The sequence below is a fragment of the Anser cygnoides genome, chromosome 2 (genome assembly GCF_040182565.1).
Source record: "Anser cygnoides isolate HZ-2024a breed goose chromosome 2, Taihu_goose_T2T_genome, whole genome shotgun sequence".
Classification (NCBI taxonomy): Eukaryota; Metazoa; Chordata; class Aves; order Anseriformes; family Anatidae; genus Anser; species Anser cygnoides.
In genome coordinates, this window is record NC_089874.1 from 138,142,852 (window position 1) to 138,214,940 (window position 72,089).

Sequence of the window (72,089 nt, forward strand, 5' to 3'; positions counted from 1 at the left end):
CTGAGAGACACGTTATTTCATGACATCTCAGTACATTTGTACACACACTATTGATTTAAAACTACACACTTCTTTTATTCAGACAAGAAACACACAATGGAGACATGTTTAAATTCATCTCATACATCTGTGACAGGTTCTGGGTTTGAACTCAGGCACCCATCCTTTTGGGGTATTGCCCTCAGCATAAAACTCTTTCACTCAAAGGTTCTTTAACATTAGCATATTTAATGAGACAGCATATTAAGTGAGACAGATAAAAACCATTTACAAATGGATTAAGTAACTCTATTTTCAAATCTGTATTTCTGAAAAACAGAAGAAGCAGGACTCAAGCATATTATTTTGAGTTACAAACTTTTGTTTATTTAGTACAGAGCCAAAGCCATCACTGATGCAAGAATGCTGTTGGTCTGCAACATCCACAAAGCAAAGCTACCTGAGCACAATACTTTTAACACCCTTTTCTGCATTCAGAGTGAGCAGGGGAAAGAGCTGTTCAAATATTCATAAAGGACAGAAGACAAATATTTGGCAACTCCCAACATTTCAGTGCTAAATCATTTAGTAAACACAGGCTAACAGCATTAACACAAGATCAGACAAAACTGCCCAGCACCACTCAGGGCTAGGTCAGCTGAAAGTAACCTTAATGCTGTAAATCAGGCTTTTACTGCCACATATTTGACTGAACTTGTGTCTTTACTTGAACTTTTGAATTTTTCCCTTTCAAAGAAACATATAAGACAGCCTCAAGGTGGAATATGCCAGAATGACTCCACTTCAGAGGCACAATCAATGAACAGCAATTATCTCAGATATATTTGAGCTTTTTATAGACAAAGACCTTTGTCTGGGTGGGTGCTGCGCAACATAATGTGTCTGTATAGGCTACTTCTCTTTCCCCTGTGCATTTTAATTACACTGGCAATTTTTTTCCTCCCCAAATAGCTATGAACAGAATTTCAATTACACTTATTCATGAGTGTGCAATGCTCATCCCTGCTTCTGTGAGCCTTGCATACAGGCTTTGAGGAGGAGGCTGGGAGCTGCTGGAAGGCAGGCTGATGTGTGTGCTGGGGATGGCGCAGGGACCCACTGCTGCTCGAGGGCTAAGAGGGGGCTGCAGCCTCCCCAGGCACATTTGGCAAGAGATTCGTAATGGCTGAGGTGCACAACTGCCTGACGATGTGGTAGATACTGCAGGGAAACCTCCATGCAGGTCTCTGTGGGGCTGAGACCAAGCTGCAGAGTGGGGAGGGTTTCCCTGGGTGCCCACCCCAGGGAGATGTATGCCAGCACTGGTGGGAGAGTAACCGCTGTGCTGAGCAGCAGATGTTCTCTGCAGGTCCTTCAGTGCACAAGGACAGCAATTCACCATGTTTATACAAGGTTAAGAGTTGGGGCAGGGTCCTCCAATGAGCTTCTTGTCCCTATTAGGTGAAAGCAGAGGACCGTATAGCAGGAGAAAAAAACTAAATGTTTACCCAAATGTATAATGGCCAGAATTCAACCTCTCTCTCCCTGCATTGCAGTAGCCTCTTTGTATTCTCCAGAGGCCCCTGCACAACCTTTATTTTCCTCTGTCTTTCCCCATGGCTGAACCTATTCCACATGCTGTCTCCCATCCTCATCAGAGAGGCCACAGGCATGAGGCTTCAGGGCCAATGGGCCAGGCAGGACATACAAGCTGGGTTTGTCCTGCAGCCTTCCCTTTGTGCAGGGCTCCCATTCAAGTCTTGCTCCTTCTCCAGCTCCCAACCTTCACGAAATATTTGGGGGCTTCTTACCTTTGAGACAGACATTCCTGTCTTGGGTTGCACTTGGCCAAGGAGTCCAAAAGTTATCAGTGATGGGCAGGTAGGTGGGAGCCATGCGGTTGTGAAATGATGGCGAAAGGGAGCCTACAGACAGAGAAAAATCAGAAAATCCTCTTTCTGGAGAACTGTGTGACAGTATTGACAAGGTGAGAGTATGTCAGCGAAATCGGTAAGAGTACAACCAGCATAAACAGCACCAGTTAAACACCGCAGGGTGAAGCTGCGCCAGTGTGCATACATAAAGAGCAACTGTTTGTGAAGTGGGAGAAACTGTAACTGTCTCTCATATGAGATGTCTCTCTGCAGCCAAGGACATATTGACATGCCTGGAAAATCCCCCTTTTTTTCTGCAAGGAAGCCCAGGCACAAACTGTCTGCAGTGGAAACGCCAATGAACCTTCAGGCAAGTCTTTCAAAACTAAACAAACATGGAAAAAAGAGATTTGCTTGGCTGCTCTTTGTGGTTGAAAAACCTCTACCTGTTTGCTTGAAACAAAACATGGAGGGAAAGCCCTGGTGTCATCAGAGCACTGATACCCCCATCACCCTTCCACAAAGCCACATGATGGTTGTATGTGGAAAGTATCTTGGTTTCCTGAAAATACATGATGTTCTTCTCCAGAGAAAGGAAAGCAGATTTATTCCTTCTGTGAACTCGGAACAATCTGCTCATGCAAGTGACAGAAAAAGCCCTTTCTGCTGGTTTCTGTTGTTACCCGCCATGCAGAACTAGTTTGGGTGGAAAAGGTTGGGCTGGAGGTTCGGCCCTTCACGTGTTGACTACAGGATCTCTACCAGCCCCAATCTGTCCCACCTGCTTTTGCCCAGGGATGTCCACAGCTTTGCACAGGTGTCAGTAAGGACCTCCTCTGGAGACAGAGGGGGTGTGCACATTTCACTGAGGCAAGTGAGCTTGAGAAACCTTTGGTATAGGCGATGATAGGTGAGAGGGAACAAGGACTTGCAATTAGAGAAATTGCTCTTCCTTTGTAAACCAAGTAACTATGGTATGAAAATCACTGCGGTGCAACAGACTTCGATCTGTGCTGTGCAGCTCTTGTCTTGAAGGCTCCTTTCAGAGCAGAGCTGTGCTTTCAGCGGAGACAGACAGTTTTTTAGAGCTTGTATGGCTGCAGCCAGTAAGTGTCTGTATCATTGTGGTTGAATAAATAAATATCCACTAAAGGAACCTGGTTCAGAAGAGTAAAATAATTAAGAAACATGAAAAACATTACTGACCATATTCAATTAACAGCTGAAGTATTGTTAGAAAGATGGATCAATCCGGAATGATCTGACTAAAAGCAACAGTTTAGATAACTTGTCTGATAATGGCATGTGCATATCCCATAAATGCCCAGCAATCCCATATCATTAAGCCTTCAAGGACAAGTGTGATTGATGGCAATGTACCTGCAGGAAGCAGCTCAGATGGAAAAACTCCATTGTGTGCCAGTAAAGTAATTACCTGGGATGGTGGCTATGCCATGTGGTCAGATCGGACTGGGGCAGACGCTGCAGTGCACTGAACACTTACTGGGCCCCTATTCTGAAAAGCAGCTCTGTGCACCAGCAACCGAGGCAGCTCTTTGCTTGCTGCTCTACACATATTCCACTGAGTCTCCAGGGTCAATGTCTCTGCCCCTTTTCAGTATATCTGCACTATCTTTACATAGTAAAGGAATACCGTGTCCATCTACAGTGACTTTATGCTTTGTGAATCGCAGTGCAGACTGTTCCAAATACAAGCAAATTCAAGATGCACTAGAAATTTAAATCCAAATTGATGCCATCTCCCATATGCAGACACACACAAGTTGTTTAACAGTTAACATTCACCAGCAATGAATCTATCCTTCTTATTTATTTTTTTAAAATCTCTGTCTCCTGTAACCATTCAGCATAAGAACTAAAAATAAGTATGTCACAATCATGCAACCCAATCCAAGTAATCAAGCACTCCTATTTCAGTAATGCTCTTTATGTATAAATATTTCAAGAATAAAGATTATTTTTGAGCTCTCGAGTGCTGAAATATAATATTTACACTTACAAAAGTAATACTTGGGACAAGAATTCAGTGAATCATCCTCCTCAGCTTCTCAACAAATGGAGGCTGTAGTTTCTTTGCCATCATTAGATGAACTTGGTATAGGGAGGTAAGTGTGTAGAAATATGAAAGACTGACAAATCTATTTTGTGTTGGCTGTGTCGCATTCCAAAGCACACAAGCTGTGTGACCCTCACCAGCAATCAGCTCTACTTAGTTTAGTTTCCAGTGAAATATGTAAATGCAGGGAAACAAAGTACAAAGACTTATGCTGAACCTCTGGAAGATGATAGTTTTTCCTTTCCATCTTGCACCTATCCCTTGACTTAGCAGAGTTCTCTATCGGTCCTAAAGGTAGGTCAAAATTATACCCCAAGTCTGAAAAAGGGTTTGGAAATCCAGTAAGGATCATCTTTCTAGACACTCTCAGTACCATTGAGACTGGTTAGGGCAGAGAAAAAGAAAGAAGACAGTTTTTTTATTGTCTTTTGGCAGTGGTGGCTTAACTAAATTTGGCTTAATTTAGCCTGAGCTTCAAGGCAAAAGCAAATCCCTTCCTACTTTATGCTTCCTTCTACATACAGAATTTAAACTGAATTGAAAGGCCCTGCTCTTCAAAGCAGTTTACTTATTTCTAATTTGATCATCTTTGTCTATTCAAACATGACGGTTTTGTTGAAGTCAGTGATAAACGTCCCCTCCCCCTGATTTCCCTGGGAGTGGGAACTGTCCCAAGAAAGATGTTAATGCACTTGTACTTTGTGGGCTGCCTGTTTATCTTTTAAACAAGCTCTGATGGAGAGCAAACTCTGACCACATTCATGATGCTGATTTTGTCTTGGACACATACACACACACACACACAAAAAAATTAGCACACAGATTGAACAAACACTTTAATAACCAATTATTATTATTATTTATAGCATATGGAATATTCTGGTATGAATATTTTCCTTCAGAAGATTATTTTGCAGAGAGAGAAACATTAATTTATTTCTTAGCTAGGTTCTTAAATTTATGCCAAACCTTAAAACTAACAAAACAATTCTGAGCTCACTCAAGCAAGATTGAACAATCATGACAATTCTCTCCTAAGCTAGTGGATATTCACTTGTATAGGAAGCCATTCACAATTTCCTTTCCACAACACTTACAGGTCACAAATGACATCAAGCTGCTGCCACTCAAGGCTGATTAGAAAAGTTAAAACACCATCCCTGACCTCGCTGGTCCATGTGGTGTCTACATGTGGCTTTTTGACAAGAAGTCTGGATTTTCACAAATAGCTTAATGAAGAGAGGTAGGGACATTTACCACTTCATAGGAAGGACTTGCATAGTCAGAGACAGTGTCAAAAGAGCCAGATGTCATGTGCAGTGTTAATTGTCAATGTGAAAGAGATGTTGAGTGGGGCATAATATTTAGCATTGGATTTACAAAATTCAAGGTCAGTTCAATGCCCCAAAATAATTCAACAATATTATATGCAGTAAGGAAATATACATGAAGTTCTCTCTCCACTAAAAGCTATAGCAAAATGTCCATTGTGTTTATGGGGAAGGACAGACCCCAGTATCCAAATCCACAGATGTCTTGTGTAAGACCCTACAATATTAATACAGTTTTGATTTTCATCACACTGTGGATACTGATTACTTCAGGAAAAGACTGGTCATTTCCTGAGTGAACATAAAACAGTTAAGTTTGCAATAGTTAGTGATTTTCACAGAGGGTTATCTTGAGTTAGCCAGAGAAGTGCCTAGCCATATGTATAGCAGTTGCTATTTAGTTGAAATAGGAAAAGTGACTGAGTGTATTGCAACTAGATTTTGAGGGGAAAAAAAGGTGCAGAAAATTTTCAACTATCTGTTTAAATCTGTTTTTGTATATCAGCATTTGTTACCCTGCTTTCTCTTCACCTTTCCATTTTAGTGGAAAAACAGATATGGAAAGGAAAAGGCAGAATGTAATACTCTGAAAGGTACAGAACATATATGAGTTTACAGTGTTTTACTTTTCCTATTATTATTATTATTTACCATCTATATTTCTCAGATTCCTCTTAACTGGCTTGCCCTTTCTTAAATAATTATGCTACTATTATTTACTGTTCCACCAGAGATAAAGCATCATCATTTTTAACCACAAAACCCATAACTTAACAACGTACAGAAAAAGGCTGAAGTTCAATGTGAATTTCTATATGTGGCTTTTTACATTTTAAGGCAACACAAATTCTCAGAAATTCTGGAAACATGGAAGGGGTGATGGCATCTTTTTCTGTGTCTGAAGGGCAATTGTACAGCTACTTTGATAGTCCACTAGTAACATTTTCGATGCTACCATTTGGTTCTTCCCTCCTGGGAGTTGTTTATATTTTCCATATTGTAGATCCTTAGTCCTTCAAGCCAAGGATTCAAGATATTATTGAATTAAAAGTATCACAGTTTTTCATAATGAAAAAGAACATGCAAAGTAGTTGTAATATTAGAAGGAGAGGAACCATCTGTTTAAAGCCTTGACACTGATAACACAGGGACAAACAAATTCAGGGAAACAGTTCACATGAGCAGTTACTTACATGCTTAAAAGTTTTGGGGAAGGGCCTGTAGAACGTGACTGGATTTCACTGCTTTAAAATCCGCAGAAATCATAAAATATTCCAGCAGTGATGTCAAGACAATGACCATAACACTGAACATGTTTGCCATGTTATTCTCATTATTTTTCATTGTGACAGATTTTATTAAGGCTATTTATTGTTAACACATGGGTTTGTGGGTTATTAATATTGCATATCGATATATATGATTCCTGTGTTATTGTCCAACATAACCAAAATTTCAGTGGAAAGACAGACTTGGAATTTTAAATATGGAATTCCAGATGTCTTCTCAGTAGACCTTTACTACACAAACTTGCATTATGCATTTACAGTTTACTACCTGGAGAGAAAAGAATTAATATAGGAGTCGCACATGTCCAGCTTCTATGTCAAACTCAGCTGAGGAAATCAGTTCATACCACAGCTGGTCCAAAATCTATCACACTTTTACATTTTTGGCAGGATGTCACCTAAGGCACTGTAAACGGTGTATGTGTGCTATATAATTATATTGTCCATGGATTTATGCACCTGTGTTGCATATTTCATTACATTTTCTTGGCCTGCTTATTAGGACTACATTTTACATGTCTAATAATATGATTCAAATTCTACCAAATATGAAACACTGATTTTCAAGCAGAGCTAAATGAAGCTTAAGTAATTTAACATGAACCAATAGAAGACAAAAGAATTACTTCAGTCATAACAAGGTCACGAGTTTCCTCTTGCTGCTCTTCCACCCACATTTCCTTTCTCCCTGCTCATAAAAAAATTCAAGCTGGAGAGATGCAATTTTAATCCATTTATTTACTGACAATACAGTGTAAAGCTTTTTCCTTTTTTTTTTTTTTCTTGGAAAGAAAGCGTTAATGGGACATTTACGGGAAATCACAAAATCACAATAAGCTTGGAATCTTTTGCAGAATCAAATCAGAGTTCATACAACAAATATCATGTGTATTTTGTTGTTTCTAAACATTAATTGGCCGTATAAAAAGTGTAATAGAAAAATTAAAAATTTGTGATTACAATGACACAGAGCGCGTGCCAACAACTCTGTGGATGGCTTTTTATCTCATTCCCTTAGTGAAAACAGTTAACTAGGCACTGGTGAGATATTCTGTAACTGCGCAACAAAAAGCTGGCACAACTGCCAAGTGTGGCATGCCAGATGTGTGAATACATTCTGGAGAGCAGTATCAGCAGCTCCAACAGAAAGCCATAGCCATTAATCTAGAGACCTCTGGGAGTTCAGGATAGTGCTGTAAAACCTAGACCCTGCCAAGACTGCATCAGATAAAGCCATCAATGCATTGTAAAAAAGACACAAAACCTATTTCATGGGCTGCACTGATCAAGCAATTACAATCATTGACTACATTAAGCAAAGAAACAGCGGGGTGCCCTATAAAATTGACTGCCAACTTGAATAATCAATAGACTCCATGTAGAGTAAATTAAATAACTGAAAAACTATTTGGAAAAGCTGAAGTTAAAAAGCCAATCTGTAATCCCTCATCCATGGAAAAACAATCTTGCATCCAAAAAGATTTTTAGCTTGCTTTCAGTCTTGTCACTGGGAAATACAGTAACAGTAAACTAAGACGTTCTTTAACTATCTCATTCACCAGTTAATAATTGTTCATTTAACCCGGGCATTCATAATCAATGCATGCATTAGTATCATACTTCCCAATCTGCCAGGCTTCAAACACGGGCCTAAATTGCAGGGCTAATATTCAGAACGAGAGAACTTAGAAAAATTGTATGTACTCTGGGAGACTTAAAATGATACAGAATGCTTTCCCTAATACAAAGCATATTCAATTTGGCCTGACTCTCCTGATTATTTCCAACATAAACCATTTAGAGCAATAGCCGTAATTTTGCAACTGATAGTAGAATGGGTTGGAAGTGTTACAACAGAGCAGTTTTTTTTCAACAAAAGATTGCTGATTCATCAGAAAAAGTGATGGAATCAGAATGGCATTGACTGAATGGTTTTCTTTAATCCTGTAAAGAAGGGTGGTTGAAGAACAAAATTGTGTCCTCTCTGGCCCTGCAAACACATGTAAGTGGAGATAATGTGTTGTCCCGCCATCCCCCATTCCCCATAGCTGTATATTAAGGCAGCTGAACCCAAGTTTTGAGCAAGGACCACCACCCTGAATTTTCTCTCTTCTGGACTTCAGATGCTTTTCCAAGAAACATTAACAGCTATTAAATTTTGAATGTAAAGAAGCCTAAATTTTTCCTTTTATTTTTTTCCAATTTTTTTCAGGGTATGCTTAAATGGCTGTATAACAGTAGAGAGATGCAGTGGTGCTTTGGAGCAGCTTATGTAGGTCAGCTGTCCACCTGCAAATTGCTGGAGCTGGGCGTGAGGACCTGTATTTTATTGATTGCATTGCACTATGCCAATGGGGCTCATCCAAGCAAGACCATAAGTATTTCTTTCAAGAGTGATACCTTCTTCGTAGCATTAGGACAGCTAGGAGCATATTGCAAAAGCATATCCAAGTTATTGTGTCCTAACAGGTACTGTTCATGTTGTTAGCACTTCCAGGGCACATATGCCATAGTTCTTTGTCTGCAGTAAGATGAGCCAAGTATTGGCACTGGAAGACTATCAGTGTCTAAGAGTGCTCATTAGTTTGTGCCTCATTACTGAGTGGTGTACCAACCTCAGCGAAAGCAGAACTTCAGGTTTTACCTCCAGTTCCAGCTGACCTAAGTACCTGTTCTTTTGGTCACAGACTTATGCCTGTCCCATAAACTTGGTTCACCATTTGGCAGGAAATGAACTGCAGTAAAGACATACCCCAAAAGATCACTCCTTTTTTCAAGAAGGCAGGGACACTTGTAAAAACCTCAGTTAGTAGCAAATATTCTGATTTTATAACTAAGAGAAAATGGGTTATTTTTAATCCCTGTGGTAAAAATAATAAGAAATGCCCCTTTTGAACAAATTATACTTTCTAATGTCTATATAAATTTCCTCACTCTCTCATTCTGAATGAAAAGTTCCCTTTTTGCAGTGAAAATATATTCTTACTTGGAGAAAAAAAAAAAAAAAAAAAGCCTTCTGTTTTCATTCTACCAAACTAGGAAATACCAAAGGCAGAGCTGCAACATATTTTGCTTTTCAGAGAATCTGGAGAAATGTGATTTAGCAGTTTTTCCAGTGGTGCAAATATTTTTTACTCACCTCACACTAACATGATTTTTTTGTGTGTGGATAAATTAACACGTAAGCAAGGGTGTTAGGCTCTGTACCTATGGTAATAGCATGAATTGGGTTATTCACTGACAAATGTTTTCTTATTTTTTTTAGCTGAAACATAATGTAGAATTTTGGATTCATTCAGTCTGGTCTGTGGATTAAAGGAAAACAGATGAAGAACTGAAATTAACTCCTCACTATACGCAACTTTTCCATTGAGTTGAAATAATACTTCTAGAACATATTGAGTACATCCAGAATATATCTTGGAGCCGTCATCATTACTAAAGAGTTTTTATAAATTAAGGCATCTTGGAAATCTGTAGGACATTAATTCACTCTATTGGTATTTTGGGAGTTTGGTACAAGCACTTTTCTTTCTTGGTACGTTTAAGTAAGTTGTCAATAAACAACCTGGAATAACAGGATTCTCTTTCTCATCTGTTTAAAAAAAAATGAGGACAAAATCTCTGAAAACACGTGCCTTATAAGCAAACTCACCATAACTGCATATGAAAGAAAGAGAAATATGATGAACTAAAAAGGATTATGTGTCACAATAAAATTTTCCAACTTGTCTGCTGATTAGATGGTAATGTTGCCCATAAAAGCGAGGGGTGGTTGGGGGGGAAGCACTGCAGAGAACCTGATAAAACATCCTACTGAAACCTATTGTATTTACTACTTATTAGATTCTGAACTCAAATAGATCTTGATTGTTGAGAGCTTGGGTATTTAAAAGCCTTAAGATCATCAATTACATTACTCATAATTTCCACATCTGCCTGCTCCCCAGCAATTCAGAAAGAGAGAGATGGCTGTTATAAGAGTCTTTCTGCAACTTGATTACTATGAGTCTCTGTTACAATGTGCACTTGAAATGTCTTTAAGGATTTGAACTCAACTGCAATTTGCAGCTTTATGGAACTCCTACGTGGATCGCTTTTTGGTGATAGTGAAAATCAAATGAGTGGAGATGGTCCAAATTACCTGGAAGAAAAGCAGGTCCTTATCCACTCAAAGGAATCCCTACAAGCCTGCCAAAAGCACTATAAATGCACTCTTCTTTCCTGCGTCATCTGGAAAGTGAATATGTATTTCAAATTAAGCAGAAACCCTGATTAGCTCTGTTGTTATGAAGCTAAAGAGCAAGATAACTATGTTTGCAGAAGACATTTTCAGACTGCAGAGAATGTTTCTTCCCTACTGTGTAACTCTTCAAAATGAATATTTTTTTAACAAAACCTTTTTTTTTTTTTTCATAGCACTGACACGCTGATCTTATTTCCCATTAAAGTCAAAGGAGAGCAACCCATTATCTATTATGGGAATTGGATCACACTAATGGAGTGTACTTTTCTTATTCACAAACATCCATACTCATGCCGCTTAAAGACAGTACAAGGTGCTATTTTACTGAGATCAGCCTGACTCTAGGAACAGAAATATGGTTTTCAGTAACTATCCTGGCTGCTCCTTCAGTATTGCTTGAGTGCTACCCTTATTTGAACTCATTCTTGGAAAGGGTAGGATTTCAAAGGAAATGGAGATACCTTAGCAAGTTGCAATATAGGATGGAGGCCTGTATGTATTGCTCCACTGAAATCAATGGAAGTATGTATAAGATACTAAGTACATGAGTAAGCACAAGTAAATTCAAGTACTAGACCTCAGGATTTATGTATGTACCATGTGCTTTGCTGCAGAAAGAGGCTGGCTTACGCAAAATGGGGGAATCCAAGAAAGCATTGTCATAATGTGGAGGCAATCTTAGAGACTGCAGAGAAAACAAATAAAGGCATTACCAGAAATTACTCTTGCAAAGGACAAGTGTAGAATATGCAGTTTCCTTAGTTGTCAGCATTTCAGTATAACTCCTCCCTCTGGGTAATCTTTTTCTACTTAGGTGGAAATATCTCAGCATTTCTCATGGAGAGAAATATTCTCTCACAGTCACTTTACAGAGTGTTACTTTTTTGAAGTCCATAGACCTTTAGTATATATAATTTGTTAGTCATTTCACTTTAATAGATTAAGGAAATTATACACATGATTAGCATTTAATGCAACAGAGAAGAGTCTTGTTTTAATGCCTCCCTCCCTGTATCTGTCCCTCCTTACATGGAACCCCAAGAAATTCCATACAAAAGGCCAAAAGTCAAAATCAAGCCTACAAATATCAGGATACAGGCAACATGGAAGGTGAGTTAGGTTTTCCAAAGAAGAAATGGTGCAAGAAAGCATAGGTACAATAAAGGAAGTTATAAAATCACAAGGAATGCCTGTAAAGGTGATGGAAAAGGCCACAGGGGGAGGAAGATGAAATGGAAATTAATTCTGCTGAAGTAATAGAAGAAGACATGTCCAGGAAGAATAATGGTTTCTAAGAAATATAATCACCATTATTGATAAATGCAAGCAAGAATGGTGGGGCAAATAGAAGGATAACCATCAGATTCCATTTTAAATTATTGCTTGAAAGTCTACTTTGCAAAATCCTGTAAAGTTGTATGTTGATGACACGAAGACATGCTCTGACTTATGACTGTTTCATCCAAGACACCTGTAGGCATAAAACAGGGAGATGTCAATTCCATCCAGGTCATAGGACTTATGCTTTCACCTCATTGCACTAGACACATTTATGATTTACACTGGCGAATATGAAAGGAGAGGGATGCTTTCTTCCTGGAGAAGTGTGACAGCGCAAATAGAATGCAGGACTGCTCATCCTACCCTACAGCAGAGAAGGTCTTTGTGGATGCTTACTTTTTCTGAAAGACATCCTTTTTAATCCAAATAACTGTATTCCCAGGATATGTCTTGCTTTTAATAATGTGGGCTTTAATTTTATTTCCTTATATTTGTACAGTATAATGGAGCCTTCCTTTCCCCCATTTTCATGTGGTAGAAGAAAAAAAAGCCATACAAATTTTCTTTCAGGTTCATGATTGCTATTGCTTTTTGGTCATCTACTTGGGTGTGGTGAGTATAATGTGATTTCTGCCTCTCGATGATTCCAAGTGGTTCTGTATACATAAGGGGATAAACCAGCTACCATTAAAAATACCACTGCAACCACTTAGATTTTCTTAGGCAAAGTATAGCTAACAATAAATGCATTCTACTGAATACACCACTGCTACATCACTTTTATGGACTTTTCTGAGTGCTATTTATAAATAACTGTATTTATATTCTGCCTTTTCATTTGCACAGATCTTGCTACAGATTTAGATACCAGTTTCCTGGGAGGGCTTAAAAATGCGGAAAAATGGGTTTCCCCTCTGACAGAAATTTTGGGATAATGGAAGGTATCAGCAGTACTGAATTTTTCACTGAAGCTAAATAATATTTTCTGATGTAACTTAGCACATGGAAACATGATTAAGTGCACTTAGAAAGTAAGTACAAAATGAATAAGAATACACTGACAAGAATACTTTGGATTAGAGATGTAGCTGTGCTACACACTAATGGGGTTAACCATGTATTTTATCTACATCAGAAAATGGGTGAAGTTTTAAAATAATGAAAATGGAAAGAATGAGTATTTTCCTCCTACAAACAAAAACTGAATCAGATGTGAGCAGACATTTAGGAAGGGAGCTATCTTACTTCATCTTACTCACCTAAATGTTAAGACACTAATTTAGTTTAATTGTCTAGGGTGTCTTTGTCCTTAATAGACAGAAAAAAAAAGACAATCAGAAGCCAGATCACCTTATACCCCAACCCATCTCATATGAATGGGATGAATCTCCCTGCAGAGGTCCTTTTTCTTTCAGCTAAAGCAAATGACCAGGACTGCACACCTAATTTTCCAGAGCCTTTATACAGATATACATCTCTCCACTCTGAAGGGACTTGCATGTTTTATTCTAGAGAAATAACTTTGAAATAAGTATGATCATCCCTATATACAGTGGGTATAATATAGCTTAGTTTAGTTAAAACAGAAGTAAGGACCTCAATAAATAAGGCCCATAATGTACAAATCTATGCATAATTTAACAACTTAATAGCTCACCACTGTTCTAAAGATCCCTAATCTGAAATACTTGTGAGATAATATTTTGAAGAATCAAATATAGTCATGATTATATCATTTAAAACTTACTTTAAGGTTTACCTCTAAGATAAACCAGACTCTAAGACAAAGAGTCATATTAAAATTTCCTTTTAATTCCTGGATGTTCACAGAAGGTGTATTAAAACTTGGGCTTTTTTTTTTTTTTTTTTTAGTGTGATCTTTTTCTCCTAAAATTTGTGGGAGGTTGGTTTCCTAATCTTTTTCATGAGCTCGCATCTCTTCCTAGCTTCTTTATTACTTACCCCAGATGCTAATAGTTCTGTCTATTTTTACATGTTTTATGTCACATTATCCTTGTGATTTCTTATCAAGAATGACAAAAACTTCCCAGTTAGTTCACATATTATAAATCCTTTTGGACTGCAGAGATGGCAAGTTGAACATGAGCCAGCAGCGTGCTCAGGCAGCCCAAAAGGCTGACCGCACCCTGGAGAGCCTCAGGCCCAGCACCTTACCTCAAGCACTGTGTGCAGTTTTGGGTGCCACAATATCAGAAGGACATAAAACTATTAGAGAGTGGGCTAATAGGAGGGCCCAATGGAGGGCAACAAAGATAGTGAAGGGTCTAGAGGGCAAGATGTATGATCAGTGTGGTCCCTTGGTTTGTTCAGCCCAGAGCAGAGCAGGCCGAGGGGAGGCCTCATGGCGGCCTGCAGCTCCCTCACGAGGGGAGCGGAGGGGCAGGTGCTGAGCTCTGCTCTCTGGGGACAGCGACAGGACCCGAGGGAACGGCATGGAGCTGGGACAGGGGAGGGTCAGGCTGGGGGTTAGGGAAAGGTTCTGCACCCAGAGGGTGGTCGGGCACTGGGACAGGCGCCCCAGGAAGTGGTCATGGCACTGAGTCTGACAGAGTTCAAGAAGCATTTGGACAACACACCCAGACATGTGGTCTGTTTTTTGGGTGGTTCTGTGTGGAGCCAGAGGTTGGATTTGATGATCTTGGTAGGTCCCTTTCAACTCATGATATTCTATGATATTTTGTGACTTTATGAATAGGTAAATCATAGAATCATAGAATCAAAGAATGGTTTAAGTTAAGGGACCCTTTAAGGGATAATCTATTTCCAATACCACTTCCATGGGCAGGGACACTTCCCACCAGACCAGGTTACTTAAAGCCCCATCCAGCCTGGCCTTGAGCACTTCCAGCGATGGGGCATCCACAGCTTCTCTGAGCAACCTGTGGCTGTTCCTCACCAGCCTCAAAGTAAAGAACATCCTCCCAATATCCGATCTAAATCTACCCTTTTTTAGTTTAAAACCATTCACCATTGTCCTATCACTACAGTCCCTGATAAAGAGTCCCTCTCCAGCTTTTCTGTAGGCCTCCTTTAGGTACTGGAAGGCTGCTATAAGGTCTCCTCAGAGCCTTCTCTTCTCCAGGCCAAACAACCCCAACTCCCTCAGCCTGTCTTCATAGGACAGGCGTTCTAGCCCTTTGATCATCTTCATGGCCCTCTTTTGGACTCATTCTAGTAGGTCCATGTCCTTCTTGTGTTGGGGGCCCTGGAGCTGAACGCAGCGCTCCAGGTGAGGTCTCACAACAGCAGAGCGGAGTTGGACGATCACCTCCCTCGTCCTGCTGACCACACTTCTTTTGATGCAGCCCAGGATACAGTTGGCTTTCTGGGCTGCAAGTGCACATTGCCAGCTCACGTTGAGCTTCTCATCAACCAGCCTTCCCGGGTTCTTCTCCTCAGGGCTGTACTCAATCCATTCTCTGCCCAGCCTTTTTTTATGTGCTTGGCACATTATAGGACTTCCTTAAATTTACTTGGATTTAAATGAAAATATATGCTGAAATAGTTTAACAATTTTCTTACAGATCCACAAATTCCTTTTCTTTCTTGCAACAGCATTGCATATTGACATCTAGACTGATTTCATACTGTGATCTTTTCTTATCCTCATATTCTTCCTCAAAGAAACACCTTCCATGCCAGAGTTCACTGTCATGGAACTACTGGCTGCTTGTTTTGTTCTTAGGTATAGGGTCTTACATTTGATTGCTCTAACATGCTTATGTTTTTTTGAAGCCAAATATCATGCAATGTCAAGAGTATTCTTGACTGCTTACTTCTTTTCCCAATCATTTGGCAACCTAGCAGTTTCAGCACTGAAGAGTTAATATTTGTTTCCAGGTCATAAATAAAAATATTAAGTACATTAGGGTCAAGAAACAGTTCCCATGAAACTTGCCAAACATTGATTGAACTTTGTGATGGCATTTTCAAATATATGGCAACAAAACAAAGATATTCAAGTATATTATAGTTACATAAGAAGATGCTATATTCTAATGTGAACCTCTCATATTCACAGGTTATAATACTGGACTAGACTTGATCTCTCTTAATTTCTCTAATCCCAGACCTTTTCTTCAAGAAGGATACTGCCTATTCTGCAGATGTAGACCATTGCAAATGTTTTCTAAGGGTGCTGATAACATTATGCAGACTGGTGATGAGACAATGTATGATGTATCTTTAAAGGTATGAGCATCAACCAAAATAGGCACAGGCAAATTCTGCCTGGATAGGTGTAGTTGCTTTACCTAGTTGCATCAGTTGCACGTAATCCATGATAATTGCTCTGTTTGTCAGCTGGTGATTTCAAAAAGACATGTCTGTTACTGTATGGTAAAGGTGCATGGCTTGAAAAGTCAAAATATAGTAGTACCAGGTAAAAACATCAATGGCAAACTTTTGCTAATTTTATGAGTAAGGCCAAATTAATTACTCAATTAGAAATGAATAATAGGCACATGACTGAAGACAATAGCCAATAAGAAAATCTGTGATACAAAGTACAAGGAGTTATTTAAATGTATATCACAGGAAGCTGTGAAACTGCTCTTTGGAGCTAGGCTGCTGGATAGATGGATGGCAGCATGGGTTGTTATGCAATCAATATATTATGTCATATTTTCAGACTGACATGTTGACCAAATAAATTAGTCTGTTTGATGAATCTGGTCTAAACTGATTCAATGATTAAAAGAAACAGAGTCTGTTAGAGATACTGTTGATGGCTGGCAGGATGAACTTTGGACAAATTCTCATTTATGTTCAGATAAGTGCATTTGGATGGATTAATTAAGAGGTAGTTTATGGTATGTGCAATACTGACAGTGGTTAGTGGGAGACTTGAAAAAAGAAACAACTTACATGAAGAAAAAAATCATTTTTTTCATTCACCCCCTTCAGTCTCATTTTCAACCAGCTGCACAAATGAGTTATTATGACATTCTATGTGTGATCAAAAGCTGTTTATTAAGCCTATGACTTTTTTCACAGTCCATGACTTCTGTAAAGATATCAGCTCATTGCCTTCCAGATCTCTTGAATGACAGTCCTGAGAAATTTTGAACAAACTTCATTGAACTGAATCATAGCCGAGGCCATGCCAAGCCCCTTAGAATCAGGACTATGGTTTTTATGGTCCAGGAAAATTCTATATCCACATATGTTTAAAATCATTTAAACATCATAGATCCTAAAAGATAAATGCATTTTGCAAATGTAGAAGATGCGACAACATCTGAAACTTTGTCAAAACTAGGGAAAAAATTATATATACACCTTCACACAAAGCCTGGCATTCAAGCAAAATCTGTTTTCTGAGTAAACAGCCCAGGCCTGTTATGCTAAGATATTCAAAGCAAAGACAAGGCACAGTACCATTCCAGTGACTACGAAATTACCACCTTTAGCTGCTATTTCATAGCTGCTCCCAATGTCAAAAAAAAAAAAAAAAAAAAGAATAAAATCAGTGAAAATTAAGTCAATTTGATGAAATCCTTATTTTACTGACTAAAAGAAACGTCAGGTTTAATCTTTGTTTAGGAAAGTCAGTGATGCTACGCAAACACTGTCACAGGCCTTGTGGCTCACAGTTCTAATAGGTCTAAGCTACAGAACTCATAAAATCAAGTGTAAACAATTTCTTGCAGTACCATCTAAATCTTATGTTGAGATTGAGTAGCCAGATTAAGTATTCACTATGGTCTTGCAGTCAAAATATTAATTGAAATTTCAAGGATATCATTTCAAAAAAGGAAGAGAAACTGAGGATGAGATACTTATACATCAACATTCAAAAGCATATCAATGTAAAGAAACATTCAAGAATTTTTAATTGATAGGCACATAATCACAGTTCTCTAAAAGAAATCAGTGCACCCAGCATGAAACATATGAGTTTTACAAACATCATTTCAATTTTTTTTATTACCTACGAGCATTAGGATATACTTCCTTGACTCTATAATAATTGCTTGCAGTTAATTACAAATGAAACAGAAGTGCTGGTAATATTAGACTTGCACCCTGCATAAAGCTAGAAATTACTGCTATTACTCTTATTTGCTGAGAATATTGGGTCATAGATGCTAATTAGCAGTTCACAGCCCCCTACAGGAAAAAACTCATTATTATGAAAATCTGTCTTGGTAGCCAAAGCCACCACTCATGTCACTGTGAATGTTTTTGTCAGAGCAATTATAAGGTATGACAAAACTTAAGATTTACTTTTGTATGAAGAAAATTCTGAAGGTTAAAAATACAACATGCTAATCTAGATGTTAATTGCCATATCAAGAAAAGAGATTCTGACCTATTTTGTCTTAGTAAAATCTTACTGTATATTGGGTAGAATGACAGCAAATTTTTATTAAGTGTGCACACAAACACCGTTTCTTTCAAAATAAATAAAATGTAAGAAAAGCCTCTCCACAGGCAAGTAACAAACCAGAATAAAATAAGACATAAACAGCTAACAGAAATGAATGTTGCAAGGTCATACACCTAGAGCAAGTAACGCGATTTATTATTCATCAGTAATCTGGGGGGACCATTTCATTTTCTTATAAACAAGGACCTGATTCAGGAAAAAAAAAAAAAAAAAAAGCCTTGTTTGCCCAGGTTTTCTGCAGAGTTTATTTGAAAAATATGAAGCAGAAAACAGTGCTTTTGTGTGATTTATTAAACCTTTCTCTCCATAGCACATGCAAACAACTTTGCGTGCCTGGGGAAAAGGAGACATTGAATAAAAGAGCAGCTAATTGTAATGCCGGGCTGAATTCTGCTTGTTTACTGAGAAAAAAAAAAAAAAGGAAAGAAAGAAAATGCTATGTTGGGTTGAATCAGTGGCTTAGGAGCAGTTCAGTCACTTAAAGGTGACTTAGTCATCACTCTTAATTTCAGACATGTAAAATTAGCAAGTAGTTTAAAATGCTTGCTTGGACTTGCCACATTGTCCAGAATGAGGACAATACACCATCCCAGAGAAACTCCTTACCAGCCTCTGTCAAATGGCTACAGAGTGACCCTAAAAAGTAAGTGTAGAATAAAAGTCTAGCCTTCCAAAGCTTTGGATGGGAGAAAAACGTCTCATCTGTAAACAGCCTGAAGAGATGAATCCATTCAAAGACAGATATATTCAGCTGTTTATTGTTACACCAAGTACAGCAAATTGATGAAGGAGAAGCAGGAAACTGAATGACATATAAATGCTATCATAGGAGGTGGAAGATGCTCATATGAATTATGCTGTGCTTTAAAGGAAAATTTTCTCAAAATCATACTCTACTCTCTTTACATTAGGCTGAACCTTGTTTTCAGCAAAGCAAACTGGATTTCCATCATTGTAAAGGAGAATGGGGTTTGACTACTAATACAACCATACTGATAACCTACTGATGATAACTAGTTTTATTTTGATCAGAAGGGATTTCATTAGTTAAAAATAAACAGAACAATGCACTACTTGAAGACCTTTAACAGAACCATGGAAAAGGAAAAGGAAAAGGAAAAGGAAAAGGAAAAGGAAAAGGAAAAGGAAAAGGAAAAGGAAAAGGAAAAAAAGGAAAAAAAAGAAGGAAAAGAAAGAGAAAAAGAAGAAAAAGAAAAATGAAAAAAAAAGAAAAGAAGAAGAAGAATAAAGAAAAGAAAAAGAAAAGAAAAAGAAAAGAAAAAGAATAAAAAAGAAATCTCCTCTCTTAAAACTGGAAAATGAAACCAGTAATGCAAGAGTTTGTTATCCATATAACCCTGGCACCTTGCTAATCCCCTGAAGCTCTGGTATGAAACCTGGAGCTGCAAATGAAAACAACCCAGTTCCAGCTTATTCATACCTTACAGACCTTGTTTCAAAAATGGGAGATCTGTGTGAGCAGAGAAGGGGCCTGGTGCATTTAGGAATGCATAAAACAGTATACAAGGACTGCATTATAAAGAGCTATGTAAGCTTTTGCAGAGATTTAAGAAAATATAACTTCCCTATGGTAGGTGTTGCCCTTGCCACCCAAAGCTGCTCTGCTCCACAGGACACCCTTGTTCTACCAAATGTATTTTAGCTATCACCTCCAGGACATGCATTTGAGGCTATTGCTTAGATAATGCAGCATGCCAATGAGTTAAAATGAATTGCAAGATATAGTTTTTCAGGCCTCTGGGAAATGATTAAACTCTGGAGATGAGTGTATTTTTTACGTTGCTGTATCATAGAGAACCAATCCTGTAAAAGAACCTGTAGAATTAGCCCTCATTCATTTGAGCAGAAATTTTGCAAGATTAGATCCTAAATTATCGCTAGCAGTGTTCCTCCTAACAGCCAAGGTCAAATGTCACTCCAGTCCAAGCAATGCAAAACCAAGGTATGGATATAACTAGTAATCACAAAACTGAATGCATGAGGGTGGGTTGATCTTGCCACCCCAAAATGAGAAAGCAGTGGAAATGGGTACATGTGGGCTAAACTGAAGTGTTGAGCTGGGTCACCCACAATTGACCCCGCTTCTGCACCTTTATCATATCCTGCATGTGCAACCTTATACAAAGCCAAGCTTTTCCAGTAATCAGTTAGGCAGGGTCAAGGCTGGGGTTCTTGCTAAAGCTCAGTGATTGCCATTGTCCCACCCCAGGTGTTCTTGTAGAAATAGAATGAAGCACAGTTCTCCATGGGCTCTCTTCTTGCACCAGGGAAGGAGTATGAGTTTAACTCCTGGCTGTCTTTACAATACATGATCCCTTATTCTATACATCTATATAATGTTGGATTGGCTTGCTGGTTGCACTCAAAGAGTCGTGGTCAATGACTCAATGTCTAAGTGGAGCTCAGTAATAAATGGTGTTCCTCAGGGGTTGGTATTGGGACTGGCACTGTTTGATATCTTTGCTGGTAACATGGGCAGTGAAATTGAGTGCACCCTCAGCAAGTTCGCCGATGACACCAAGTTGTGCAATACAGTTGGCACACTGGAGGGAGGGGATGGCATCCAGAAGGACCTGGGCAGTCTTGAGAGGTGGGCCTGTGCTAACCTCATGATGTTCAACAAGACCAAGTGAAAGGTCCTGCACCTGGGCCAGGGCAATCCCAAGCACAAGTACAGGCTGGGCAGAGAATGGCTTGAGAGCAGCCCTGAGGAGAAGAACCTGGGAAGGCTGGTTGATGAGAAGCTCAACGTGAGCTGGCAATGTGCACTTGTAGCCCAGAAAGCCAACTGTATCCTGGGCTGCATCAAAAGAAGTGTGGTCAGCAGGACGAGGGAGGTGATTCTCTCCCTCTGTTCTGCCCTCGTGATAACCCACCTGGAATGCTGCTTTCAGTTCCAGGGCCCCCAGCGCAAGAAGGACATGGACCTATTAGAATGAGTCCAAAAGAGGGCCATGAAGATGATCAAAGGGCTAGAACGCCTGTCCTACAAAGACGGGCTGAGGGTGTTGCGGTTGCTCAGCCTGGAGAAGAGAAGGCTCTGAGGAGACCTTGTAGCGGCCTTCCAGTACCTAAAGGGGGGACTACAGGAAAGCTGGAGAGGGACTCTGTCAGGGACTGTAGTGATAGGACAATGGTGAATGGTTTTAAACTAAAAAAGGGTAGATTTAGATTGGATATTAGGAGGATGTTCTTTACTCTTAGGCTTGTGAGGAACAGCCACAGGTTGCTCAGAGAAGCTGTGGATGCCCCATCGCTGGAAGTGCTCAAGGCCAGGCTGGATGGGGCTTTGGGCAACCTGGTCTGGTGGGAGGTGTCCCTGCCCATGGCAGTGGTGTTGGAATTAAATGAACTTTAATGTCCCTTCCAATCCAAACCATTCTGTGATTCTATGATTCCATGCTCTTGGTTGGTCAGCTGATGTGGGTGACCATAAAAAAATGATTGTTTTTTTTTTTTTGTCCTAGAAGATACCAATGTCAGAGCTTAATTCCAGAAACATGAGTATTTATGCTACTACATTAAAGAAGGAGAAGTATACTATTTAATATTGGGTCATAATGAAAGGTAATCTGATAATGCATGATGTGATGCTGTAACTCCAATAGAATCCAAATATTTCCCCTTTATAAATATAACCCCAAAGTATTCTATTAAAATCTGTCCTGATATGTATTGTTATTACTACATTAACAAACAAGAATTGCTTTCAGATCTTTGGCCTAGGCCTCCTGTATGTTTTTCAAAGCATCTCTGTGATGAGTCCTCAAGATATTCAGCTACTAATTGTAAACTAGAGCTATTAACATGTATCCTATTTTCACATGTAGAGGTCTTTATAAAGATATGTACAAGACGCTACCACCATTTTATCCATCCCATAGCTAAAATCAAATTACATTAGTATGCAGGAGAACATTTGTCATCTAATGAATGCAATATGGTTCTAATAGAGTGGAGACTATAGCTGGTTTATCTCCCCTGGATTTCTTTCAGATTCATCAATATTAGAGTTCTTAACCCAAGTTAATTGATTTTCATGTAACTCATGTTAGCTAACAAGTCTACAAAGGTACTTCATAGGTACTTCGCAAATGCTTGTTCCTCCAAGGATTTGTTTTGTAGTTCCATAGGATTGTCTCGGAACTTGCCTTTGTTCTCAGATACATGAAATGGGTCACAGTTAAGGCTGTATGGATTTTTGGAGCTAAAGAATTTTAGAAGTCAACTGAAGAGAAGGCAATAAGGACATTGTTTCTATGCACTTGAGTACATAATTATGAAAGCCTTGAAAATTTCCTAAGACAAAACATCGTTAACAAATCAAAGGAGAGTTTTCTGCCTGTTTTAAAGGAACTTAACGCTAAAAGTCCAAGTTGTGTCTACCCTGGAGGACAGTGTATTAACTGCAGAAGTAGTCAAATAGTTACATCCTGGGAGAATAAAGAAATCTGTGCAACTCAGAAAACAGATTATTTCAGCTATATTCTCTGGATTCTTTACTTTTCTTAACACCCATTTAACTCCAGTAACAAATGAGCACTGATGAGAAATGATGTCTTTGTTAAAGATTCAATACCCCTTGAGAGCTCCAAATAAGCATCTGAAATTCCCCAAGAAAGTTCTTCCACAAACAAAAGGTTAATTACATTTTAGTGGGTATCTCTGGGTGAAGGCTATTTTTCTGCCATGCAATTACAATAAGAGTAAATTGAAGGGTTTCAGGATTTCAGGGGTTTGACTGATGTGTTCATTAATTCACCTTTTCAAACTGAGGAAGAATCAAGTTTAAAATATTTTATTAATCATTTGCATTTTTCTTGAGGTCATTTTTTTATTGTTCCTTTGTTTGAATGATTGGTATCGGGTGGCTGGATCAAGATACCAAAGTCCTTTTTTTTGTCCTGATTTTTTAAAGAAAAGAAGTTTGTGTATTCAAAGAGTTGGGATGGATTTTTTCTTGCTTGTAACTCCTGAAATGTTTGGCTGTTTTCAACCAAATTGGACAGAGTTGTAAGGGTTTTGCACAAGTTCTGTTCCAACAGCTTCCGAGAAGTTAGGTGGCCAGGTAGGAAAGGGAAACCCTGTTAATACTGTTTATACCCAAATGCAGGAAAGGCTGCATTAAGAGGTTTTCTTTTTCCTTTTTTTTTTTTTTTTTCTTCACACTGAGATTTCACACTGAGTTCACACAGAAAACACAGACAAGGTGTTACCAAAATCACCTCTTGATTAGATACCAGAGACTGCTCTGAGGGTTGCAAATCCGTACGAAACCAAACTCTGTTATCTGTGATGCACACACACCTGTTTGTTTATTGGGGGGGGGGGGGGGGGGGGGGGCAGGGGAAGGATAACAAAAAAAAGGAAAACAGAACACGGACAATGACATTACAGCTCATGTGCTCACCAGCTGCCAGATCTCAAGTTCTAAAATAAAAGTTACTTTCTCTCAGGTAAGAGCTATGCAACACCCACATTAGAATTCCCACCCAGCAACTCTGTGCTGAATAAAAGAACATCAGCTGGTGCTTGCACATAATGTGAAGTTGCTACATGAGGACACATGTACATGGGTGAAGTTCCCACTCAGATCTGGCATAAAGCCAACCACCATCACATCTGTCACAGCTGTGGGATTAGTCTGTGATCAGGGTCTCACTTACCATTTCCTGATGACAGTCCTCAGGTTAGCATATCATTAAGGTGATCTGGTAGTTCTCCCTCCAATTTCATCTGCTGATTGCTCTGACAAAGTAAACAGAAAAAATTAGTTCATTCTCCAGGTAAGGTCCAGTGTTGATATATCCGTACAAGAGTTTGCTCCTGCTGCCTGTGTCTACGGAGAGGAGCATCTCTGTCTCATTAAACCACTGAAAAGCCAGTCAAAACACAGGTCCTCTCCAACTATTCCTTTTTTCCCCTAAGAATTACCTACATGTCTAGAAAGATAAGGATGCTTGTGTGCAGGTAGCTGCAGGAGAGTCACACAGAAGGAGAGGTGACTGCCCAGGAATACTGCAGGTGATCAGTTTGAGCCAAGGAACCAAAGAAATGGGTGATGGTATTCAAGAATAGAAGAGCAGCATCAATATTTTCAGAAATCAGAGTCTAATGTTCCGGGAATTGTACTAACACAGGGTAAGAATAATATTCAAAATCATTCATCTTCTTTAAAATGCAAGAAGCAATATTTAGGTAACAGTCATGAGATCCTCCCATTCTGCACCAATTTGCTGACTTCCCCAGTTGGGTGGCCTGGGAATGTCTGGCATTAGTCTGGAGAATCTTCAGTTCTAGGCATGGAAACCAGCATCTGAGGGGATCCTGGAGGGGACTCTTCTGAAATCACTTCACTCAGGATACATTTGCTCCAATTTTCTAAGCAAGTGGCTTGGAGGAGGTCCCAGGCTTGTGCCAGTCCCCAAACAGCTTACTAAGTCTCAGGAGGAGGAGATGCCAGTAAAAATTATGTCTGTTTTCCAGACCATAGGCTCTGATTGAAGGAAAAGTTTAAATGTGTGCTTTCAGTAATAGAAAACTAGCATATAGCAACATGCTGCCCTGAATGGCAGGAACGTAGTCCAGCTGGGCTGGATTCTATGAGGGACAAGATGTGTTTCCTAGGTAGGGCTTCCTTTTGTTCACTAAAAGCTGAGAATTGAAGGGAGGGAAAAGGGGGAGAGGAGTTACTGGCTCTCCCTTTGAAGATGTTAAAGGATCATGTTTTGATGTTGCATTTTGAAATAAGAGGATTCCCTTTGACACTGTAAAATGTGCCATAAAAATGACACTACTATTTATTGCAAAGCATTAACAAAGACTTTATGTCTACTATTTAACAAACGAAAATGTTAGCTATCTACCACTCTCTTGGCAGAGTTATGTGGAAATTGAAATCTATGACTGTCCTTTACCAACTTAAGTCCACATGGTTCATTTTCATAAGGATCGTGGAAAAAACAGAAAGGCACCAGTGTAAAATACTTTATCAGATGCTGACCTTCTGGCGTGAAGTCAGAACCATCTTGTGGGAAAATGAATAATTCTTAGCTCTCAGTCTCATTTTTCCTGATGCTGTTCATAGACTTGTTCTACCTCCCTGCTCTTGCTAAGCTTTTATTTCATGCAGGACTTGCAAAGGATATCAGGCATCCATTACATTTATTCCCTTATGTTTTTACAGATACATATATAAATATACATACATAAACCCCCAAGTCTAATAATTAGTTCTCCTTATGGCAGCATGAGCACTTGTTCCAACTCAGTCTGCTGAAATCATTAAAAAAGTCGCTCTGCCAAGTGAAGCCATGTTTAGTCAAAAACTTTTCCTAATATATCTAAAACAAAACATAACACAAGAAGTACATAAGCCTGAACAAAGCCTCCGACTGCTAAAAGACAAGAACCATCCAGAAGAAACCAAGTCTTGGATTCTATTTTATCAGGATGTATAATTTTTCTCCTTGGTGTACAAAAGTCTCATCAGAGACTCCAATCAGATTTATAGGTTTTCCACAACTGTATAAGCAAGTAAGTAGCACTAAAGCAGACTTTGTCTAGCTCAGGACAGAAATTACATTGCAACTGTAGAGGAATAGGAGATTAGTACAAAGTCATTATCAGACACATATTACAAATTCAATATGTGTTGCACATAAAATATGCATGATTTCTCCTTACTGTATATCATGTACCAAAAATATAATGTGTTTCTGAGGCAAGAATGAATTTAAAATGAAATATTTTATTGAAAAAAAAAAAAGACAACCACAACCACTTCTCCTGATATAGGTAAGTGGAATTTAAAATTGAAAATATTTCACAACCATCCATTAAAGCACACTTTGAAATATGCTTAGAATCCAGATTTCCTGCCAGGGAAATGAAGTAGAGTTAAATATCCTAAGCAGGAAGCTTGCCTGATAGACACTATTTACCACTAGAAATTTTTATGACATGAAAAGATGATAGTTTGCAAGGTAAACACTCACAGCCTCAAGTCTGGAACAGTACAGACAGCATGCAAAAAGCTGCCAGTATACTATTTATTTGCATGGAAGAGCAAAGAGCATGTCCATTAAAGATAAGATGATAGGAAGTGAAAAGGGCATAGTCTTGGAAAAGTTTGGTCAGTATTTTGTGATCGTGTTTTGTTTGTTTGTTTCTTTGTTTTTACTAAAATTAAACTTTCTGGAGGGTTTACCTGTTTTTGTTCTGGTTCCTATTCTAACAGGAATTGCAAGGGTCTGCAAGGGGGCAGAGCAGTGATTCCAGCCACGTGTGGGACTGGCGTATGCCCACCTCATGCTACATCACCAGGCAGCACTGGGGCAGAAACCTCAGCTGCTCTATTTTATCCCAAGAGCTGTGTCGGCACTTGATATAAACAGATTCAAGTGGTGCAAAGGGAGAGCTATGCCACTTGTAAGGTTGGAACATAAATCTAAGCCAGTTCCTCTTACAGAGAACTTGCCATAGGAAATACCCAAAAGGCAAGAGTGAATATGGACTAAAGTTGCTTCCTATGTGAGAGCTAGGCAATACTTCTCTATATTACAGGAAAAGCATTCAGAGAAAAGAAAACACAAAACAACAACAAAAACAACCGAGCAACCAACCAAACAAACAAGAAAAACCTTGAAAGTAGTCAGAGAAAAGTAGAAATAGGAGTAATTGAAGTGACCACGGGCAAACTACAGAAAATAAGAATAAACAATAAAGTAGACCTTATGGGCAGTACAGCATCCAGTTCTGGGCTCCCCAGTACAAGACAGACATGGAGCTACCGGAGAGGGTCCAGCGGATGGCTATGAAAATGCTGAAAGAACTGAGGCTGAAGAAAGGCTGAGAACTGAGACAATTCAGCCTGGAGAAGAGGAGGCTCAGGGGACCTCATCACTGTCTGTAAATCCCTGAGGGGAGGGTGCAGGGAGGACGGAGCCAGGCTGTGTCCGGTGGTGCCCAGTGCCAGGACAGGAGGCCCTGGGCACAAACTGGCCCCCAGGAGGCTCCCCCTGAGCACCAGGAGCCCTTCTGTGCTGTGCGGGTGACGGAGCCCTGGCACAGGCTGCCCAGAGGCTGTGGGGTCTCCTCCTTGGAGCCCTTCAGAAGCCGCCTGGACGTGGTGCTGGGCACCCTGCTCTGGGTGTCCCTGCTTGGGCACGGGTGGTCTCCTGAGGGCCCTGCCGGCCTCAGCTATCCTGGGAGTCTGTGATTTTGTGTAAAAAACATTTTCTTATATCTGCCCCTACCAGTCCTACACTTGTGCCCTCCCAGCCCACAGCGCAGGTGTATTTGTGGGGTTACCTGTGATTCTGGGTACCTCCCTGGTGCTATTTATAGACACATAAGCATGCATCACTTGTTTACCTCTTCCTAGAGTGAACTGATGGAGCCACAACTCCAGAGTACATTGCCCTCCCTGGGGTTGGGAAAGACTTTAAGTATCACATTTTGTGAAATACATCACTCTGTCAAGACTTGTGTCTGCCTACATAGGGAAGAGTGCTGCCTAAGTGCAGAGGAAGTTAATTATGCACAGAATAATTAATAGCAATTTACTTAGCACATCTATATACTTACTTGCAGAAATAGGAAACACACTTGAAGTGCTCTTGTTAGTTTGAGAGAAAGCCTGCTTTAACCAGTGCTCTTCCACACGTGGGCTGGCAATGCAGGGAAGCTGTGATCAGTGGAATTTGGTCAAATTAAAAAAAAAGGCGGTCAACGGGCAGTATGCACCTTAATTGATTTGTAGGTTAGGATTTACAGGTCAATTGTGCTTTAATAACAAACACATAGGCTTATGCTGTGTGATTGCTCACCCCGGTAGTGGACTGGGTGCTGGAGAGCACTCGCCCTGCACCGTTTCTCTTACCATCTCCAGTCTAAAAGTTAACAGCTCATGTCTCTGAATACTTGTTAACAACCCACTCTCCAAACATGCATTCAGGAAACCTTGGCAGATTGCAGTTGTTCACGGCCTTTGCAGGAATTATCAAAACTGTCAGTATGACTGTTATTAACATAACAATATCAGAAAGGATCCGAGTTACAGCAGTGATGTGAGGCCTGGCCAGAGCATGCTCCCAGTTGTATAGCTCTCACAAGGAGCAGCAATCCTATTATTTTGTCACAGAGGTTGGAACATGTAGCTGTAAAAGCCGAGATACCAATCTCAGTAAACATTTTCCATGAGAACAGGCTTCCCCCTCTTTCTCTGGAAATACATATAAGGTGAGAAGTGAATGTACTCTCATTTACAGTGTTGGCTGAGTGATTTTCTTTGCAGATCCACCTTAAATCCTTTCTTTATTTTTTTTTATTCCCTTAAAGCTGCACATCCCAGCTGGCATGTCCCAATCCTATAAACATCTCAATATAATACACCATCATTGTCTGATGTATGGGCTTCCATTTGGTGCACCATGTCCAAAGAACATTTCTTTATGCTCGAATGACTCATCTATGAGGAGATTAATCTCTCTGGGGGAGAAATCGGTGTCTCTCCTGTGGAAGCAAGTTGCTATGCACACATTAGCTGCAGATCTCACTTGTGCTCTTAATATTCAGGGTACAGCTTCTATCTGCCATAAAAATCCTTTTGTCCTTTCCTAAGTTAGTGCCATTCTTCAGCTTGCAAAGCAAAAGGGAAAATTTAAAGCTTTAAAATAATACAATGAGGTAGCACAATCAATGATACCACTCATTTTTAACTTGTAAGCCTGTTTGCTATTCTTTCTAGGTGTCAGGTAGTCTTTCTTACCCTTTTCTTCAGCCTGCATCTCTTTGTAAGAAGATACAAAAGGCTGGCTTCACTAAGTGAAGAGAGCATCAGTGTCGATTTAGATCATTTCGATCCTCAAAGAGGCAAGGGTTAAGCCTATACCATTTTGACTGCGGGCAAAGCAATATTTAACAGGAAACTTCTGTGTTCAAGAGAAATGAAAGCGCAACAAGCATGTATCACTCGATATACATTATCACTTTCTTCTTGGCTAGGAAATAAAACTTGCATTCCAAATGTTTTCAGCAACATGAAGACTTCTTGAGAGCTTTCTTACTTCTGTCTGTATGCTTGCAACCCCCATATCACATCCAGTGAACACTGGTAGAAAGTAATAAGGCCAAGTAATATTATACCTAAACTTGCAGATAGATTAATTCACACTACAAAGTGCAATTTAAAAGATCAAGCAGAGCGTTGCCTGCAAAAGGAGACCTTATCTAAGCAATTACCTTTAAAGTCACATATTTAATTTTATGCAGCTTTGTCTTTTATTGAAACCTATCAAAAACCTGAGGCTGTCACAGCCACTGCCAGTAAGCAATCTAGAGCTATTAATTAGTACATCCATGTTTTCTCCACAACAAACATTTTAATTTGTCCTCTAAACAGTGTTCATGATATTAGCCCTTTGCTCCTGCTTTATTTTTGTCTGTGTGATATACATTACACATGAGAGAGTCCTACGTCCATATGTCCACAAATTGCAGTGGACATATGGCAGCATACAGAAAAGAGGTCTTTTACATTTTGCATACAGAAGCCCTTGCAACTATTATCATGGAGACATTACAGCATCCCTTTATGTCATGTTGCTATTTAGTCAAGTTTGTGTCATGTATTTGAACCTTCTCAGCTGGCTTGATTTATTTTAATTGTAGGCATCGGGTTAGTCTGTTTGTAACAAGCAATGTGTGGAAATTGCCCTAGTAATAATTCCTGCAACAAACGTCATTTAGTTGATCACGAAGAACTGTTTGTTACACTTGCAGTAGAGAACAACCAAATGTTTTATTTTTAGACATGTATTGAATGCCATTTGTCATTAGTTCTCTACCTGATGAAAATATGTATAGGCAGAGAAGTGCCAAAGACAACTGAGAAAACAGGCTACAAGAAATATTTATGTTTCATTTTCTCAAATGATGTCATCTCATAAAAAAAATCTATATATAAAAAAATAAATCAGTTAAAATAGCAGGTTGGTTTGAAATGACCAGCCTTTTCAATACAAACCATTGGCTTTTCTTGTAAACAAAGAATATTTTAAGAGGGAATAGACAAAGATTCTGACTTTGAGACATTCAGATAAAATTAAATCTCAAGGAATAAGTGACCTGTTCCTTCCCAGCCAGCCCAAAGTAGCCAGCACTATTTTTCATATCACTAATAGGCACTGATGGGCCATGCTCAGATGTAATATTTGTATGGGTGTGGAAGCCAGTGGATGTACATCCACATGGGCAGTGCTGATAGAGAACTTCCTACCCACCCACTATTGTCTTATTCTCAACATTTTCCACGCTTTTTATTTTTTAAATAAATAATTTTGTTCTCAAAATATTCTGAGGAGAGGCCAGTGGTAAATGAGAGAGCCAGAAGATTATAACTACAAAGGACAAATTTTGTACCAAGATATGCTCTAAGAGCAGGATTCAGCTCAGCTCACTCTAGCTGTCTAAAGATACTGGACATGGATTCCAGCTCATGGAGTGTGCTCTTTCAGGCAACTTCAGAGGTCTCACCCATTTTAAGAAACAAATTACTGCTGGAGGTGTTTATCTCTCTCCAAAGTCTATAGAAATAAGGTAAATAATGAGCCAGTTTAATTACCTACACAGCTAACACTGTTGTCTTACATTGCAGATGTCAGGCCAGAGGAACAGCACTTTCAAGATAAAGTTTCTGTTTCAGCTGTTCTTCTGTTTCTGGTGGCAAAGCAGGGCAAAGGAGGAGAAACATCACTGCACACCTCCTATTACTCCTGCGCCAAGCTGGTGTGGGAGGAAAGATCTGAGAGCCTTAATAGTGCCCAAGCCCCATGCAGACAGACAGACTGACGACAGCTCTGTGCCTCCCACATTGCGGCTACCTACTTGTAGAAGGTATAACCAATCTGGTTTCCTAAGGTTAAGCAATAAGGGTTCTGAATATCAAGGTTAAGTAATAAACACAAAGCAAAGGGAAAGTATTCCCTCAATTCTTGAATAAAACATTCCAAGAAAGTGCAGCGCTAATGGATTTGAAAAAATAAGCACCGTGTAGCAGCATCTCCTCAAGTGCAAGTACCATCATGCACACTTACTGGTTTAAATTTTATGCAGCTTCACCCCATGCATTTCAGATGAGAGTGATAACATACTTCTCAGTTCTTTTTCCTTGCTTACTGTAGGTACAAGGGCTGCTCTTTCCCTTGTGCTTATTAAATGCCTTCCAAGCAAATGACAAGGACAGTTGCCAGCTATTATAAGCATGGATTAAAACTACTTTTCATGTGCCCAGTTACAATAGTTACCTGGCAACAAGTATTCCTTTTCTTCTTCTCCCCAAACCTGTAGTGTATGCAAAAAAAAAAAAAAAAAGGCAAAAAAACCCACCACCAATAACAACAAAAAACAATACATACAACAAACAATACAAACAAACAATACAAAATACCCAACACATGAGTACTGAATTAATTCCCAAACTGAATGTAAAACTCCTACCAAGGTGAATTTCTTGGCTGGGATGGAGAGTGTTGCTCCACCAACTCCAGCCAGTTCCACAAGGACCACACTGCTCCCAAAGGCTTTCCATTGCTTCTCCCCAGCTATAGGTCTATGGTATGGCAATAAAAAGCATGAGAGCTAGAAGGCAGGATAAGTGATCAGGAATGAACCTGAGGTCCTGTTAGCTTTAGAGAAACCAGGCCAACGTTTGCAGTCCTCACCAGACTGAAACAGGCATGTAGCTGCCTGTTCTCTCCCTTCTGCCTAATTTGTTGGGCTTTAACCTGGTGGACCGTGAATTTATAAGACTGTTATATCAGAAAAGTGCACATCCCCACTTATGCTATCGAAATGATAGGCAGACTCCCCATTGAATTGGTATCTCACATGACAGCATACCTAGCTGAGGACCTAGAGCAGGTCTTGTGATTTCACTGGTCAATCTTCATGCTTTAATCAAGAGAGAGAGTTTTTTTGTTTGTTTGTTTAAACCTGGTAAGACTTTAGCTTTCTGCTCTTAAAATCTGAGAAATACCATGATGTAAAGCAGCCATGATCTTCCCATATTTGCTTACAACTACAAAGAGGACTCTAAGGCTGAGGACAGGATGGAAAGGTCTGTCTAAATCCGATGTACCTACATTTAAAAAGTAACAAAAAAAAAAAAAAAAAGAAAGAAAAAAAAAAGAGAGAAAATCCATCCTGTAGCAGCCTGAGCACAACATACATGCCAGAAAGATCCTTAAAGCTTTGGGATACGGGACAAAGCAGGCTCTCATCTGCTGTCACATCATAAAAGTGAGTTTGTGCGTAGTTGTACAGACATACAAGTATGAACAACAACAAGCATCATACCCTTACGTCCAAGCTTATTCCTCTTCTCACACAAGCCCTGAGATCCCATTTCTAGTCCCAAATGTCTTGATTTTGTAGCAATTTCGCTTGGACAGATGAGGAGGGAGGTAGCCAAGGGAACCTCGGTGGGAAGGGAGGTTAAAGATTTGCCCATCACAGGTTGCCTGCTCAGCAGAAGGTAAACTCCCCTTCCCTATTGACATATGTTTAGATGATTCTTCATAAACCCCAGTTTGGTCCAGTGAATGCTTTTCTTACCTGGTCTGTACCTGTGCCCTACCACTTCTTAAATCAATTCATTGTTAAAATTGCAGTTTTCTTTCCATTTTCTCTCCATTACACATCTACAAAACAGTCCTTCTCTTGTGAATTGTAGGAATTCCGGTTTCTGTAGAGTTTTGTATCTCCCTTTTTCCATCTTGCATTACCTCTGTCCTCCTATATTCTTTGCTGTGTTGTCAATCTGTCTTTTGCATCCTTTGGGCAGTTGCTTTGCTGCCCTCTGTCTTTTCCATTGCCCACAGTTGCTATAAGCTTATTTTTCTGCTGTCTTTCTCACACCCTTAGCATCCTTCCTCCACCACAGCAGAATCCATCTTTGTTGCCTACGCTTTGCTTTTCTAGCCCCATTTTTCAGCAAGTTTCTGTTCCCTGCTGCCATCCACAGCTCATGGATGGGCACTGATGGGATGCATAGACAACCCCATTGCACGCAGCAAACCACAGCAGGCTAGCAATAAGTCTCAGCAACATCACTGGTATCCTCAACATGACCCCTAAGGCAACACTTCTCTGTGCCAAGTTGTAGAGCCCAAACACCTCCAGCGTGGTGAGTAGGCAATGCGAGGGTGCATGGGGAGGAAAGGCATCCTACCTCACTGCTGCACTATAATCAGAGGGCAGCGACCTCACAGCTGCGAACTATAACCTTTTAGAAAGTGTTTAATGCAGTATTTATGGCAGCCATTATTTTTACAGTGTTTCCACTTTGAGAAGTAAAGCAGAGCAAAATGTTTACAACAGCTTAACAAAATGAACCCCACAGGTGAGGCGAGGCGCTAACCTGGGCCAGCCCGGCCCACCTGGCAGCCTGCGACCTGCCACCGATGGGAATCCAGCGGGGGGGTGGAAACGGGCCCTCCTGCGGGAAGGAAAAAGTTTCTTCCCCCTGCTTCAGTTTTTGTTTGTTTCTTTAAGGAACAGACTGTTTCAGAAAAATAAACACACAGAAGGGCTCAGGGCAAAGATACATTTTGTATACAGCTTTAATGAAAACATGTTTTTCTTGTTAACACCTTGTTATATCCTAAAATCACAATACGGAAAAAACTGTGAATAAGGCTGTGTGCATAGACATCTCAGATTTTTAATGAAATTCACCAACCAGCAGAGCTTCCCCCACATGGCTGCCGCTACCACGGCGCCCACAGCTCTCGGCGCGCATGAACCTGGCTGGCGCTACCTGCGTGCTCACCCTAGACACAGCAAACGCTGCTCCAGAGCAGGTTTGTGGCACTCAGCTGTCCTCACCGGGTCGAAAAGAGCACAACAGTGAGATGTAGCTGTCAAAACTGCATGGTGGGAATGTTATTTTTTGTTAGTGACCGCTCCTGCAGTCTAACAGTGTGCTTTTGTACAAGTCAGAAGCATCAGTCTGTAGGCTGGCTAAATAAGAGAATCTCTCAGCATCTCAGAGTTTGGGGTGGATTTTTGCTTCTCTGCATTATGATTAATCCATTGGCAAGCCAACACCATCAGAAGCTTTTATCCAAGCAACTTCACAAAGCCCTTTAGGACTCAACGTAGCGTGCTCCATCCAGGAGATGATATTTTTGCTTCAAAAGAATTCAGCGGCCTCTCTCCAAAAAAAAAATTTCATAATTTAATTCCCTGCTGAACCACGTTGGCCGATGCCACCGGGTTGCAGGTACTCAGGATTCACAAGACAGTTGCTGCCATGCCGAGCTTGAGAGGAAATGCCATTTATAAAAAGAAAAAAAAAAAGGAAAAAAAAAAGGAAAAAACGTGACACTCTTCTCTGATAATGACCCCGCAGCAGCTCCGTTTGCTGGTAATGATGCAGAGCCACACGTCCCTGCCCACCATGAAAGAGCGACAGCCATCACAGGAGGGCTCTGGGGACAATGCTGACGCTGGCGAGCGGGCGCTGGCTGTTCCACAGGTAATGAAACCCTGCTCGTAACGAGGAGATGAGGAAAGATGGTACTAGAAATTGCTGGCGTTTGAACTCTGAAACTCAGTGGGAGGGAAAAGAGAAGCAGTTTTTGTGAAAGACCTTGTTCTCGGGAGTTTCAGAGAAAAATCTGTGCTTTGGGGCACCTGAATGCTCACTCAGATCAACTCTTGAAGAAGAAGCTTGAATTCTCTCATATATTTAGTGGCAAGAGGGGGCCTTAAAACAGGATTTAGACCCACTTTATACCACATTATTAATATCGAGAAGCCATAAAAGACCTTTAGTGTTATTGCAAATCAGACTTTGAATCCCAGCAGAGTACAAAAACTGAGGCTGAACTAGAATATCAAACCCAGACTTTGGAAAAGTTCAGAAACGAATCTCCCTTTAAAACTCTTACTCGGTTTAGAAAATAGATCAGTCATCCAATACGTGAGCTTCAATTCCCTTCAGCTTTGGGGAAATTCTCCCATTGAACTGGACTCCTCGCACAACTTAACTTCTGCATAATAATTACTGCCCTTGGAACATCACTACTTTGCTGTTTGTAAGGACAAAAGAAAACTACCACAGATTTGATAGGAATCAAGTATTTTGTTTCTCGAAAGGCTATGGGTCTTTCAAACGTGAGAGAGGAGTGCCTCTGGCACAGACGGGTAGGTGCAATATACCCACTCGCTCCCACTACTTCTTCATTACAGATAGGGTAGCATTATTTTTAGCACAGCAGGTGTAGAAAAGGGTGGTTTTGAAAGAAAGAAAACAAAAATAATGAATTATTTATGCAAGTTAAATCAAAATATGCTCCATATAAATGTTTAATCAGGTTTTCACCAATTTCTCTCCATATGCTCTGCCTTGCTCAACAGCAGATTTCTAATGGAATCACTAAATATATTTTAATAGCTCTGTACATAGTATTATACAACTCAACTTCTGCCTATAGAGTTTCTTCATTCAGAGAAGCTGCAGTAAGATAAGCAATAAACTTGCTCAGAGTTGGCAGTTAAAGAAAAGCTTCAGTAAAAACTACTTAGGGATTTTCCTCCTACAGCCTATTTGCCGCAGGAAAATGTTATGGGGGATGACACAGATGCAGCATACATAAGTGCAATCATTGCAGCAATGCACACTGGGGCAGATGAAGGCATTTGTCATGTTTGGGAAATACAAGTTGCATTTGCTTGAGAACTTGCTGGTACAGCCAAGAAAGAGGTCGCCCTGGCTCTTGCATTGGGAGTCCTGAAGTCACCAAACCCTCCACTGCTCTTTATCCATCTTTCAAAGGCATTCACATGAAATCAAAGCCAGTTTGTAGCTTATTACACCTGGCTTTCTCAGTTACCAGCTTTTACCCTGCAGGCCATGTTTTAAGAGCGCCTGAGAACTAAAAGCCAGTGTCCTGGGTGGGCTGTCAGTCACCACCAGAGACAGCAGCTCCCCAGCCGAACCGAAATACCTACAGAGCTCTTCTTCCTTGTCCAGAGTACCAAAAGGCTGAAATGCAAACTCTCACTCCCCCCAAGCCCCCACCCCCTTCCAGAACATAAGCAATTCAATACCCCAGCTTTCCCCCAGCACTAGCCACTCTGTTTCTCGTCTTCCTTTCTATACAAAGCAGCTGGTCCCTGCAGATTAACAGGGCCCAGCTGCATCTGATCTCCAGCCACTTAACCCCTTCTGAGCTGTTTCCTCACCCGTGCAGAAGAAAACAGGATTGTCTGCTTTCCAGAAGCCTCCTGGGGCTTGAAGTAAGAGCATCCCTATTAGCAAAGACAGTGTAAGTTTTAAATCAGGGAGAAAAAAGCTTGCTACACTCTGAAAAGATTTTTATTTCATGTAATAAGCCCCACACTTTACAGAGTTTAAAAGCAAGAGCATGAGAGAATTAAGCAGACTTGGAAACAGTAATGTCATACCCCAGTGTACTAAGGATTTATGGACGTTATTTTATAACTTGTTGAGTTTGATGTGGAATGATCTCTGCTCTGTAACTACAGTAATTATTTTGTAAAGTACTCTATTGTTATGCTGTCACCCATTAAGCATGCTGCGTAGTGGTTAAAAAGTATTTAGACAGATTGCACACCTGTATGAAATTCTTCCAGACTTTCCAGAGGGGATGGGAGTCTGCATTCACAAGGGTTTCTTCTTACAGCTTGTGGAATCCTCAGAAACATGAGGTCGGTACTGTGTTGGTATTCGTGATGGTTTTGGGATTTAGTAGCTGTTAGAGAAAGTCACAAAAACTAAACGTTAGTAGTTTGTGTATTAAAATGTCTGTTTACGAATTTAGCCACGTTTGCAGTAAAAATATCTTGGCAAATTTTACATTGGGTATTAAAAAAGAAAACAACAAAACAAAACCACTGTAATCTTATGAACAACATCTGAAATTGGGAGTAAAGGTGTTTGGGTAAGGTGTGAGAGGGCTTCCTTCTTTTGAAATTTAGTGGGCTTTTTTTTTTTTAATATCTCTAATATACTAAAAGAAGTGCAGAATAACTATCTGTAGATTAGGAAGATGACAAAGGAATAATGGAGCTGAAAGAATAAAAGTGCATTAATTTATACATTTGCTAGGGTTTTAAATACAGCAACCAGTTTTCTCTAAATCCTTCAGGTTGATTTCAATTAATGTTTCAATTAAAGTTTTCTTGGTCACTGTAGCTTTCAGCTCCTGCTCCCACCAAAGAATTTCCTCGTTGGAAGGCTGCTGTACCCTTTTCTGGCAATTCTGGTGTGAGACAGCAATCTGCGTAATATCAGTTGTATTGTCTTCCAAGTGAGCCATCTAAAGGACACTCAGGACTCACGTAACTGCAACTGGAGCTGTTCTCCAGCTCCCCGAACAGGCACCCAGACAAGCCTGGACGCCGCCAGTCATCATTCCAGACATGATGTAGTTTGGTTTTTGCTGTGATGGAAAGAAACACTTCTCACTGCATCTGTGTCTCCTCCTTCTAATGTTTGGAGGAACTGAGGCCATCCGAAAGCACGAAGCAACAGCTCACAGCTTAGCCCAGCCATTAAGGCTTTCTGAAATCTCAGTAGGTGTAGAGAAATAGCCCACTGCTCTAGCCCACCTTGACTGCATCCGGTCTCCGGTGGACTTTCCTGTCTTTGACCAAATTTTAGCAGCTTAACTGTGGGACCCCAGTAGGTTGGCCTGTATCCTCTGGACCAGAAGGTTTCTTCTAACCTCATTTGAGCCAGTGTTTTTTCCGCATGAGAGTCATGAAATTCATTGCTTTATGATGTGATTCTGACCCCAGGAAGCCCCAGAGCTACAGGAGACAGAGACAGCTGTTAGTCTAGCAGAAACTGCCAGGTTTGTGAAGACCTTGTGATGGACTCAGAACATCATCAGAAGCAGAGGGCCCAGGGGAAAGAGCAGACCTTAGCTCAAGTCAGCCTGAAAGGAGAACAAAGAGAGAAGCAGGGAGGAAGAAGAGTTAAAGAGAAGAGAAAACAGCTAAAAGTCTAACTGAGCCAAGGAGATCAGCTGGAGAGTTGCTTGTTTGCACAGGGTGATAGCTGAGCTGGATTAGGGCTGGACTGAATCAAACATGAGGCAGTAGATTATAGAAGGATCCGGTCAAGTTGGGAGGGAAAGAGGCTGAATACAGGGATGTGTCAAGTGAAAGGGTAGTACAGAACATAAAGTTTAGAAACTAAGACAAGCATTCTTACAAGTGCAGTATTGTCATTTTGTCTCTTTTCCTTCCGATGGTTCTTATAACTGCATTAACAGATTAACGTATGATATTACCTGAGTGCAGAGTCTGGATTTTTTGCATAAAGCAGGTTGGAATCAGGTTTGGGGGGGGCAGGAGTGGCATCAGAAATTCCAGTCTGAGCAATCTACTTTTATTTCTGATTACTAAAAAGATAATGATGATAATAATAATAAATCTAGAGTCAGTGCAATACCTACCCACTGATGCCCTGCAACACAATAGATGTTACTCCCTGTGCAGGCTAGGGCGAAGCTGCCTGCCGCTTCCTCCCTAGGCTCATCACCTCCCAGTCCTTATTCATTTTCCATCCTGTAATATTCAGATCAAAGCATTCTTGCCATGCTGGTGTTTTTCAATTCATAAAGCTTTTTTTTTTTTTTTTTTTTTTTTTTTTTTTTTTTTTTTAAAAAAAAGGAAGAAAAGCAGAAGGTTAATAGTTGAAGGTCACCCTCCCTGGTCTCTCACCACCTCGCCTGCTCAGGACAAGCGCTCGCTGCAGCTGGCACGGGGCCGGCAGCAGATGCGCAGGGCTGGGTGCTGCCAATGGGGTGCACCTGTTGGCTTGCCACCATCTGCTAGCCAAAAACGGGACAAAGCCCCACCCCATGCCGGCCAGCTGAAGAGGGCTTAATCTCCTCCCCATGGGTTTTGAGCCGGTGGCCGTGGCACACGCTGCACAAAGGCGTGGACCTGCACCTAATCTCCCATCCTTGCAGGGGGCTGCTTCTCGTGCTGACAAGAAAGGGCTCTTTAAATAAATCCAGAGAGCTATTACCTGACAAGGAAGCCTCTTATAAACTGCCTTTTTAAAATTATTATTTAAAAAGAGAGAAAGGTATTAGGTTAACATGGATACTAATATTAAGTAAATTAAGCTGTGGCAGTATTTTTTTGGAGGCGGCTGCTGGTCCTTGCTGAAGGGGTGACTTGTAAGCTGAATAGCTCAAATGCTTGCTTTGGAAACTGGAGGGTTGGTTTAGTGCGTGCCATGGCTGTGCCCTATAAGTAATTACCTAACTAGTCCCTGTGAATCCGAGCTGCCAGGGCATCACTGCTATACAAAAAAAAAAAGCATGCTTTGGGAAGTTGGTCACCCAGGTACATTAAAATGATCAAATTTGCTGCATAAAAAAAATAAAAATAAAAATGCTTAAGCAGGATTCATACAAAAAGTAAAGGGAGTTTCAGAAACTGCTTATTCCCGTCTCAAAGCTAGCCTGTATGAAATACTGCAGACACTAGGACATGTAATTGCATGACCGACTCTGTTTTAGTGTTCTCCTGTAAAGAGTTTTCTAACATTCAGCTTAACAATAGGGAATAGGATGGATGCAAAGAAAACCTGCTACCACTGAATCTTGTGTTGAGCCCTTGTTGTGAAATACACCCAATTTTGTCCAAGTGCAGGAGCAACAGACTTGACAACTCAGCTCCTGTCTTTTTTATCAGGTGTGAGTGCAAGATCCCTCTGTCTCTGAGACCTTGAGCACAGCTACTTCATTACATCAGCATCCTGCACTGTTTGCATTTTTCGTCCACCTGTGCATTTAAGCCTGATAGGTACACCAGGAGCTCTCATAGACAGAGGTTTGTCTTTGCTATCGGTCACTGCTCTACAGTGACACTCCAATATTATTTTATTTTCTGTTGTACGCGTCAAGTACATTAATAGGAATAACAGCAAATAAAATGGTAATGACAATCTTTTAAGAGCTGCTCGTCACCCCCAAGCACTGCAGCCAGGGTAAATAATTTTAGTAGGAAATATTTTTTTCAAGGAAAATACTGGAAGTTTCATTATTTGAAATATTTTAATTTAGACTTGATAAAGCAATGGTGAATGTACACTGGGGTAATGATCTTACATCCAGAGGGATTACGACTTTTCTATCTCTAAATTTGCAGAAGCTATCTGAAGGCAAACATTGACTAAGAATGTATTAAATTACCGTGAGCAATCCAAATTTTTTAAGAAAGTTAAATATTAAAATATATAAATAAATTACAAGTTTTCCCTTTAAAATATGCACGAGGTAATTCAGAGCAAATGTTAGAACAAGTCCGTCTGCTAAATTAGTCACAAGGTCCTAGTGGCTACTTTTCCATTTACGCTAATGATGAGAAATGTAAAAGGCCGGCTTCATAATTCAGTGTTCATTTCAAGAGGTTCCAAGAACACTTATGCTAGATGGGTCTGTCTAGCTAATCAGCCAGTTTTTTCTCTCCTTTTAAGATCGAAACACAATTGTAGAACCTGTGCTTCCAATCTTTGCATTTTTCTCCCCTGCACTAAAATGTATTTCAATGTAAGGAATGCTGGAGGATGATAGAGTTGAATTAACACCCTTAAACTAAGCATATTGCATTCTCTTAAATCAATGGTTTCACTTCTGCCCTCAAGCAATATGTGATTTGTAAATCTGAGACATGCTACCTTTAGGCAGTAGGCACTCTCTTTAAAAACACGAAAGTAGGCAACATATGGTGGCACTATGCAATATGAAATTGTTCTAAAGATACAAGTTTCCAGCCTCAGTGGTACAAGCCCAATTTTAAATAAAACATAGTATCATATGGTTCCTGCTTAAACACTGCAGTAAAAAAAAAACTGGCTATATGGTCATCCTCTAAACAACAGAGGGAACAGTTTACATGAGTACACTTGGAAACCCACTGTCTATAAACAGGCAGTCACCCACTACCTTTCAATACATGTAAATACTGAAATATATCAACTTATGTATTTGCAGACCCTTGTAACTTATGGATTTGTCTATTTTTATTTGTATTTATTTTTATTTTAGGTTTAATCACACAAATACAACTGTGGGTATTTTTTGTTGTCAACGCGTATGTGTATCTCATAAACTACGCATTCTATGTTCACATTTTTCTACTGCTGAGACCAGCTGGGTCACATTAGTCATGTCAAAGCATGTCAAGGACTATAACATGTAATTCAGTCCAATGTTACGGTGAAGGTGAATCTGTTCCATTATCCATGCAGAGAGGGGATACTGGTATTTTAGCTCTGGGACATGACTTTTTCCTTAAGTCTGCTCTTATCCTCAAATGCAAAAATGAATTCCCAAAGCATAACATAACATTTTAGCCTTTGGTGACAAGGATAGTAAGGAACTCCAAGGAGGAAAATATGTTTTATTATTAGTCATCAATGATCTGATATGGTAGTTTAACAATTGATTTGTGAAGGCATAAGACTGGACTTGGTAAAGAGAAATTACTACTATGCTAGTATGCGCACAGGCAGAGCCCAATCTCTATTCCTCTTTTTGGTGTTACAAAATCTGAACAATTTAATTTTGTCTGTAATTTAACCTTGCATGTGCTGCACCTCACTATTCCAGTTTGGAAAACAAACAGGACTCTTCCTTATGAATTATTTTATTGTACAATAGGGGTAAAGAATGTTATATGGAGGCTTCATATACTTCTGTTTTTGCTCTGTAGTCATTGTGTATTTTCCCTCCCCCAAATGGACTTCAAAAAGAGGAGTCTGAATGTTCTGCCCAATGACAACTCTAATCAGTCATTAATTTTAAAGGCCTCTTGCCTTTATCAGGTTGTCTCTTAGGCTCAGACTACTCCTACAGTAGTTTAATATAGTGGTCTTTGGTAGCTGAGGCAGCTGGAATTTATGTTGGTAAGAATGTGATGAAAGAGTCGGGGTCTGGACTTCTATAAAGGAATTTTTGAAATTATATGCAGCACAATTGATGGTGCCAAATTAATCTGTTGTCTTTAGCCATAGACAAAGGAAAGGAGAGTAGTGCTAAGTTCCTTTGGGAGCCATGCAATTGGATTAATCAAGAGTGCTTGGTGGATGCATCAGCTTATTTCTGTGGCAACCGTATTCTTTACAGACAAATGACCTCTAGGCTAGTCCTTTGAAACTCGATAGTTAAAGGTGTTGAGACATCTAATTCTCATTGACTTCAATGAGTTTAGACACATCCCATTAAAATTCCGACTCTTGTCTATGCAATGATAAAAGGGTTAGGGCATGGCTTGCTCTTTTTCAGTCCCCATCCTCAGGGACTGAACAATGAAAAATCATGGATAAGAACAATGAAGATGAGATAGAAATGTTTGTCTTTGGGAGGTGGTGTGCATGTGTGTGTCTGTTTTTCCTGATGAGAAAATGGAAAAATTTCTGAATATTTTTCTGTGACCTCAAGACAGCATGTTGGTGTGCCTCTCCTGGAGCAAGGAGGGCTTTCTCAGGGCAGGCCAGCAAAACAGTGCCCTCAGCTTGTCTAGATCATAGTGCCACTTATGATAATTAGCTAGGGCAATTACTCCAGTTCTGTAATTGGTAACTCGCCTCAAAGTACAATAAATGTATTGGTTTTATTTAGACTTCTTTTCTTGGTCACAGTCTGCATTCAAATCATCTTCAGACATGTCTTGATAGGTACTGGAACCCCTTTCTTTGTAGATTCTGAGTCAAGCATCAACCACAAAACTATCCTTTCTGAGACAGGCTTACACCTGTGTCTCTCCCCTGTGCGTCTTCCTTATTTTCAAAATTTCAAGATTTATTTGAGTTAGCTTTAGAATCACTAATCTTATTACAAGCATTCTTACCCAAGTGTTTTTTTTTTTCTTTTTGTCCTTATCTGCTTCTTCTGCACAGTTTTGCATCTCACTTGTGTAAGTATGTTGTGTAATCACTGTCTGTGACTTCTAACTGGAATTTTGGGGAGTCATCTGGGTTCCTCCTCTTGCACAGCTAGGTGTAGTAGTGCTGAAGTGTAATGAGCTGGGAGCTCTTGCAAGAGATATTGATCTTACTCCATATTTTATTTTACTTGTTATGGCACTAATTGTCACAGCGTTGTTTGTCTGACAAGCAAAAGAATGAGATTACACATGTGGACTACAGTCAAAATAATGATGCCAGGTAAATATTTTGTCACTACTACTAATAATGACAATTACATCATCCCCTTCACTTCAGCAGAAATAAACACGTGTAAGTCCTTACGAAAGATACACTGCAACTTGAAAAATCCAAAACCAAGAGCAAATTAGACCTCATGTTGCAGAAGAATCCGAAAATAACAACAACATGCTATTCCTTTTCTCCAAAGGTTTTGTTTCAACATTATCATGCTTCTGCTTATGGCTTATATTAAAAAAGTTGTATAGTCTGACAAACAGATAAATAAAAGATAATTAAAGGAACAGCTCTATGATCCTTTCTAAAGCTGGATAGTTTCTTAGTCTACTCCTACTTCTCCTGGTTTTTTTTTGTTTGTTTTTTTCTGTTCACTTAATGTCTTTTCATAACCACTAGTATCATAACGATGCTCAAGGATGAAAGAGATTCAAGTTTCAGTATTACATTATGGGGCCCTTTTTGCAGGAGTTAAGATCCAAAGGGAGTCTTTGCTAATTCATAAAGCTTGGACTGTAACTAGATTCATTTCTCAATTAATTAGTGATTCACCCCACACAGCCAATCTAGTATTTAGGTACATATCTTTGGAAAAGTGCCCAAAAGTGGCACACAGTTGCTATGGTTACACCCACAAGTATATCAAGTCTACCTGGAAATGACCAACTGTGTTTAGCTGGTCACCTGCACATACAAACATTGTGACCTGTGGATACAAAGCATTATAACATCATACAAAAACTATACTCACTGTGAATAAAAACAGATGCACAGAGGGTTGCAAAAATCCTGGTTCATTTTAATGCTGTCAGTGGACGTTGTGACAGCCTTCCTCCCTGCTCTTGCCCCTTTCTACTCACAGCCAAGGAAACCAGCTAAAACTATATAGCTATTGGACTGTGCTATCAAGATAAGAGAGATGTTTGATGAGATTTGCAAAACTTCAGAGGAGGTTGAACTGTACTTACATTTTCACAACAGGATATTTCTGGTATTTCTTGCCAGCAGCTAATAATCAGGTGAAACATGACAATTTTGATTAAATTTATCAGAGCTCTGGGACTGTCCAAATGGGAAAATAAAGCAAAAGTAAAATGGTTTTAATATAGCAGTAGATACATATAAAATTTGTACATACTTTTATGCAGAACTGGTTTTGACAGAAATACTTTTCAGTACAGAAAATTTAGCCATTATTGTAAAGATCTGCCCAAAACCTCAAAGGTGAACATGTCTCCGTGTGGAGAATGCACAGCAAAGAATAAGGGGCAGATTTAGCAAGTCTCCTTCTTTCCGTGCTTAAAACACACAGGATTGCACATGTGAGCTTTATTTCAGACCTCTCATAAATATAGAGCAAAGGAAATGTTCTCATGGACCCCTGCAAAGAGAAGCCATCAAACTTCACCTCAGACTTGTAAAACAGTATCATATGCTTCAGGTACTATGATGTATTCCTACCTGCAAATGTCCTTATGCTGTCTGGATTTCATAAATCAGAGCACGGAACATAGAAAACTGAGATAGAAGAAGCCTGATAAACTGTCCAGTTTACCTCATTTCCACTGTCACATTCTTTCTGCTTTTTGCTTTCTTCTTTTGTCAGTCATGGTTTCAAATGGGTCAAGTGATGAGGCTTCTCTAATAACCTTGCAATTTTATTCCATTGTTAAATGCACCTCATTGTCTGGGAATTTCCTCTTCTTATACAGCTTGAAGTTTCTCTGCCTTAATTTCATCCAATCATTTCTTGCAATATCCCCTCTGTACAGGCATAAATACTTAATCTGTCACCTGAGGTTTGACTCATTTTAACAGGAGTCAGAAGGAATTGAATATTTGCATGCATAACAAGAGTATCTAGAACCATTATAGCTAAAGACAATGTGGATTTTGGAAAGGAGTTAAAACCTTTTTGAGAATTTTGATCAGCCTTTTACTATCAGAAATTAGAAAGGGATCTTCTTGAGTGTAGGATGTGTGTTGTCTGACCACTATGAAGTTCTTCAGCTCTCACTGTTCCCAGCACCTGGTATGGGCCATACTTCAGGATGGAGTACTTGGAGCATTCTGCGAATTTGGGTTCTGCAGGGACTTCAAAGTGCTCCTGTCAGATAATCCCCGCATTCCTATGACAGAGAAATGGGAATTTCTCAACAATGGAAAACATAGATCCTAAACGTTTGTCAGTGTCACCAGTAACTCTTAATTGTTGTGCCTGGATTCACGGGGAAAAAAAAAAAAAAAAAAAGGGAAACGCTTTTAAAGACCATTTTATCTTTATTTAATCATATTTCCCACATAGACACATGAAAGTTTGCTATTTTTCATACCTGTTCCTAAAGGTTTGCACTAACATCATAATTTCGGTCTAGAGTTAGGTGAAGTCAGAAGCTTCATATCCACTTGCTCGCTACTCTGAGCACTAGAAACCTGTGGTGTCTCACCACACTTGAAATTCTTCCCCACTCTCCACAGTCCCTAATAATATCCTGGACATGTACCTTCATCTATATTCATGAGAGTGCAGATGCAGCCAAATTAGTGGCAGCAAAGCACATTTTACACTGTAGAAAATACAATCTGTCTTCTTTTTGATTTTTTTTTTAATATAAAAAAGTTTTATTTAAAAAAAAAAATCAGACAGTAAGATTTAAATTCAGCACCACCCGTTGCAAGAGTCTGTTTAAAAATGCACAGCTGGCTTGATGATGAGTGACAAATCAAAAGTCAGAGTGAAACTTCCCAATCATCTGAGCCCTTGCCACCCGATTAGCAGAAGAAAAACAGGGCAGATGGAGGGAGACGCAGCAGTTCGGAGGGAACAGATGGCCACTACGAACTTGATATATGAAATTAATAACACTTTCTCAAATACAATTAGTAGCAGGAATACATTACCTGAATTTTCATAACTGTGAGCAAGCTGACATTAAATGAGGTTTTTCAGATTAACAGTCAATATAGCATTGATATTTGGAGAGAAATAAAAAATTATATGGAAAGTAATAAGGACCTTTCTCCTTTTTGTGCTATAACTGATTATGAGTGCCCAGCTGTACAAAGTCTGCATGATTCTATAGTTTGAAACTCCCTAGATATGTGCTTTTATGATTAACTCATTTATTTCTTAAACCAAAGACAGGCGCCATGAGGTTTCACACAGATTCTGACTGTGTCGTGAGAATCTGCATTATGGTGAAGGTTTTTTCTGTCCTTACAGCCAAGGGCTTATATAAATCTGGAATATATTTTTCAGAAATGATGACTGGTTTTGGAAATCTAAACTGAGATGTCTTAATATGTCCTGACTTCCCGTGTTTCAACACCTTGTGAAAATCAGGACCATTTAATTTGTTTTTAATTGGGCATCTAAAATAATTAGCCTGCTTTGAGATTCCTGCTTTTACAGATATTTTGTACAGAAGGGACAGGATTCAGAACAAGAACAAGAAAAAATATGTAATACATTTCAAAGGCCGGATCATGGCTTCAGAAGAAACAACATTGCAACAAGACATCTAAGCCAGCTCAGTGGATTGCACTGACATACTCCACCTGGGTGGGTGGATGACAAGGATCTTGCCTGGCTGCTTACAAGCCCTGGCATACCTAGAAGGACAATTTAGTAGGTGATTCTTTAATCACATCTACTGCTCCTTTACCATAAACCAGTGGTGGCAGAATCAGCTGAGAGGTCTTTTCCTCAGCTATGAGAAAATGTTACAAAGGGAATTACTAAAAACAAATACTGACACTCTCCTAAGGCAACAGAAATAAAAATGATTGTCTTCAAACTAAAATTGGCTTTTCCAGAATGTATGAATGCATGTGCATACACACACCAATGAAAGCATTTTCTTTTTCTTCAAGACCAATTTTCTACTGCAATGCAACAACTGCCACTGAAGAACATCACATTTGGGATTGATCCTGTGGTCATTCATACTGTTAAGATCTATAAAAAGGACATTCCAGAAAAAAAAACAATATGGATTTGGAAGCACAAGTGTTACTGTAGAAACATTTTCCTGAAATGGTCTGAAATGAACAATGTCATTTTTAGTCTACAGGAATTAGATATTTTGTTCTGTGTTGAACTCTCTTGAAAGGCCTAATGTTTTTAATCCTCTGCTACCTGATACCTGAGATGATAAAGAAATGCAGCTGAGTTTCTTCCTATCAGTGTCACACAATAGTCACTTTTTTCTCCCTTTCCTTTCTGTTTTGTTATTTTCTTTATTGTCATTTCCTCAGCCATAGCCAACAGATGCAAATGTAATTTGTTTATGAATCACAGCACATATTTATGTGAATATACCATATGAATATGCTTGCAGTATGATTTCAGCTGGGTGAATACTGCAAAAGATGATTTGCAAACACTGCTATGAATAAAGGGCATGATACAAAGCTTGTTGTGATCCATGGGATGTCTCCTGTTGGCTTCCAGGAGTTTTGGCTAAAGTTTCAAGTCAAGACCTTCCATTCAGAGGAATTTTTGCTTGCTGGTTGTCTTTTGTTCGTGATTATTTATCCAGTCAGAGCTTTGTTCATGCAAATTCTGTGGAGAAGCTTCTACTTGGGGTAATGCACATTCCTGCACAAATACATGTATTTTTTCTATGACTACATATGGTCATATGCAAGTGTTATCAACACAAGGATCTATGAGTAATCGTTATTAATAACGGATACAGCAATGATCTACGTAGAGTTCAGGAGTCATACACACATATGTTTTAGCTAGTTCTTCAAATAAAGATTTTTCTGTCCCAAAGAGAGCTGTCAGTCCAAGATTAGGAGGCAGCAGAACTGTGTCTGTTTAGCAAACAGGTAGAGCTTGGCCTCATGCTCCCTGAAGTCAACAACACATTTCCCACTGAATTCAATAAAGGCAGGATCAAGTCTGTTCTCAGCACTGTAACTTACAAAAAATGTTGAAAATAGAAATGAACTTGGGCTTTAGGTTTCAGAGTATTTAAGTATTTCCTGATTCCTTTAAAATTCAGTTCTGCAAGGTGTCATTTCAATGGACGCTGAACTCACAGGACCTTATAGAATTGGGCCACTGCCAAAGGGCATAGCTGTTTATCGGTCTTGTATTCATGGACAATGTCTATTGTCTTTACTCAGATAAAGCAGGATTTGGCCATTTTCCACATCAGACCCACAACACTGTGATTAACATCATACTCTAATAAACAGTAATGAGGAAAAGTGTTCCAACAACAGAATAAAAATCTCTTTTAGTGCAAATGTTAAAGCATCTATTTTTGGATTCTAACTGCCAACATTGAAGTTGCAGAATTTGGTAATGTTTATTCTTCAACTCTAGAAACTCTTTACAACTGCCTTCAGTCTTGTCTTTTTCACTTCCTTGCATGGCAGAAAATATCTGCAGATGACGATACAAACTGGCACCAAGCAAAATCTTTGTATGTATTTAAACTTTTGCTGTTCGCTTGACTCAGTGACCCAGCGGTATTGTCCAGAATTGCATTAACCAGTTCCAGGCAGTGGAGACAAAAATTCCTTTCATTCATCAGCAGATAAGGAGTTTTGACAACTCTCCCTTGCGAGCAAGGGAAAAAAAAAAAAAAAAAAAAAAAAAAAGCAAGAGATTACAATGTAATAATGCAAAAAGCACAGTCAAGGAGCCAAAGAAAGACTGAAGGAAGCTGTAGGGCTGCCTGGGCAGACAGGGAGACTGCTATCAGAATTGAACGAGAGAAAATCCAGATCCCCCTTCCACTCCTCTACCTGTTTCTTCTCAATGTCATTATCAGTGCACACACTGATATAAAACAGGTCCAGCAAGTATTCCAGTAACTCCTCAAGACCACCAGGGCAAAAACAAAAACATTCAGGGCTTGACACTTAACCAAGGCAACATGCCAAGCTTATCACATGTGAAAAAGCCTTGTAGAGGAAAATAATCATCTTCATGTTCACAGGGCCTGGGTGTTAACTCTCCAAAGAGTCTCCTGTATTTTCCACTCTTGACTGTTGCAGCTGAGGGGGTTCTTGCACAGAAATTCAGACATCTGAACGGATTTCTATTAACTACAGAGCATGGGAAGGAGCCAGAGATTTCTCTTTTGCATCACAGTACTGATTAGAGACAGGGCGCTTTCTTGTTACCACAGAGGCTTGTGTGGTGAGCTGGCCCGAAGCATGGCTGACTTTCTACGTAATCCAGAAATCACACACGGAGCTGAGCAAAGAACAGTTCCACTTTCTCTGAGTTTCAAAATATATATATATATATTTTCCTGCAGTGGAACACAGTGAGGAAAAAAAGAAAACTTTTCAAATAAGTTCTGCAAACAGCTTGTGTCAACAAGTTGTAGTGACCCCAGACCAGAAATAAGCCCCCCTGCACAGCTAACTGCCAGTATTTGCTTCATGTCTTTCTCTGCCTCTGCAGCCTTATGCCTGGAGCCTCCAGGTTCAATGCCAACACGTTTGATAACAACACCTCACTCAAAATATTCTTTCTGGCTCTTACCCAGGCTTTCTGGGAGGAGGTGGAGGGCTGGTTTTCCCCTAGCCAGGAACAATGAAGATTCAGATTCAAGTTCCTGTTCTGCCTGATTTGGGGTATGTAAATTGAGACACTGTTCTTGCGTGTAGGACAACCTCTAGGTTGCCCTCTATCCGAATCACCCAGAGCAGCAGCGCAAACAATTTCTGCTGTAATTTCTGTTGCTCTGCTCTGGTTACTACTAGTAGTGAAGGAACAAATCTTGTTGCCAAGCCTTTTGTAGGAGTAAATCAGGACAAACTTTGAATTTAGCACCTGATATTATCTGCAGGTACCATACAGTTCATTTGCATCTGAAGATGCATGATCTTGTGGGAAGCTGAAGGCCTCACATCCTCTGCTCTTAATCACAAGTGGTAGGCATTAATCAATGTTAATTACAGATATCATACACACACACACATGCAGCCATTTAAGAAAATATTGCTGAATTTAATTGAATGCTTCCAAACATATTAAATTTGAGGTTTCTTTTCTTCCAGTGAACACTGCATTATTTCTCTTCATTAGATTCCTGCTCCTGTATCTTAAGTTCCTCTCCAACTTAGCACAAAATTCCCTTTGTGTTTACTTTCATTTGAGTGAGGACTTGATTCTCTGATATACTTCACAGCTCAGTGAAGTCAATAATAGATGCTCAACTCCACAGAGTATGAGAACTGCAGGGATTTTGAAGTTTGTGATAATTAGGAACAAACCTAGAAATATTGTTCCAAGCCATAAGTTTTTGCATCCCTATTAATGCATTTTAGCTGAGCGGGTGAAAGAGGTAAAGGCAAACATGTTTGTATACTCAACTCCTTTATGAGGAAAAGTGGAAGCTGCAGGTGTTATTTCTACCTGATATTGGAGGGACATTGAAATATTCATTTAATCAGCATCTAATACCAGTAGATTTCAGAGTATAAACTTTAACTTCTCACTGGAATCAAATGGAATGACACTGAGAACTACAAATAAAAGTAATACAGATTCATGCTCTGCCCCTGATGAAAATATAAACTTCTTCAAAGTCATTCTTGGTATTGACAATTAAATTATAAGAGAAAATCTCACATGCTTTTAAAGAGGATGATTATGAGCAAGGGGAATACCAACAAGTATCTGAGGATGAGTATCCAGTAGGATTACTGTTGAAGAAACAGGGCTTGTACACAAGATCTCCCTTACATTGATAACATATGTTTATGAAAAGTTAACTCTTCCTGCTGGTAAAAATAGTATTAGTTATCAAACACTTACTGAAGAGATACAGAGAAATAACTTTATGTTTTAGATATGCCTTATGTTATGGGTCTGCAATGGTATACAAATAATTACCATGGTCCTTACAGGTAAGTCAACAAACTGAATGAAACTGATGGTTCTGCAACTGAGAAACAGTAGACGATAACTCTTTTTCTGCTTGTTATATATGAAATCTTGGCTTAGTAAGAGAAAGGTTTTTCATTTTCTTTCAGAAAGAATAAATAATCAGGCTGACAACATCAAACGGAAATTCCTAACTCTTTTCAGCCAGCTGAAATGTTGCCTTCTGACTGGAGTCCTTTTTTGCCTAATTGCTGTCTGGAGTTCCCATGGATGGTGAGCTACCCACTCATGGAGTACCCCTTTGCCTGAAGCCTGTCTGAGGATCACTCTTCTGACCTTACGCTGTCTCTCCTTCCCTCTCTGAAGAACTTGCTTTCCTATGTTCCAGTTTCCTGGCCCATCTGCTGCCCTCCCACACGTGGCAGAGGGCAACAGATGGGTGATAATCATGCGGAAAAAGGCAAATGGAGGCCATGTGGAGGGGAAATGCAGCTCTGTGGCATCGTGCCCTGGCAACACAAAGCCACCACTAGTCATCCACTGCACACACACCGCGAATCAGTCAGTGACAAGTAAGGCGTGTGGCTGGTTGGAGTAGGAACAGGCTGTGACACTGCCAATGCTGGGTGGCTGGTTTCCACTGGTAAACATTGTCACTTATGGGACAGCACTGCTCAGGAGTAACCAAAGAGCACCTTGTCCACCTCTTCAGGAAAGACTCATCCTTCAATTTAGTATGAGGGAAGAGATGTTACATCTCTTCAGTGCTCCTTTAGGACATAGACACAGAGATAAAGGGTGGGGTGTCCTGCAATGTTGGGTGAAGGAAAGCATGCATATAGCAACAACCAACATGTCTGCACACCTTTGAATCTTATAGGCTTGACGTAGTATGCACAGCTCACCTGCTTCTGATGACAACTTGCTAGGACACCTAAACTAACTGGCAGGTGACAGAAGAGGTGGACTTGGTGGTGGTTGTCAGTCACAGGATGACTATGAACTACCCAGATGATACTGAAGAATAACAGAATAAATAAATAAATAAACAGTATGAGTACATTATCATGTATTCAGAAAGGGAAGTAGCAATGTAACAGAGCGCATACAAGAAAGATCTCTCTGGTAAGTTGCTGCAAGGCTGCCTCAAGAAAGTAAGAACAGTACAGAGTAGAGCTGCTCGTATGATTCATATGAGGCTTGCAACACCAGGGCGTTGGGCTTGATAGTCTGAAAGTTTCCAGTGAAACATAACTTACACCTCTAGGAAACACAGGCAAAATCAACTGCATTTTTTGGTGCAGAGTAACTTTCCCAATAAATGAAGGCTAGCAAAGCCATACCTCCGTCAGTCAAACAGCATTAAACCTTTTAAAATGTTTAAGTTCCTTACGTGCCTATGCAACTTTACACTAAACTCAGGAATACTAACAGGTGACTCTTAATATTGCACACCAATTTCTTTAATGTGTGTATTTTTCCTGATTTTTAACTTTGAAATGGTTTGTAGTACATGCAACTTGGTAGCCAGCAAGTTGGAATACAATATACAGACAGGGTAAATATGTTGTGCAGTTGTGCATGCTGTATTACTGTCTGTTTGAAAAGCCAAATGAGCAGAGAAGTTTAGATCTGTTCCCTTCCAGCCATGTAACAAGGCTGGTTGTTCAGATAGGAAATAACATCTGGAAAACTGTAAATAAAACCTCAGACTGATAGGACAGTGCATACAACCTGCAAAACTTTTCTTGTATTTAAACAGTATTTGTACTATCATTGTTCACCAGAACTTTTTCCATATTTCTACCATATGCGTACATATAAACTATATTCAAGGGGTTCATTTTTTCCATTGCTTCTTCCCTCATGCTTTGTCATACTTATCTACCAGTTATCACAATTTTAATACCAAGATTTGAGCAGTAAGGAAGATATTTCAAGACGATTTCAGGACTACGACTTAAAAATTGTACTTTCCAAGGCCTTGGATCTATGGCACGTAACTAATATTATAGTTCCCAGATAGGTCCTGCTCCGAGTGTGATGCTCTCAAGCAAATTTGTGAAACAGAAATGATATAAAATTAGCTAAAGGAAGGAAAATATACATAGATCCTAATGACAATTACATGATTTGTTATGACATAACTATCAGCTAGCAAGAAAGATCTGCTTGTATCATAAGTCCATTTCATATTAATTAATGCCAATAAAATTTTACCACTGCCATACATGGAATCAAAACAAGGACGAGCAGTAAAAATGTAGAATGTTTGCAGTGGTTTGACAAGGTAAAACCAATTTTATTTTTGCTATCTAGTTTCCTTGCCAGTCATTTCTTGTCTAAATAGTAAACCCTTTGCATTTGAGTTTATTTTCCAAGAATAACAGCTTCAGATGTTTAGTTTGGCTGGAACTAAATTAGAAATGTTGGCCACCTGTATGAAGAAAAATAAGACATTCTTGCAGATGGAAGTTCAGAACTACAATGTGGATTTTTGAAAAAAAAATATGTTTTTGGGTGCAGAGAATAAAGTAGACAAAATACTAACACACAAAAAACCTTTGTGGACATTTTTGAGTTCAGATTAGATGAAAATGAATAAAACATTATAAACATTCTCACCTCTAGTTTCAAAATAAATAGTGGATGTATCATATCTTGAATGCTGTAGAAACGTATAGGGCACTACTGATTAGCCCAAAAAGAGTGGTATTGCACTAGCAAAGAGGTAGATGAGATTTTTTATATGCTCGTAAGATGAGCATCCTATAAAACTAGAAATTCACAGTGTGTATACGGTAGTTTTTATATACAAAATGGTCTTTCAGCAAATGAATTATGATGTGTCAAAATGAGTCATAGGGACTTTGCCACAGAGCAGAGTATTTGAGAAACTTTCTGCCACAGAGTAAATATTTGTGTTTTGTTGATTAACGGGAACATGGCTGGTCTCTGACTTTGCAAATCTAACGGTGATCTCAGGGTTAATGAGCGAAAACAGTCTTCCCTTTCTCACTCCTTCTCACACTCCGTCATACATGTACAAAAAGACCTCATATCCATAGAAGACTTAAGAAACGCTCCAGTATGAGAAATATAGCATCACCAGGTAGAGTAAGGAATACCTTGAGAACTGCACTGTCTTACCACAGTTAAAAGCTGTGTATGATAATTAAAAAAAAAAAAAATCAAACAACTGGAAGAGACATGGGGGCTTCTCAGGCTCTGTAAACCACATATGAGAGCAGAGCAAGGACCTTAGTGTGGCATCTGACCTTAGCATCTTTGCTCACAGCAAGACTTTGCTAGAAATCTTGCAAGGTCAAACTTCCATGGGAAGTGCTTGGGTCATGTTTTTCTCAGCCATGTTGAAAGTGTCATATACAATGATGTTTTTGCTTGTTTGTTTTATTTGCCTTCTCCTGGTGGGTCATGCCACATAGCTCAAGTATGGCAGAAGGAAGGGAAGGACAAAGGAGCAATGGGAGAACCCCTCAGGCTTGCTCATCCAGCAGATTCAGTGATCCTCCAAAGTGCATTCACAAAGATAGCTGCCAGCCCCCAGAGTGACCGAGCATCCCCGGCATGGCTCTCCCCTTGCAGATATACTCTCTGTGGAAACAGCCAGGCCAGACAGGGCTCCTGAAATGGCCCTTTCCCCATAATGGCCTCTGTCAGGTTTATTACCTTGGGCTACACTTATTCTGCCACAAAGGGGACTCAGTCCCATAGAGGATCATTCCCAGGTCCTTGAAGACTTAAGCTGCAAACAGCATTGGAAGCTGAGAACGCCTTTAGTGGTTCCACAGCTTTGGGTAGGGATAGTATTCTGCTTTGCAAGAAATTCCCTGGGGAGGTAATTTCCAGCTCTGATTTCTCTGATCCCTTAATGCTGTCCAAGTTCGTTAAAACACCTGAAGAAAACAATGTACTTCCAGAGGCAATATAAAAAGGAGTCTGCCTGCTGAAGCCAGTGAGAAAATAGAGCAGGTGCGTGCTTACAAAAGCAAAAAGAAATCTTACAAAAGACAAAACAAATTACAAATAAATAAATGCTTAGAGAAAAAACAGCACACCTCTCTTCTGAGACATCAGAATAGAACACAACCCTCACAGCATGATTCAGCCTGGTGGGCATTAATCAAGGTGCTTCCTATTCTTGTTTCCTCTCTTTTCCTCCTCCTGCTGCCCCTCCACATACTTTTCTTTTCCCTCAGAGCAGTTCTTTACTTTAACTCCCAGAAAAAAATATATATATTTATACAGAGCAGGAAAATTTCATTTGCAAACTCAATCAGTTTTATATCCAGGAAAAACAGATAATAATGATTGTACAACCAACAGATACCATTGACTTACTGCAGTTAATCCATTCTAATAATATTGATCTCTTCCCAGATAAAAGGAAAGGTTGGATAATTATACTTTTTTCCACTCATACAATTACATTTTATTTGCAAGTGTATTGAAGTTTAGTTTGCAAAGGCTTTAGAGGCAGACCTCCATGCCTTACTCATCCACTTTTTCTCAGATGACTTAAGAAAAACTGTCCATGTGATGAGATTAGGTTGCCTTGTAAGTAATTTTCATGCAGCAGTCCCAAGGATTCTTTGTGCATTTGATATGCCTAAACTCCAAAAACCTTATCTTTGATGGCAGAGCAGACTCCAGGGCTTTCTACGCTGGCATAGCACAAACTTGAAGAAGGGTCAAGATGCTCCTGTCACAAGAAAATTAGTTCAAAGGAGCTGAACCAGGATGGAGACCAGAGAGTTGATCTGCCTGGTCCTTTCTGCTGCTGAGATCACAGCAAGGGCAGCTGATGACTCTGTGAGGAGCCAAAACTGGATGCACCCAACTCTTCCTTCCCTGGCAGCAGCAGCAAACCCAACTGAGAACTTGGCTATGAGACAGTTAAAAATAAATTGCTCTCCTGAGTATGAGTGTCATCGATATTCTTCTGAATCTATAATGTCAGGAAAGCCCACAGACACAGACCAAATCTGAAGGTCTAAGTTTTGAATTCTGAATGAAAAGTTAGATGCAAAACCAAAAATTATAAAATAAAATGGAAAAAAAAAAAAACACCAAAACAAAACAAAACAAACAAAAAACTAGTCACACTCTCCTGTTAATAGTGCCTGGAAAACAAAATGTACAGTCTTTATTATGATATACTGATTTCCATTTGTCTGGAGATATCACATTTACTCCTACTCATGATGGTTTACATGCTCTTAGAAACATCTATATTTAGTTTTCTCCTAGAAAAGATATGGCACTTAAAAATAAAGGAAGTGAAAGAGCACAAACAGCCTAACTGGATTACTGGAATGGGATATTATTTTAGTAGGAACACTACCAAGCAAGGGCTTTCGTATGAAATATGAACTTAAATCCTCTGAAAGTCTCTTCAAAAATTGGGCTCTGAATTTGTTTCAGTGATTTTGCTTCTGTGTCAGACCCATAAAGATTTTCCAGACTCATTTCAGATGTGAATGAAATCTCCTAGGAACATGGTTAATAAAACCTGACGGTACCTTTATGATTCTATTAGCTGATGGGAAACGCCTCATTTCTGTTGAATCTTAGCCCTTACTCAACCTTGAACCCAAATTCAAATTCTAAGCAAGTCAAATCCAACACTTTTTGGTACTTTGATCATTGCTGCACAAAAGAGACAGAGAAGGGAGGATTTCTTTACTGTAAGGGTGGTGAGGCACTGGCACAGGTTGCCCAGAGCAGCTGTGGATGCCCCATCCCTGGAGGTGCTCAAGGCCAGGCTGGATGGGGCTTTGGGCAACCTGGTCTGGTGGGAGGTGTCCCTGCCCATGGCAGGGGGGGTGGAACTGGATGGGCTTTAAGGTCCCTTCCAACCCAAATCTATAATTCTGTGAAACTGCCTGGGAAATTCTACTGGTGAATAGAGAGGAAAACTACGCAAAATCATGCAAGCCTCTCAAAGCCCTGTCATTCACAGCTTTAACTGTTGCTGAAGTGTTTCTAAGAGTGTAGGTTTGGTGTTTTTGAGAAGCACTCATATACATCCTCACCACAGCATGGATGATTTTTACAAAGGACTCCCAGCTCTATCAGTAGGAAAAGTCATCATCACCTCCCGTAAACATACACACAAAAAAAAGGGGTATAATCCACAGCTTTCCTTCCAAGAACAGAAGACAGCATTCATGTGTGTGCACCAGGAACTGTTTCTAATCACCTAAATAAGGAGCTTCTCTGCCTTTCAAGATACAAACCTGGAGATGATGGTGTACAGAGTACTTCAGGATTTATTTATTTTTTTTCCTTTTTCCTTCCAGTCCATTCCTCTTTTAAACTTACAAAATAAAATAGAAAAAAATTATCCCAGGAGAATGTTATGCCTGTGTAATTTTTTCCACTGTATCGATAATGACTGTATTTCACATGCCCCTTCTAATTACATAATGCCTGAGATTAAAATTCAACAGCCTCTCTCAAAGAGAAAGTACTTTAATATCTGGAGTGCTGCTCCTCTAAATTGGCATCTGAAAGACAGGCTAAAAAAGGGGCATAAATACTAACATTCCCACCCTTCCTAACTGACTGCAATGCCAATGAGCTGCACTGACTCTTTACACAGACCTCCCACATTCTTGATAGGATGTTTTCTAGCAGAGTGATCCACAAATATTATCATTCAATGACAATACAGTTTCATCAAGGTACGTCTCAATCCACAGGATACAAGCCCCACACAACAGACGGAAAATTTGGCGCAGTGATGCGCACACTGCGTGTGTTACTTACTGGTTATTGCAGTGGTCATACCGAGTCCCGTATGGCGTTATATTAACGAATGGCATGCAAGCACCTTCTGTTGAAACATCTGCGACAGGGAAATTTCAGGCATTTTTCCAGATATTTTTTGTGCTCTGGACCAAATTTTCATTAGGGCTATAAAAGCTGGCAGGCAGCATTGTTGTGTATGATTTTTTAATAAACTGGGACATGCCTTTGTTAGAGGAGTGAAGAAAAGGGCTCTTTAGAGACTTCTTCCTATTACAAAAAGTTCAGAAAACATATGACAGCTCACCAAACAGTGTCTCCTAACTTTTTTTTTTCCTGTCTTCTCCAAGTGTAAGATTTCCTGCTTCTTTAGATGTATACAGAGATTTACAGGTTTTGAAATGAAACCAAAAATGTAGATTTTTTTTTCATCTCTCAGATTAAATGATTCCAACAGTGGCATTACTTGAGAACGTGTTCAAAGAGAGAGCACGCAGCTAACATAGACTTTTAGCATCTTTTTGATGCCTGCTGCCAAGAATCTCACAAAGGATTTTCACTTGCTTAATAGACAAGGACCCTCAGGAAAAAAAAAAAAAAAAGCAGGGGGGGGGAGAAAAGAAAGCAAATGGGCATGTGCGGATTTGATCTTGTACACAATGCAAACCTCATGCATAGCGTTACTCCTTTTTGTTTCAGAAACACCACATCACCAGCTCACTGCTCTTCACTTCCCCACAAAACAAGTCACCAGACACAAATCGAAGTTCCATTTTGCAATTCTCCCTGCCACACTATGAACACTAATGCAGAACAAACATGCTTGACAGTAAATATGTACATTATCATTATGTAAATAGCTATGTTATCATTATAGCAAAATGATGATGTTCTTTGCTAAGTCTATATTCCCTTTCCAAGAATATTATGCAGTTCGAAGTATAATTTCCATTATGCCACTGGGGCTAGAAAAACACTTCAGTTCAACAATAATTAGTATACTGTATATAACAAAATGTTTACCATGGATAAAGATGATGTGCAATCCTAAATCTTTCTAGACAAACAAATGCATTTTCACATGGTAGGGTTCAGCCTCAGCAACAGAAGCAGCTTCAGATTAACATCCATTCCCCCATCCAAGCTGAGCATCATATTAAAACATTTTACACCAACACCACAAGCTGTAATAATAACATTTTAAATTGTATGAGGTGAAAGATCTACTGTTAGAATGAAGGAGATTTCATTTCTGAACCTTAAATGAACTAGAAATGACTGCATGTCACAGGCTGTTTGGCAATGTTACAGCGTTTACACAAAGTCCATTGCTCATGCATAGATAGGTACATCAGCATTGCAAAACAGAATTCCTTAGGTTTTTAGTAACTCAAAAAGTTATGGTAGTCAAAGAGCAAGGCAAGGCCAACTCCTGAGTTAATAAGCTCTACGAATACTAAGTGCATGTCTATCTACATCATGCAATTATCCGTGAGCTCTAGATATACATGTCCATAAGACAGAGATAAAAAGTGCTGACTTCTTACAGAAATTAAATAAATAAATTCTGGCATAAGTAAAATTGGATGAAAGTGTTAATTTCTTCACAGCTTCTTTTGAGGTAAGTTAATGTAAATACTTGTCTCTCTTTTCCTCTGTAAAAGTGGATTAATTCTTTAGAAGTATGTAAATGGGTTCAAAATGTCTTCAGTTTCTTCTTTCATTTCCTTTGAATGGTGCTTTGAACTGAAAAATTAACTTTCTAAAAAGGCAGATATGCCAATTAGAATGAAAAACAAAACAAACAACAACAAAAAAAGAAACAAAATGAATTTATAAGCTATAAAATACAAAATGGCCAGATTCTCACTGTTCTGCTGCTCACTTCTATTACAGGTTCATGTACCACATTTGAAATGTGAAAATCTTGCGTGAAAATTCATACCAGTCTCATCAGTTCCCACTGTGCATCAGCTCCCTTTAGATAGTCTTTTCCTGTGGAAGCTCACATTGAAAGAATGAAAATAAAGAAGCTGGACATATCTTTGAGCACTCTCACAGAGATTGTGCATGGCTATTCCTCCTTTCCCACACCAGCTGTTAGATATTTATTTTACATTTTCACCCAGTCAGGTCCTGACCATGAAACCAAACCCCCTGGGGGAAAGCAGCAGCAGGGGAGAGGTGCCCATATCCTTTTGATTAATGTTTTCATTTAATAGAATCTTAGAATCATAGAATATCGTGAGTTGGAAGGGACCCATAAGGATCATCAAGTCCAACTCCTGGCACCACACAGGTCTACCCAAAAGTTCAGACCATGTGACTAAGTGCACAGTCCAATCTCTTAAATTCAGACAGGCTCGGTGCAGTGACTACTTCACTGGGGAGCCTGTTCCAGTGTGCAACCACCCTCTCGGCGAAGAACCTCTTCCTGATGTCCAGCCTAAACTTTCCCTGCCTCAGCTTAACACCGTTCCCATGGGTCCTGTCACTGGTGATAACGGAGAATAGGTCACCTGCCTCTCCACTCCCCCTCACGAGGAAGTTGTAGACTGCGATGAGGTCCGCCCTCAGCCTCCTCTTCTCCAGGCTGAAACTGATCTGATCTCAGAAAAATACTAATTTCTTACCAAACCTCTTCCTACTTCTGGCCTCCACAGTGTACTGGGTTGTAAAATGGGACTGTGGCTTGTACAGAAGAAATATTTCCCTTTCTTTTAAACCTGATGCTCAATAGCACCACCGAATTCCTCTCATTCTTCTCCTGTGAGAACCAGTGAGTAATTATTTCCAATTTACATTCTGTGTAGCATTCATGACTTCATGTACCTCTCTCATATCCTCAGCAAGCTTTCCCTCTTAAACTGAAAACCCTTAGGCTATTTAGTGTCTTTGAAGCCAGTCCATACCTATGGATGTCTTTGTTACCCTTGCCAAGGGTACCTTTCCTAGTTCAACTATACCTTCTGCACACAGTATTCAAGACATAAAGTTACCACTGGTAATGTAAACATATGATAATGCAATGATGTTTTCAGTCATTTTCCAGTACCTTGTAGGTGCACTCTAACATAGTACTTGGATAGCTTTATAGAGCTAGTCACAGATTGAACCACACAAATAATTGACTGAAAGAGTTGCTTGACAAATGGAAATATGTAATAAAAAAATAAATAAATTCACTTCAAGTGGAAGCAAACAAAACAAAAATTGTTAATTTTTACAAATTAAATAAACTAGTTAAAAATAAAAATAAAAGGAAAAAAATGGTTATTTCTAGATAAGAGGTGAAAAAAAATAATTTTATTTTATTCTAAGGACTCCAGCGATTTTTAAAGGAAACTTAGGGAAAGGTTGCCCCAAAGATCTCACTTTTTGAAATTTAAGGCAAAACAGGTGGTTGTTGTGAATCACAAAAAAAAAAAAAAAAAAAAAAAAAAAAAAAAAAAAAAAACAATAAAAGCAACTGGATACAAGCAGGAGTCATACTAGACCATGGTTTTCCTCCCTAGTTTATGAACCACTGTCTCTATAATTGTTATTGTTTTGATGTAGTTGACTAGAACATGTACCTGGCAGACCTGCACTGACATTTAGCACTAATCTTTTGTTAGTAAAACCAGGATTGTGCCACTGGCACAATGATGTGCTGTTTGAGCTCGGCCCATTTCTTATACCCCGAAGATTTAAAGGTAATACTTGGGCACCAGCAAAATCATCAAACACATTGTCATCCTTTCTTGTGGCCACATCTTTCCAATTCAAAGAATGAACAGTTACCATGGTGGACCCTAAGAAAACTAAACTGGGTGCAAGTAAGGGATCAGTTACAGACTGCCACTGTAGGGGGAGTTGTACCTGTCTTAGGTTTGCAGCTTCTCTTCTCTCTCCCGTGCAAAGTGCAACTGCCATAACAGCTTACCACTGACGATTCATATATATACTCATGTATATAGCTCTCTAAGGTAACAAAGGCATAATGTAACCCAAGGCAAACCTGAACAAGGTACGGGCCAAAAGTTTTCATGATGGGAATGTCTAATCCTTGAAAAACATGTTCATGGAATAAGAGGGCACTGTAATCATTTCAAAGCCTTAAATGTTATGGAGTAGATGGTACTGTTTCACCAGCTGATAACATTTCCTCAAGAGTATGTCTGGCAAAGGCGTCTCTCTCCTCTGTTGAGTTCTCAGGTACTTCCACAAGTCACTTAAGGAAAGATGTTAGAGATTGGGAAGACTTTGCCTGTGAAGAACCAGACACAGTCTAGTAGGGAGGAGGAACATGGGAAGGGAGGGTGTTCTTTCTGATCTTCATGGACCTTACATCACCATTGGCTTCCTGCCCTGGATCTAAAAGGAGCTGCAGTAAAACCAACCTTCCAAAAGTTGGTTAGGCATCAAAGAAGAGGTGTGTCATGGTGAGGCTGCACTTCGTACATCGTGAGATGTCTGGGTTGCAATATACCATTAACTATTTAAAAGAATAGCACAGAAAACACTGGAATGTGGGGAATGGGATCTCTTGATATCTGTATTTTGCATGTCACTTTCTGAAAAGAAGAAAATAGGCATTCCTCTCCCACTGAATACAGGCAGCCCTGCAGATTGATTTTGGTCCATGCCATGAGGTTAATGCTCGGCTTGATCTGCACTGACATGAAAATACCATCTGTGTAACCCGGCTTGCCTTGCTGGGAGAAAAGAAGATACAGGGCTCAGCAGCTGGTCTCAGCTACTCTGGGAAAAGTGTTTGTCTCCAGACCAAGTTTGGATCCAGCCATATCTGGCAAAAGTATCGTAAGTATATCACATGCATACTCCAGAGAAATCTTAGGAAGCTTAATGGAAGTTCAGATCGTATGTTGAGGCTGTTACATGAAAAGCATCAGGAAAAGCATAAACTGTTCTTATTTTGAAATCATGCAGGAAAATTAGTATACAGTGTAATAATGACACAGGACTGTCATGAGTTGATTAGATATCTCTAAATGAAGATATAAAATTCACATGATCATTTCTTTCTCTTTGGTCAATATCTAATTAATGCTTTTGTCCCTAAAATGTATTACAGAGAGCTGACTGCCTTTTTGGTTATTAGGACACAATATTGAGTCTTTCCATAAGCATGCAAATAAAATAATATGTTTTGTGTGTTACACCAAGGAAAGACTATACTGAATCCTCTTAACTTTCTGACAGCATGAAAATAAGCTGGAAACAGTGCTTGTCCCAACAGAAACAACCTTCCCATATTGGATCCTTTCCTGATATGCCAACATAAAGATCTTTGCCTTAAAGATGAGCATATATTCTGGCTGTTTATCCGAAAAGTTGAACTCAGTAAATTGATGCAAAGTTTATAACAGAAATAAATGGGGGAAAAAAAAAATAAATTATAATCCGTGTGTTGGATTGCTCTCTCAGGTCTGCACTCCTTGGAGGGGAATAAAGGCAGTTACAAGCTCACGGGGCCACATTCACCCCTGCTAAAATCAACATGTGACTTTGCTCTCCTGTGTTCAAGCAAAATCCACACTCCCTTAATTGCACGGTGACTTTCTTGAAGTTTAAGAGCAGGAGTGGAGCCATGGGAGACCGCTTGCATGAAAGCATCCCTTCAGCTTCTCAGAGCACCCGCTCCACACTGCATGCCCCGCACTGGCCCTGCAGTGCACATTTCAAAGCGTCGGCTGGCTCTGCCCGCGCTGCCAGAGCACATGTGGCTGCGTGGAGATCCCGAGGTGACACGGTCAGTTTGATGAAGTATACAAAAGCTTTTGGCACTGCATATCTGCAATATCATGGACAGTCAAGGAGGCGCCTGTTATAAAAATACACAGTGAAACACAACTGGAGGACTGCTCTTTCTCAAAGGCTAACGTAATGCATTCCTTCTGTTTAGGCTCATTTTCCAGCCTTTCACATTCTTTGTGAACAAGAGTTATAAAACAAGCCTGATGCAGGCCAATTATTTTTACTTTGAAGGCCATTAATCAAGATTGACTAAGAAAATGAAGACAGCTAAGCAAAATTTCATATGTGACTAGAGTGAGATTAAAATAAAACCAGATGGGGATGGACAGAGACGTTAAGCTGCTTTCTCTCCCCCTTCCCTCCCCTTTTTTTCTTTTTTTGACTCATGTAATAAATGTCTTTTACAAATTACAGCACTCTTATTTTCTTACAGTAAATCAAATTGGGTCATAATGTACAAGTGGTCTCATTGCTGAAATGTCAAAAATAGAACCCGCCTTGTTCTTCCAAAGTAATTCCTCAAATCTAAACCAGCAGTGTGGCCTGACAGTCTATAAACCATCTACCTGGATGCAGATCTCTTTTAAGGTAACTGTCTGTTGCTGATAGATGCATTTTGCAAGCTCCCAGCATGAGCCATACGGTGAGATCTGTAGAATGCAGTCATTTTCAGGAATCTCAATTTGCAGGACTTACATATAGGGTACTTCTAACAAATTTCAGGGAATTTCTGGAGCCAGAAATTTTTCTAAACATCAACTAACTTTGAGTCAAAGCCAACAAGTAGACCTATAAAAACTCTGCAAAAGTTTAAATAATTTTTGCAGACCCCAGTTTTCATTGGTTAGATGAAAAACACCATGCAAACTGTAGAGATTACTTTTGAGTTTTCAGGACACTCCAAGAAAAAGAAGAATCAGAAAGATGGGTAAATACGCAGAAGGATATTCCCATGTCAGGCAGATTTTTGAAAATGTAAGTATTGCAAAATCTTTTACTTAAGATGAAATGGTCACGTATATATTAATGTCTTTAAAAAAAAAAAAAAAAAAGCCTATTAGAAAAAATGATGAGAAAATGGTCCCAAATATGTTTAGACTAGATAATTGAAAATGACTTCTTTCTAGTCAAATTTTGAAGAAATATATTCTAGTAGTTAACCTCACTCATATTGTTTCTGACATTTCTAGAAGCATATTTGATTAAACACTACTATATCACTGCCAAGAAAATAAACAAACAAAAAACAAATAAATAAATAAATAAAAATGAATAGACCATCAGCATCCTATTAGAATACCCAAGACCTAACTTTGCAGAGTAGTTAGCTGGTACAGTGAAAAACAGGAGATACTTCCCCAGGTTTTACTGTGCTTGAAATGTTAATTGGGTCTGAGGACTGGCTATATCCTTAGGAGAACATTTTATTTTGGGGAAGGGAAGACCCTGAACATGTAGACTGGAATTCGGTAAACTCTCTGAATGAATGTTTCAGTTCCCTAGTCTTTGTCTGTATCATCTCCACTCATTCATTTAAACCCATAGCTTTCTTCCACCCGCTCCTTATAATGTTGTAGAAATAGGCCTAGAAGGCATCTTAAGGGGTCTTTTAGGCCACCCTCTCCACTGAGACAGGATCAGCTGTTCCTCAATTATTCTTGACAGATGTTTGCCCAACTTGTTTATCAAACCTTGTATGGTAGAGTCTGCATAGATTTTGTAGCCAACCCGTTCTGTTTCTAGCACAGAAAACATTTCCTGGTGTCTACCCTTAATCTCTTTTCCTGAAAATTAGGCTCCCTACTTCTTTTGGACATTGACAACAGTTTATTTCTTTCCTCTTTGCAGCTACCTTTGAGCACTTATCATACATTCATCCAGTTTGCCTCTATCTAGACTAAACAACCCCACTGCCTTCAGTCTTCCTTCACAGGTCATGTTTTCCAGACCCTTGGTTGCTCTTGGTCCTCTCCTTGGATTCTTTCCAACAAATTCATGTCTTTCTTGAAATGCAGTGCCCCAAACTGGACGCCGTGCTCCAGCAGTGCTCTGGTGTGAGACCAGAAGAACTAGTTCATGTTTCTTACATATGCCAGCACTGTTTATACATCCCAGGATGATGTTTGGGTTTTTGGCAACAGCTTGACCTTAGTGATTCATGTTCATTTTGTGTTTGCTTTGGCCCCCAGCTCATTCTCTGAAGAATGGCTGCTTTTCCATACACCCCCCTCTCTTGCAGCCCACACCTCCTCACCAAGTTGTGCCATTCTTGCTTTAGGCCATTTCTCCATTTTGTGAACATCATCCTGAATTCTGATCCTTCAAAGACTTCACAGGCCCGCTTGGCTTAGTATCATCTAGGTATTAAGTATTCTACCATCTAGGACCTTAATTAGACTAATTGGCCTCAAGACATAGCTTGGAGAGTACATCCTCCTGGTCAGATAGTGGTCTGCCATTGACTCCCATGGTGGTACAATTTCCCAAGCAGTTACTTATCAGCAATGTATCCCTCATTTATTTTTGTTGAATATTGTGCAAGACTGTGTCAAAAACCCTATTGAAGCCAAGGTGTATGACACCTACTTCTTTGTTCTATTCAGAAGGCAAACTAAACCCTAATTTACTTCTTTCTGTAGTGGGCTACCTGGCATGTTTTGTTCTCAGTTATTTATTACTCTTATATCTTGCTCACTCAGTTATTTATTATTATTATATCTTGCAGATGCTCACAGGAGTCTGTTGGATGTTTGTATTTTTTTTCTGCAGAGGAAGTGAATTTGCCTTTTAAAAAATTCTATAAATCCACCTTTCCTGTTTTATTTTTAAAGGTGGTGGTGATTTACCAAACAATATTTGTAGGAGTAGCATAATATTCTGAAATGACAGCTAGTTTGCTCCTTATGGCCTTGAAGACTGTATCCCTATTTTTTATGTATTTATTTATTTATTAAGATCCTGTTCTTACTTCCTCAGGTCTCTTGTCACAGTTTATTTGTTTATCAGTTTCTTCACAGTACTTGTTCCATTCCAGCCTATTTTCTCTACCCGTTCTCTCTTGCTATCCCTTTTCAGATTCAGCTAAGTGGAATCTGGTTCAGTAATGTTCAAGTGCAATTTAATCTTTTGAAATGAAGGTATTTGAGGTGCTTTAGTATAAAGGTTAATTCACCCAATTCCTGCTTCTCTCATTCAAATAACTTTATGAACAGTAGATCACACAGTAGTCTCTGAGGGAAAAAGTGCTTAGGAGCACAAAGACGCTGTGCACTCTGCCTTGTCTTTTCCCTGATCAAAGAGGTTTGAGTACTGCTGATAGCAGCTTTGAAGAGACGTTACTGGTGGGGAAATTCAGTGCCCGTCTTCCTGGATGCTTGTTTATCTCTCATTCCCTTTCCTTAATTTAGCCAAACATATACCTAGGTAAATCTTCCATTGTCTATTGCCCTTAGTAATGCCTTTCCTCATCTCATTTTCCATGCTTTACTCAGAAAGGAATAAAAATACAGATGTGCTGTTATTAGAGTGTACAGAGATAGAAGAGGCAAAAACTAGAGACCTTTTCTGATCTCTACAAAGCCATGTTGTTTTGTGAAGACAGGGTTTTTTTAACATTAGATTAGTCTCTGTCCTGAAAAATTCAAGAAATAAAATAGCAATTTAAAATAAGAAACTAAGATACTGGTTAAACTTTCCCATTTGTTTGAAGGCACTTTCCTCCTTATACTTTAGAGGTTGTGACTCAGAACCCTGTTACAATTGTTTCATACAGTGTTTTCTGGGAAGCTGAGACCACTGAAACAACAACAGTGCAAGATATCTGAACCTAGGTACAATGGGAAAACACAACCTGCCAGGGCTCTGCTTGGCTCACCTCTCGGCACAAGCAGAAGCTGGTTCGCCAGCTATGACAGTTGCCCACCTCCTTCTGAATCCATCCTTTCAGCTCCCTCACCCATTTTTTCAGCTCTCTCTGATGCTGTCAGCCACAAACTACCTTTATAAACAAAGCTGCAAATACAACGTCCTGATGAAGGAAGGTGTTTATCTATTTTTGTAAATAACAGCTGTGTAGAAGTGGCAGAATGTTCATTTCCCGGAATTTCTATGTATTACCATGGAAAGCTGCAAGTATTCTTAAAATAAATAAATAAATAAATAAATACATAAATACATAAATAAAATATATTAACCTGGTGCATTTGGTATTTTGGTCTGTTAAAGACTCTGTTTGAATTTGATGGAAAACCAGTTGATCATTTCTGTGAAATCTTCTGTGCCAAGTTCTGTGGGACTGGCCCACCAACAGAAGAGCGCAATAACTGCTTGAACGCTGTTTTGAAGTGTTCCCCTTAGCACTTTGGGGATATCAAAGTGAGACAAAATTCATTCTCCAGATGAGCTCCCAGCCAGGTACCTCAGGATGTGACTATTAGATACCCCCTCAAAACAGGAAGAAGATTCATCCATTTTCTTACTCTTATCCTTCATTAAAAGCTCAACATCTTTCCCCACTGCTGCACCTGACCCTTAGCTTATCAGATCACCACACAGAAGGTGAGCAGCCAAGTTGTACTAAACTCCTTGGTGGTCTGAGTCTTTCCAGGTGCCCTCCAGAACTCAACCTGCTCTCTAGACAGCAACACCTGCTTGTGAACTCTGCACGCTGCTCTGCTTCCCTGCTCAGGTGTTTCCTTTGTCACACGTACCAGTAATGATCTGCAGATGGGCTGAGCTGCTGGCTAGTTCGGTGCTCCAAGGTGTGCCTCGGAGAGGAAAGACAATCCAGATGGAATTTAACCTGCAGCATTGCACAGACTGTCCATTTAAAATCATCATCCACGAGCACAGACTGCAAAAAGCTTTTTCCACAGTGTGTGGTGGGAGACCCTGCCACTTCAACACAGTGGCAAACAGCTAAATAAAATCAAATAAAATAAATCTGTGTTCATTAATAATCACTGATGACTCATTTCAGAATGCCCAGAGCCTCTTGAGCCTGCTCTTGCATGGTTGTGGCTAAAGAGATTCTCCTGCCTACTCACCAGACGCATTTTACAGCCTAAGCAATGCAGTTCACTGAGGTGTTTCAGCCAATGTTAATGAAGTGGAATTTATGGCAAAGGTTGAAAGATGGAATAACAAAACAGGTAATTTGCTCTAAGAAGTATGGGATTTGTGGTCTGTTTCTATTCCCCAAGGTAAGGGGAGGGAAGGAAACCTAACGAGGAATGCATAAAAGTCCCAAGACTTGAGTTTGGTTCAAAGAGCTGCTTTGAACTTCTTGTGCAACTTTGGGCAAGCCACTTTTAGTTATCTAAGCCTCCATTTCTTACTGAGTGGCTGTAGATTAAGATCAGACATAGAAAATCTTGACATGGAAAAACACCTCAAGAGGAAGCTGTGAAGTTATTTCCTAGCAGTTTGGAAGTAGACAGAACATAAGTCTGTATTTCTTTTGAAGTGTTTGCACCACATTGTTGTAGGAGTTCTCCAAAGACCTTCTGCTGGGTGTAGGGGACAGCTGTTTAGGACACTTGGGATTTCAAGAAAACTTTCAAACCACAACATGGGTTGCTGCTGGCTCCTGTACAACGGCTATAATGCCAAGACAGATTTTCAACAACATCCAGGTAGGTCTACTTGACTAGAAGTCTGGCTCCAAATGTGTCCTGCTCTGCTTTCCACTCACCATCAACTGGCAGTGTTCATCCTCTCTGGGAAAGTCTTGGGCTTACTCATGTAAAGGGCTTCACTGCCTGTGGTCTCATCAGAATAGCTATGCCTTAGCCCAAGCTTTCAGGGTTTCTTGCCATCAAATAAGGTAAGCTGAGTTGTAGGGGCACATCTAATAGCCAGGCAGACCTACCATCAGCTTCCAGTCAGGAGTCTGATCAGCAGTACTTTCAGCACATGTAATATAACTACACCAGAGTGTTCTAGTATCATCACATTAAACTTTTTCCCTTCCCTTCCCTTCCCTTCCCTTCCCTTCCCTTCCCTTCCCTTCCCTTCCCCTCTCCTCTTTTTTTTTTTTTCCCCCAAGTATATTTAAACAACAAATATTGTATTTACGCCTGTTTAAAGTTACTTCAAATCTTCAACTAACCTGTCAGGGAGTAGCTGCACTCCTGAGGCACAATTCAGTAGCCACTCTTACAGAGTTAAGATCTCTATTTGCTCCATAGTGAAACTAACTGAAGAATTGCTTCTGAAGCCCTTCTAGGTCCTAAGTATTGTCTTGATTCCTTGCTTGCACCATATTTTAGCTTAAACAAATATTTGCTGGCCTTATCTTATTGTTTCTTCCTGAAGATGTTCCACCAGTATGAACTGACACTCTCATTTATGATTATGACAATTATATTTACCAGCTGTCAAGGAAAAGATTCATTTGTCTCCCTGGTATGTGGATTTATAATGAAAAGCTTCTTGAAAAAAATAGAATCATAAAATAGAATGGCTCGGGTTGGAAGGGCCCTTAAAGCCCACCCAGTTCCAGCCCCCTGCCTGCCATGGGCAGGGACACCTCCCACCAGACCAGGCTGCCCAGGGCCTCATCCAGCCTGGTCTTGAACACCTCTAGGGATGGGGCATCCACAGCTTCTCTGGGCAACCTGTGCCAGTGCCTCACCACCCTCTGAGAGAAGAATGTCCTCCTAACTTCTAATCTGAATCTCCCCTCTTTTAGTTTAAAACCATTCCTCCTTGTCCTGTCATTATCTGACTGAGCAGAGTTGCTCTCCATCTTTTTTTATAACCTCTCTATAAATATTGAAAAGCCGCAGTGAGTTCACCCTGGAGCCTTCTCTTCTTTAGGCTGAACAGCCCCAGCTCTCTCAGCCTTTCTTTGTACGAGAGGTGCTCCAGCCCCTTGATCATCTTCGTGGCCCTCCCCTAGACCTGCGCTAACAGCCCCACATCCTTCTTGTGCTGGGGGCCCCAGACCTGACCTGGACGCAGCACTCCAGGTGGGGCTTCACAAGCATAGAGCAGAGGGGGACAATCTCCTCCCTCCATCTGCTGGCCATTCCTCTGCTGATGCAGCCCAGGATGCAGTTGGCTGCAAGCATGCACTGCTGGCTCATGTTGAGCTTTTCATTCACCAGAACCCCCAAGTCTTTCTCTGCAGAGCTGCTCTCAATGAGTTTTTCTCCCAGTCTGTACTCATATCTGTGATTTCCCCAACCCAGGTGCAGCACCTTGCACTTGGTCTTGTTGAACTTCATTCGGTTCACATGGGCCCACTTTACAAGCTTGTCCAGGTCCCTTCCTTCCTTCCATTGCATCAACTGCACCACTCAGCTTGGTGTCATCTGTTAACTTGCTGAGGGTGCACTCAATCCCACTGTCTCTGTCATTGATAAAGATATTAAGTAATAATATTTAATATTATTATTTTTTCTCTAATCACTATTCATTTGGAATGAATTTTGAGGGAATTAATCCCTTCCTCTTCTGGATGGATGAATTCTTATAACGAAAGAGAAAAAAGGAGTTTTATCTCTTGTGGACAGGTAACAGTTCACTTTAATATAGACGATAACAAGGATTATGGAATTTTAGAAATATTTTCTTTCTTCCCCTCAGCTTCCCTCCTCTTGCTTGTGGCATCATTCCTAGAATATCTAGGCTGCGTGTAGAGCTGAAGCTTAATTTTCTGTCCTCACAGTCCCACAAGGTTATATATGCATATGAAGTCCTACTTAGGAAGAGTATGGTCAGATCCTTACCTGGCTATTTTAAATGCTTTTGTCATATTATCTCTCATGCCAGGAAAAATCTTACCTTTTTATTGAATGATCTCTCCCTGGCATGTCCACGTTCTCCTTTTAGATACATATATATTTTACTCACATATTATTAAACTATAAAAATGAGTTCTTTGAAAGCCAAATACCTGCTAGAAAAAAAAAAAAAAAGACAACAAAAAAAGAAAGACAGTGTTCCAAGTCTGATACAGCACATGGCTAG

General features: G+C 39.8%; 3 long non-coding RNA genes across 5 annotated transcripts; 2 read left to right on the forward strand and 1 right to left on the reverse strand.

Moving 5' to 3' along the window:
• Positions 1-12,159: 12,159 nt before the first annotated feature.
• On the reverse strand, positions 12,160-32,228 carry LOC106030523 (uncharacterized). The gene is made up of 3 exons (XR_001203803.3): positions 28,099-32,228; positions 24,177-24,258; positions 12,160-12,267 (listed from the first exon to the last, which is right to left on the reverse strand). It is a non-coding gene; the product is annotated as an uncharacterized lncRNA (long non-coding RNA).
• A 461-nt stretch (positions 32,229-32,689) lies between these two features.
• LOC136789779 (uncharacterized) lies at positions 32,690-52,640 on the forward strand. Its single transcript, XR_010828707.1, has 3 exons — positions 32,690-33,046; positions 34,925-35,050; positions 51,734-52,640. It is a non-coding gene; the product is annotated as an uncharacterized lncRNA (long non-coding RNA).
• LOC136789778 (uncharacterized) lies at positions 36,680-38,397 on the forward strand. 3 transcript variants are annotated; one of them, XR_010828706.1, is made up of 3 exons: positions 36,680-36,816; positions 37,174-37,248; positions 37,736-38,397. It is a non-coding gene; the product is annotated as an uncharacterized lncRNA (long non-coding RNA). The 3 variants fall into 3 exon arrangements; XR_010828705.1 differs by having other exon boundaries at positions 36,773-36,845; XR_010828704.1 differs by lacking the exon at positions 36,680-36,816 and having other exon boundaries at positions 36,852-37,248.
• Positions 52,641-72,089: the final 19,449 nt, after the last annotated feature.